At 41.6% G+C, this 70675-nt stretch overlaps 5 protein-coding genes and 3 pseudogenes across 8 annotated transcripts in view; 6 read left to right on the top strand and 2 right to left on the bottom strand.

Annotated features, from left to right (window-relative positions):
- The first annotated feature begins 1569 nt into the window (after positions 1 to 1569).
- Positions 1570 to 3914, top strand: LOC111972769 (BBSome complex member BBS5-like; annotated as a pseudogene).
- A 1151-nt stretch (positions 3915 to 5065) lies between these two features.
- LOC111974877 (kelch-like protein 41a) lies at positions 5066 to 7820 on the top strand. Its single transcript, XM_024002945.2, has 6 exons — positions 5066 to 6258; positions 6425 to 6582; positions 6678 to 6785; positions 6921 to 7106; positions 7187 to 7333; positions 7517 to 7820. The coding sequence occupies exons 1-6, from the start codon at positions 5158 to 5160 to the stop codon at positions 7626 to 7628; spliced, it is 1812 nt and encodes a 603-aa protein (XP_023858713.1). The 5' UTR covers positions 5066 to 5157; the 3' UTR covers positions 7629 to 7820.
- Positions 7821 to 8429: 609 nt separating this feature from the next.
- LOC111972780 (FAST kinase domain-containing protein 1, mitochondrial-like) lies at positions 8430 to 11602 on the bottom strand (annotated as a pseudogene).
- A 2827-nt stretch (positions 11603 to 14429) lies between these two features.
- On the top strand, positions 14430 to 30531 carry LOC111974885 (peptidyl-prolyl cis-trans isomerase G-like). The gene is given in 26 exon segments (XM_024002958.3): positions 14430 to 14531; positions 14947 to 15023; positions 15139 to 15213; positions 15316 to 15423; positions 15521 to 15565; positions 15647 to 15734; positions 15887 to 15916; positions 16063 to 16202; positions 16345 to 16534; positions 16636 to 16818; positions 16911 to 16992; positions 17087 to 17232; positions 17465 to 18488; positions 20121 to 20260; positions 24483 to 24669; positions 25272 to 25423; positions 25556 to 25621; positions 27213 to 27267; positions 27443 to 27541; positions 27637 to 27769; positions 27852 to 28000; positions 28112 to 28264; positions 28969 to 29107; positions 29396 to 29523; positions 29654 to 29870; positions 30149 to 30531. Coding segments are annotated over 25 exon segments (3945 nt in total). The 5' UTR covers positions 14430 to 14531; positions 14947 to 14962; the 3' UTR covers positions 30304 to 30531.
- On the bottom strand, positions 19994 to 23145 carry LOC111974892 (cilia and flagella associated protein 210). The gene is made up of 9 exons (XM_024002969.2): positions 23006 to 23145; positions 22592 to 22797; positions 22160 to 22333; positions 21827 to 22032; positions 21497 to 21653; positions 21252 to 21391; positions 20913 to 21102; positions 20587 to 20751; positions 19994 to 20417 (listed from the first exon to the last, which is right to left on the bottom strand). Exons 1-9 carry the CDS (start codon positions 23058 to 23060, stop codon positions 20064 to 20066), a joined length of 1647 nt encoding a protein of 548 aa, XP_023858737.1. The 5' UTR covers positions 23061 to 23145; the 3' UTR covers positions 19994 to 20063.
- LOC111972794 (kelch-like protein 23) lies at positions 30304 to 32961 on the top strand (annotated as a pseudogene).
- A 1442-nt stretch (positions 32962 to 34403) lies between these two features.
- Positions 34404 to 38542, top strand: LOC111974912 (small RNA binding exonuclease protection factor La). Its single transcript, XM_024002986.2, has 12 exons — positions 34404 to 34504; positions 35743 to 35806; positions 35932 to 36035; positions 36164 to 36338; positions 36435 to 36542; positions 36625 to 36728; positions 36820 to 36891; positions 36971 to 37013; positions 37259 to 37396; positions 37490 to 37676; positions 37755 to 37874; positions 38000 to 38542. Exons 2-12 carry the CDS (start codon positions 35750 to 35752, stop codon positions 38092 to 38094), a joined length of 1203 nt encoding a protein of 400 aa, XP_023858754.1. The 5' UTR covers positions 34404 to 34504; positions 35743 to 35749; the 3' UTR covers positions 38095 to 38542.
- A 15816-nt stretch (positions 38543 to 54358) lies between these two features.
- LOC111974930 (E3 ubiquitin-protein ligase ubr3) overlaps positions 54359 to 70675 on the top strand; it is a 50735-nt gene continuing 34418 nt past the window's right edge. For all 4 annotated transcript variants that reach the window (XM_024003014.2, XM_024003023.2, XM_024003032.2 and 1 more), the window contains exons 1-15: positions 54359 to 56343; positions 57262 to 57401; positions 57779 to 57931; positions 58149 to 58310; positions 58467 to 58507; positions 58598 to 58664; positions 58774 to 58904; positions 59046 to 59274; positions 59387 to 59566; positions 60317 to 60450; positions 60589 to 60675; positions 60766 to 60831; positions 60919 to 61008; positions 68872 to 69000; positions 69100 to 69152. In XM_024003014.2, the coding sequence (XP_023858782.1) occupies positions 55910 to 56343; positions 57262 to 57401; positions 57779 to 57931; positions 58149 to 58310; positions 58467 to 58507; positions 58598 to 58664; positions 58774 to 58904; positions 59046 to 59274; positions 59387 to 59566; positions 60317 to 60450; positions 60589 to 60675; positions 60766 to 60831; positions 60919 to 61008; positions 68872 to 69000; positions 69100 to 69152 (2096 nt within the window). In that variant the 5' untranslated portion in view covers positions 54359 to 55909. The remainder of the gene's footprint in view (positions 56344 to 57261; positions 57402 to 57778; positions 57932 to 58148; positions 58311 to 58466; positions 58508 to 58597; positions 58665 to 58773; positions 58905 to 59045; positions 59275 to 59386; positions 59567 to 60316; positions 60451 to 60588; positions 60676 to 60765; positions 60832 to 60918; positions 61009 to 68871; positions 69001 to 69099; positions 69153 to 70675) is intronic.

The raw sequence follows: 70675 nt of genomic DNA on the forward strand, positions 1-70675 counted from the left end.
CCATTGTTAAGAATGAGAATTGTTCTAGTGATCAGACTAAATAAAGTAAATAGCTAATAAAATCTCCTGAAGACTACATGACATAAATCTACCCCTACACTCAACCCAAATTATTTTCTATTTATTGTCCCTCCTCTAGAATCAAATTACACTTTTGGGTTCACAATCTGTTTGACAAAATTATTTGTCATAGTTACAAATCACGTCACCCTACCAAACTTCCCTGCTAAAACATACTCTAGTGCAGGTCTGTCTGTCTTCTGCCTTTTCGTTGTCACAGCCTAAATGGGGGGGGGGGGGGGGGGGCGGCAGACGTGACAGTACCGATACAGAGTCAATGTGCGGAGGCACCGGTTAGTCGAGGTAATTGAGGTAATATGTACATGTAGGTAGAGTTATTAAAGTGACTATGCATAGATAATAACAGAGAGTAGCAGCAGTGTTAAAGGGGGGATGGACAATGCAAATAGTCTGGGTAGCCATTTGATTAGACGTTCAGGAGTCTTATGGCTTGGGGGTAGATGTTGTTAAGAAGCCTCTTGGACCTAGACTTGGCGCTCCGGTACCGCTTGCCGTGCGGTAGCAGAGAGAACAGTCTACGACTAGGGTGGCTGGAGTCTTTGACAATTTTTATGGCCTTCCTCCGACACCGCCTGGTATAGAGGTCCTGCATGGCAGGAAGCTTGGCCGCAGTGATGTACTGGGCCGTACGCACTACCCTCTGTAGTGCCTTGAGGTCGGAGGCCGAGCAGTTGCCATACCAGGCAGTGATGCAACCAGTCAGGATGCTCTCAATGGTGCAGCTGTAGAACCTTTTGAGGATCTGAGGACCCATGCCAAATCTTTTCAGTCTCCTGAAGGAGAATAGGTTTTGTCGTTCCCTCTTCAAGACTCTCTTGGTGTGCTTGGACCATGATACTTTGTTGGTGATGTGGACCCCAAGGAACTTGAAGCTCTCAACCTGCTCCACTACAGCCCCCTCGATGAGAATGGGGGCGTGRTTGGTCCTCCTTTTCCTGTAATCCACAATCATCTCCTTTGTCTTGATCACGTTGAGGGAGAGGTTGTTGTCCTGGCAGCACTTGACCAGGTCTCTGACCTCCTTCCTATAGGCTGTCTCGTCGTTGTCAGTGATCAGGCCTACCACTGTTGTGTCATCGGCAAACTTTATGATGGTGTTGGAGTCGTGCCTGGCCGTGCAGTCATGAGTGAACAGGGAGTACAGGAGGGGACTGAGCACACACCCCTAAGGGGCCCCTGTGTTGAGGTTCAGCGTGGCGGATGTGTTGTTACCTACCTCCCGCTCGCCACCAGGTCTGCGTCTCACCAAACGGCGTAGTTTAAGAACATTGTGGGTAGTGCTAAAAATAATGACGTTATATCTGAATTGCTACATCTTTATGTACCTTCACCATTGAGTCTCAATGAAACAGTAATGTAGGTTTCTCACTTATGGGTGGCACAAATTGGGATATGGGGGAGGGGAATAGGCAGGGTATATGCTAATTGAATACTGTAGTAAAAACTAGTGTTTTTAAGTCAGTTAAGAACAAATTCTTATTTACAATGATGGCCTACTCCGGCCAAACCCGGACGATGCTGGGCCAATTGTGCACCGCCCTATGCGTCTCCCGATCAAGGCCGGTTGTGATACAGCCCAGGATCGAACCCGGATCTGTAGTGATACCTCTAACACTGTGATGCAGTGCCTTAGACCGCTGCGCCACTCAGGATCCCTTACCTGCAGGGAGGCTCCTGGTWACAAATCTGAGGATCATCTGTCATTCTTTGGCTCTGCCAAGAGTCAATTTGTGTGTGTACATCTAGACCTAGCTACCTACATACATCTATTTCTCCTTCCTTGACATGGCTAGAGAGGAATCCACTCTGCAAAGGATAACCTTATTATTCTCATCTCAATGAATATACTGCCCTCTTTTGGATTTTTATGGTACCACAGTGGACCACAAAGATAATCATTAGTAATAGCAAGTATTGTTTCCCCAATTTAAAAAAAATCAAACAACACAGAGTGACATTGATGTTCTTTATGTTTCATAGCAGCTGAATACTACTCCATCATTGACATCACAACAAGGACAGCTAACTCTGTAAGTATATTGGTCTGTCTATCAATTTACTATATAGGTAAACAGATGTCACCACCATTATGAAGAATTGTATTTTTCAGAAATTGAGAGGCACTGTATATCTTGACCAAGTCTAACAATACAAGATTTGAGTCCATTTTCACCAATGTGGATCCAGGGAGTCCAAGACTATTTACATCGGTCATTGCTGTTCACAGATATTTATACCTAGAAAGCGAGAAATTACACTTGTGAAAGTTGTGACACTTTTCCAGATTATGTCATGATATATAATTCAGTCAAGTTACTGCTGAGTTTAATTGAATGTCTCGTCAACTAATTGTCCATATCCCTCTGCTCTAGGGCTTATGAGACCTCTAAAATGTACCGTGACCTGAAGCTGGGAGGAGCTCTCATTCAAAATAAACAACTGAGGCTTTTGCATCGAGAGGAAGTGTATGACAAAATCAACGGGGTAGGGAATTTATCCAGTGACCAGGTACACATCAATTACTCTAGCTAGTTAATCCTTCAGGAAGTATTTGAAGTAAAAAAGTGTTTGATGCCTTTACAAGGAAACTAACTGTCCTGAAATTGTATCTTGTAGGGTAATCTGGGGACCTTTTTCATCACTAATGTTCAGATTGTTTGGCATGCCAATATGAACGAGAGCTTCAACGTCAGCATTCCCTACCTTCAAATTGTAAGTGTCGTAAACAAATGAAGTAATCGAAAAACCAGCTGGCATGTCCGGCCTAACAAATTACCTTTTGAGGTATTGAAAGTGATCAACTATTTTCCTTATTGTCACCTCTCTTCCCTGTAGCTTTCCATCAGAATAAGAGACTCAAAGTTTGGCCTAGCTTTAGTGATACAAAGCTCTCAGCAGGTAATTGGGATCATTTCAAATGTAACCGGTAGCATTTTACTTACTGTGTACCATAGAATTACATATAGAACTAGTAGTTTAAAAGCATATATGGTATATTTATGTAGTATCAGCTTTAAAAGATGACAGAAAATACAGAGAAAGTAACTTGGCTTTTGCATGCCATTTACTGTTGTGGCATACTCCTGAATACATATTTATTTCTTTGTTTGGAGACTGGAGGATATGTGCTTTGATTTAAGATCAACCCGATGGTAAAAGCTTCAAGATTCAGTTAAAGAGATCAACTCACTCCATCTTTGGAGTGGACTATGAGATGGAGAAAAAGGTCATTCTATATTATACTGTACCACACTTTTTCTTATCCCAAAAACAGTTCAATGCGTTATGACTTTGCCATGTTTTAACAAGACATTGAATTATGAATTTGTGTGGCGTGATTCTCCTTCAACTTTTTTCTCTCTCCCAACAACAATTCCAGCCTCAGCCACTGGAGGAGATGACGGTGGACCAGCCGCCTGATGATGTGGAAATTGAGCCCGATGAGCAGACTGATGCTTTCACTGTGTGTGCTTAGACTGTCATCCCTCCTCTGGGAATCCGTTATTTGTTTTCACACTCTGAAAATAGCAGGTTGCTAAGTCATGTTACACAACATACCGCAAACATGGCTTTATGTTGCCTAGTGCCTATCGTGTTTATACAGACTGAGGTGTACTTTGTCAAACAGTTTGAACACATAACCTCCTATTAATGCCATTGTCATAACTGATTTCTATTGTTTGCTTCTAAGGCTTACTTTTCTGATGGTAATAAGCAACAAGACCGGGAACCTATGTTTTCCGAGGAGCTGGGAATTGCAGTTGAGAAGTTGAAGGAGGGGTTCACACTTCGAGGACTGTGGGAAGTTATGGGCTAAAGCATGAACATTGATAGGCGAGTTAGGTGAACATAGTTCCTCAAATCCATCCTTTCTTTTACATGACACAATTGACACACTACAGTTTAAGTTTGAGTTAGAGTGGTATTTTTTACAGGGACAGTGCACATTAATCAACGTTTCAGTAAAAGTGTTGGTTTTAGCCAGACGGTTGTTTATAAGCATTTGTAAAAGTACAAAATATTTGTATATTTACTCATAGGTCTGATGTACATAATAAAGACGTAGACCTGATGCATGTATGGGCAACATGTAAGAAAAATAGTGTGCCATAAATAAATAAAAATCTACATAAGTGTAGTGTTTGTGTAAATGTTTATTTGTTCWTTTAAATAGAAATTGTAAAAGAAAATAGTTGAATTGTGTTGTTGTTTAGATGTAAGAATTAAACTATTTAAGTAAAGTAGGCAATTGTCTGACCTTTCTTAGTTTTGAGAATGTCTTAACTGGGTTTTTGAAATGAGTTGAAGACATAATCCAGTGGCATGTGGGGAAAACTGAGTCATTTGTTCTTTGGACAATGATCTAAAGGCTATTTACAAACGTGCCAGAGGAGATCATGTTTTTTTACAAATGGTTCATGAGGACAGACTGTTGTATCTGCAGCTGCTCATTGACCCTGCCTATGAGGAAGGTCAGTCCTTCGGAAATATACTCACATTTAATAATAAAACACGCTCAATGAGTCGCACACAAATAAATCCCCAAAGATTTTCAGGACTAAAAAGGATCATAGTAATTGATATAAATAAAGGTATAATAACAGCTTCAGGGTACTCTGAAGTTCACCATCTTTATTTGAAGTCTTATATACTATTTTACTCTAATCATGACAATCACTGGTAAAACATAAATCATTTTGTAAGTGATAAAGGGGAAAATCCTAATGATTCATACAGGATGTTGCACTTGTAATMGAGTTTGGGGATGTATGCTCCTCACTACACAGAACTGCACCAGTCACTTACAAATGCAGTGTGTGTGAAGTAGTCATATAACAATAACTGTTTGCCAACTACCACTGACAAGAGTCCACAGTTGTTTCTTTCACTCTGTGACAGCTGTGTGATGCGGCCAACCTGAATTCTTCCTCAATGGAGTGAGTGGCTATATTTAGGAGGGCCGTAGTTATATTGAAGGGTCTTCAGACCTGGGGCTCTATACTGCTCAGTCCAGTCGGGACAGTGTGCTGAGAGCTGCATCCTCCACGTTCTTTGTCAAGTCACGTTTCTTTCAGCATGGATCCGAAAGCTGTAAGGGAAGATTTGCGCRTGTTTCAGAGCACCCTGCTCCAGGATGGCCTGAAAGAGCTACTGAACGAGAACAAGTTTATTGACTGCATTCTAAAAGTGGGAGACAGAAGCTTGCCGTGCCATAGACTTATTTTGGCCGCCTGTAGTCCTTATTTCCGAGAGCTTTACTTCTCAGGCGATGCTAAAGAAATGGATAAGGAGGTCGTTCTGGAGAATTTGGACCCCACAATCATGGAGATGATTGTGAATTACATGTATTCAGCAGAGATTGACATCACAGATGACAATGTGCAGGATATCTTTGCTGTGGCAAACCGTTTCCAGATCCCCTCAGTGTTCACAGTGTGTGCGAATTTCCTACAGAAGAAGCTGTCCCCGGGTAACTGTATGGCCATATTCAGAATGGCACTGGTGCTCAACTGCCCCAGACTGGCATTGGCAAGTCGAGACTACATTGCAGATCGTTTTGAAACCCTGGCCAAGGAGGAAGACTTCTTAGAGCTTGCCTCTCATGAGATTTTTGCCATCATAGGAGCYGACTCTCTCAATGTAGAAAAAGAGGAGGTGGTGTTTGAATCCCTGATGAAATGGATTCGAAAAGACAAGGAGAACCGTGTCAAGACTCTAGAAGAGGCCTTTGACTGCATCCGTTTCCGTTTACTCCCAGAGAAGTACTTCAATGAGAAAGTGGAAAAGGATGACATCGTCATGGCTGACCCTGAGCTCCTCAAAAAAACCAAAGTGATCAAAGATGCCTTTGCTGGGAAACTCCCTGAGAATAAGACAGGAGAGTCAGGGAAGGATGCAGTCAATAGTAAAGAAGGAGAGGATAACAGGTTACCTGGTTACCTGAATGATATCAAGAGAATTGGTATGTATGCCAAAGATCTCGTCTTGATGATCAACGACACTGCTGCAGTGGCCTATGATGGCGTTGAGAATGAATGCTTCCTTGCTGCAATGACTGAGCAGATTCCACGCAACCATGTCAGCCTGACATCAAAGAAAAACGATCTCTTCATCCTGGGAGGCTTGTTTGTCGATGAAGAGGATAAAGACGCTCCATTACAATGCTACTTCTATCAGGTAATACGCTTTGCGTTTTCATTCGCCACAACTGATCGAACTTTAAATCAAACACCATTTGTAACACCATGACTTAGCAAGGGGATGATCTTTCACCACCAAACTTTTCTGTCATCAGAAATAGCTTGATTAATGTAACCTTCTAATATCTGGGTATTTTTTTCAGCTGGACATCCTTGCTGCTGATTGGATAGCTCTGCCCCCTATGCCCTCTCCCAGATGTCTGTTCAGTATGGGAGAATTTGACAATCTCATCTTTGTTGTAGCTGGTAAAGATCTACAGTCCAACGAATCTCTTGACTCTGTAATGTGCTATGATGTTGAGTAAGTAGGATGGGTTCATATTCCTATGCTTATTTCCTGTCACTACATGACTAAGGAGCCTGAAACACATTTGATCCTTTCTATCTGTTCCCTAGGAAGCTGAAATGGGCTGAGACCAAAAAGCTACCTCTGAAAATCCATGGTCATAGTGTTGTTTCCCAGAATGGATTGGTGTACTGTATCGGAGGGAAGACGGATGACAAGTAAGCTTGCTCTTTATACAAAACACACCTTGTCATGTCTAATTGTTTGATACTTATACAGTAAAGGCATGCAATAATACATTTGTGTCATTTTATAATCCTCACTGTGATGTTCCATCCTTGTTTTTATCAAAGCAAAGCCATCAATAAGATGTTTGCGTACAACCACAAGAAATCAGAGTGGAAGGAGGTGGCTGCAATGAAAATGGCAAGATCCATGTTTGGGGCAGTCGTTCACAATGGGAAGATTGTGGTGACTGGAGGGGTCAATGAAGAAGGTCTCACTTCTGCATCTGAAGCATATGACTTTGGAACCAACAAGTATGTGCCTTGACGTTGAAGTCTGTATGATTAGCAACAATGTAACAAAGCCATTCAATTAACAATGATCCCCATTCCAGGTGGGCGCCATTCACAGATTTCCCCCAGGAGAGGAGCTCAGTAAACCTGGTCAGTAGTGGAGGATTGCTGTATGCAGTTGGAGGCTTTACCATTGTGGCGACGGAGGACGACAAAGTTGCCCCAACGGAAATCATTGACATCTGGCAGTAAGTAAACTAGTACCCAAATTGAATCCCATGTACACTGCTGCCGTCTTTAGAGATTGGTCTATATTAAAAGCTCCTTGATAATGTCTAACGGTGAAATGGTGCCATTGCCACAATTGTTCTGTGCCACAATTGTTCTGTTCCAAAGGCATAACGTCAAACTTCTTTTTTCTCCTGTGGCAGGTATGAAGAGGATAAGAAAGAGTGGACCGGGATGCTCAAAGCGATGCGTTATGCCGCAGGGGCCTCCTGTGTGTCTATGCGTCTCAATGCAGCCAAAATGCCCAAATTGTGAACAAGAACACAAGTACTGTACCATCTAAATGTAACATGAAGGACTGCAAAAACAATGTATTTAGATTGACTTTCATCCGGATCCTTCATGATCTGAACGCACCATAATATACTGAACAAAAACATAAAACACAACATGTAAAGTTTTGGTCCCATGTTTCATGAGCTGAAATAAAAGATCCCAGAAATGTTCCATTCGCACAAAAAGCTGATTTCTCAAATGTTGTGCACAAATTTGTTTACATCCCTGTTAGTGAGCATTTCTCCTTTGCAAATATAATCCATCACCTGACAGGTGGGGCATATCAAGAAGCTGATTAAACAGCATGGTCATTACACAGGTGCACTTTGTGCTGGGGACAATAAAAGGCCACAATATAATGTGCAGTTTTTTTGTATTCGAAGTCATGTGAAAACCATAGATAAGGGCCTAATGAATTTATATGAACTAACTCAGTGAAATCTTTTAAACCTGCCTGTCTTTGTAAAGAAACAGTTTGCACCCTACAGCTTTTTTGTATTTTATTTATGTGGGACAGATTATTTGGATGTATCAAAACAATGCTATTTCTTATTACAAACATTCACTATTGTTTGACAAACGTTACACTTCATATGATACAATCTCTTGGCAGGAGGTGAGATAACTGCATGTCCACTCTAGGATTCAGAGTAGGCAATAAGGAGCACTTGATAAACATCTGATGCTTAACATCAATGATCTGCCTGCAAATATACATTTCCAAAGGCAGACTTTGTCTCTCACATCAGTAGCAAAAGCAATATAACACGTGTCATTGATTCAACATCTAGGTGCTTCAGGAAAGCTCAGTAACTATCTTCTTCCTAAAGTATTCCTTCCATGCATCCTGTGTGGAGAGCTCCATTTAAAATGAGGGATCTGTTTAAATGACATTACCATTAATCAGTGATGTAGAATGTTATATACATTAATTCCACTTTTGAGGACAGACATTTCACACACATACCTGGACAACATGGTATCCCAGAATCTCCAGATGTCTTTCTCATCATGGTTTCCCCTTTCATGTGACGAGACGGTTTGTAGAATGATTTGGAATCCAAGAAGTCCACAGCAACACTGAGTAAGTGAAAAATGAAAAAAGTCCTTGTTCAGCACCTATGAAATCCCCTTCAATGTGTTTACCCATGATAACATACATCAGCAACACTTTTTCAACCAAAAGTTCTGAAATCAACCAATCAAGTTTCCTACTGTTGTGCCCCTGGAGGGACCTCACTCCTCTCCTTCCCTACAGAGTCAGAACCCCAGCGGACCTTCACATTGTCAGATATCTGCAGCTGGCTTTGCTCACTGTAGGTCACTGCCTGGTGGTGTCTGTCCAGAACACATTCAAAGTCTAGGGAGATCACAAGAAATACAGCTCACAACTAGAACAGGTGACACATTTGATTACCTTTTGAGTTTAACACCAATCCGCTCTGGACACCAGCCACACAGCCCGATTCAGCTCCGTGAGACGCAGGCGGATCCGCATGTTTTGGGCGTCAGGCAGGGCTACCACATAACAGAGAGGTTCTCTTATCCCATTAGCTTTATCTGAAAATGCCGTTTTCAGATAGTAGGGGATACAGGATGCTTGCTTTGTCTTCATTTGGATATTTATAATATAATTATATAACAAACTTTCTAACTGGAAATCCAGCTTGGCAAGGAAATCCACATTGACGGTTTCTCGAATCAGGTCCTCCGGGAAGAAATCACCCACAGGCAGCAGATGGGCTCAAGTACCAGCAGACTGGGGTCAAAGAGACCTGGAGGAAGAAGATCAATTAATTTGTCTGGTCCTTTTGATGAGTTCCAAATACAAAAATGTAACATAAACCACAATCACTTACTGATGAGGTAGGAAGTGCTGAATGCAGATGTCAAACAGCTCATCCACCCTTGCTGGATCATAATTCAGTACAGCAAAGTGCAGCAAGGTGGCATAAAGTTGCTGAGTAGTGAATAGAAAAAAATTGTTCTGGTATGGACTCACATTCTATCCGTCTCTACATACATACAGGCAAAATAACAGTATTCCCTGATGTGAAATAAAATGTAATGTCTCAAACTACCTTGTTGATGTGCTCCATGGTCACGCTAGCTATGCGGTCCATTAATGGCATACAGAGGTGACTAGTCATGGTCAGAAAAAGGGCCATCTCGGGCACATTGGCCCAGATATCTGGTTCTCCAGCCTCCGGAGCGTAACCATGGTCTCCTCCAGCAGAATCTCCTCAAACCATTCCCCTGACATGTACTTGAGCTCCTCCAACACCAGGTCCAGGCGCTCAGCCTTGCGCAGGCGCTCATTCACGCAGCGGTTCAGTGTCTGCAGCAGACACACATACTTGCTGGGCGTGTTGTGTCGGTAGGACGGGTCATTGCGCACCCACTTAGCGACGGCCATTGCAAAGGTTCATTCAGATTACACTGGAGCAGCACTGCCTCCACCCATGAAATTACGCCTTCGTCGAGTCCAGGTGAAGGTAGCATGGTCACTTCATATGGGTAGACACTGTCCTGCACGTAGCTGTGAGAAAAAGTTGTATTAGCATACTTTGTATAGTATGCAATAAGAATGACCTGCCATACAGGATCATAGTGGGCAGAGATAGATCTTTAGAATAACCACTCACTGAACTAGGATGTTCCTTAATTTAGTGAAGAGCTCTGGACTCTGGTTATGCAGCAGGATCAGGGTTTGTGTGATCCTGGATATCTCAATGGGCTTGAAAACATGTAGGTTCTTGTGGACTACTGACACAAACCTGTAGAGAGATAACTTGCTTTAGTTGTATTGTCTAAATACAACTTTCAGACAAGGCTGTAACAGAGAATTAACTTACTTTGGAGAAGATGCAGGTTTCTACACTGAATCTCCCCCAGTGTCTCTGCCACAGCCAGGGCCTGCTGGCATTAAACTCCTCTGCCTAAAGCAGTGTTGTACTCTCCAGCCTGAAAGAGAAGTACTTATCAATGAGTTAGTGTTCTGCCCTGCCATAGGGCCAAGAGAAACAAACAGCTTGGTGAAGGAGAAAGGGTCTGCGCTTGCGTTCACTAGTTCCATTAGCATCTGTTTTGCAGCCAGGCTAAGTCACAGTTATTGAAATGGAGTGACTGGTAGAGGATCCTGCAGAGACATGTCCAGAATTATTTTTATGGAATATCAAGGACTTATAGACTACTGGAAGTGATTTTTTTTGTGTACCTCGCATCATCAATTGTGGAGAGTTTTTGATTCAAAATGTCAGTGATCTGACCCATCAGAGGACTGTTCTGCAGATGTTGAGCACTTAGGCATACAGCAAACTTGGACAGTGATGGCATCAACAATCTGCAAAACAGTGCATTTACATCTGTACACCAGCTCACACCCCCATGTTAACAGATAATGCTTCTGCTGTATTTAATGGAAAAATATWTTTTTTAAATGATTTACCTGTATAATCTAAGCCAAGCCTCAGACCAAATGATGAACAAGACAATCATATGGTTCCACATTGAGCCTTCAAAGATACAAGGTTGATGTGAAAACGTTTTTTAAAAACATTTCAGGACTGAGATATATACACTTACCCACCTAGCCAACATCTGTACCTGAGAACATTGTAGAGCGTGTCCACCAACGTGAAATCATCCATGAGCTCAATTTTGTTCTCAGCCAGCACCCGGAGAGTCATGAACTCAAGGTGGCTTTTAAAGAACTCACCCGTTCTCAGCATCTGTGGCTTCTCTCTCTGGAACTGCCAGAGCATGCCCATGGCGCAGCCAACATGGTTCACAGTCAGCTTGGCCTTGTTCTTGCCCACCACCTCCAACACTTGGTCTTCACCTTAGCAGATGCAAAGCTGCTCTAGAACCTGGTCCCGGTTCACTGCACCCCCCATGCAGAAACCTGAAAAGTAGAAGCTCCCAGTCACAGCTTGGAGCCGAAACAAGGCCATGGAAGCATAGTTCAAGTGAGAATGGAATGGAATGCCACATCTTCAGAAAGTAACTCCTGCCAAGATCAGGCCCACATAACTTAGAATCCACAGGGAAGGAGAGATGCCTGCATATTCCTTATGTTCCTTTGGTGAAACATCTGTAGAATGAGAGCATCATGCAAAATATAGCAAAGATAAATACATATCTCCATAAAAAACAAATAATGTGAAATGAAGTACATACCTAAACCATTCATTCATGCATCCAGCAACAATGTCACAAACACAGCTGACTGACAGTGATGGTGTCCTTATTTATATCTAACCAGCATGCCTATACAGTATAATTATAATATTACAAAATAATATTCTTGGCAAATTCTTATCCCTCATCATTGGAAAATCATGGTTTTGATTTATAGCCGATTAAACGCAACGACACGATTTACGAGAGTTGAGAAGCCATTCGTGTGGGCGAACTAGAGCTCCGACGTCACCTCAAATTACGTTTTTATCAAAACCTACTGATTTCAGCACCCAAAGAATAGCCCGAAATTACACACGACATTGTACTATCTACTTGCGGGCTATTCTTTCGGTGCTGAAAACATTCCTTTTTTTAAATATATATAAACACGTAATTTAATATGACGTTGGAGCTCCAATTCGCCCACACTATTCGCTCCCAACTTCATCGTAAATCATAGAGTTGAGTTTAGTCGGCTAGCCTTAGCAGTGACAATTATAAAAGCGTGTCATGCTATTCACGTAAGGACAGGACAATGTCAACGTCCGTCCTGTTACGAAAACATCTAGCCGTTTAAGCGTTACGCTTCGACCACACCGACAGCGTATTTTGTGCAAAATAGTATGCAGCATCATCATGAAATGTATGCAACAAAAGTTCAACATTCACCTTCTGAAACCATTTCTGTCAAGCCATTTACACATACAGTTTCACACAGAACGAACTGCAACGCAATGCTGCAAGGCAAACGCAGCGTTTCATTGGAAATTAAAGTAATTATGGTGTACCAAAACGCAATGTCGGTGTGTTCAAAGTGTTGACTGGTGTAAATCTATTTTCGTTTCCGTTTGATCAAATTGTGAATTAGCATACATTTGCATAGTTTCATTAGGGAACACCTCCTCTGTGAAATGCATGTSTGCAATAACTAAATTCGCCTTTGCACTCCTAATCAACGCAATTTTTGGCAAAGAGTAAAGACTGCAAAACTTAGTCCACTCTGTTCTTAAAAGATTCTAGTTTTGGGAACAGAAAACTGTATTGAGATCAAAGGTTTTGCCGATGAGAAAATTTGCAGAATTTAGGCCAAAACCATCTCATTCCAGCTTCTCTCACTGGGCTTCCCACTACCCCTCTCACTACCATGTGGTAATGAGTGGAAACACCAAACGAAAGCTTCACATTTATGCATCCGGTGAATTTTTTAAATGTAATTTTATTTATTTTATTGCAGAAAAAACAGTATACGCACAAGAAGTATACAAACAAACAATGATAACATATGCTAAGGTACAACAAATTACAGATTAAACAACGACTTAAAAGAAACACACATATTGATTGTTTTAACAGCTTTCTTATTCGAAGAATGTAGAATGGTCTTAATGTACTGCTCGAATTCCTTATAGAAAACACGGAAGAGTGGTTTTTTATTATTGTATTTACATTGATGAATATGACATTTTGCCATTTTTTCCCCCTTATTATAGTTAAGGAAACCGAGCAGCACATTCTTCCATAAAAAACAAAAGTCATCAAGAATATTAACAATTATAAAACTATGAATATCTTTCCATAATTTCTTTACATGTAGACAATGCTAAAATAAATGCTAAACTGTTTCTGGATGCTCAACACAAAAAGTACAGTTAATGTTAATGTATTTTTGAGTTTCTTCAGGTAATGATTCGCAGGGTAATACTTATGGATCTTTCTGAAAGAGACCTCTTTGACCCTGTTAACAAGCAGGTATATGTGTGGTAATAACCAGACTTTTTCCCAACATATATTATTGGCAAATGTATTCCAGTAAGTTGTGACAAAAGGAATGGATACAATATCCCTTTGAAATAAAGCACCTTATATATCTTTTGTTCTGAGGGAGCAAGGAGAAACACATTTTTCCTATTGGAGAGTCAATTGGATTAAGTGAGGGTAAGTCTGTTACACCTCTAAACAACATGAGAGTTCCAGATGAAATAGCATCAAAGACTATGGCGAACTCTCTACTGGTAACAGGGATATTGTAACGAGATAAACATTCCTCATAATTGAGTAACAATAATCCTGCATTACAAAGTTAACTCGCCAGCAGGATATGATTATTGAACCAGTTCTTAAAAAATAAAGACTTGTTTCTATACAAAATATCCTTATTGTTCCAAATGAAATACCTATGTGGGGGGAAATTATGCTTATATATTAACGACCACTCTAAGAATACTTGTCTATGAAAAGCAGATCATTTTGTAGGAATCTTATCAATGTTATAGTTACAAAGTAACATAAAATTGAAGCCACTGCATCCGGTGAAATATCTGTCTCGTTGTTGTGTCTGTGAAATTTTACCGTAATCCATGATCAAGTCCCTCATTAATTTACATGTAATCATTTTCTCCCCTAGTAGTCTATATTGTATGTACTCTACACAAGCAGCAGGTAAACAATAACTGAAGAAAATTTTTCGTTTTTAGTGTTATAAGCAATCATCATAACACCCAAAACCAGCCAGATGTACCAGTAGACTGTCCGCAGGCGTGAAATGTCGTCTTCTGCGCATCTTTTTACCCAAAATGCTTTGACGTTTCCCGTCGCGCCATCTTTAGAAAACATTGTGGAAGAAGCGGTAGCTAAATGAAACTCGATTTCACCTTGTTGAGAATAACTACCGTGAGATATTGGCCAATTGAGCTAATTTGTGTAGGTCAACTCTATGATGTCTACGCTATTGTAAATTATGTCAATTTTAAATAACGTTGAATGAAAGGGAAGACTGAAATCTATCAAACAGTTAATAACGTTAGCGAGCTACTGCTGTTAGCTAGCAGGCCACAATCCGCATGAGCACAAGTAATTCCCTAGCAAGCTTGCTAGTTAGCGTGGACATTTCAGTTTGCATTGTGTTTACTCTAACTAATTATTAACGTTATTCATTCATGTTGATCAAGCTAACTAGTTTTTATTTCCTTTATCTTGCCCAGATTTTGCGCAGCCTGGTTTTTCTGCCAATTAATTGGCTAATACGCTATATTAGCCTGTAGAGATGGGTAGTATGGTTGTATTTGTAAACAACTAGCGGCCTGCGCTAACTAACAGCAAAAAAAACTTGTTTCAGCTATAGAAGTTTGATCATGGGAATCAAGGTTCAGCGTCCACGCTGCTTCTTTGACATTGGCATCAGTAACGTGCTGGGTAAGAAGGCTTAGGTTTTCATTTGGTCTAACCATCCCGTTTATCATATCTCTGAAATTTAGCTAGAGACGCTTTACTAAAATATGCACTGACATGAACATGGTTTATTTTGCAGTTGGCAGAGTTGTGGTAGAATTGTTTTCTGATGTCTGTCCCAAAACATGTGAGAACTTTCGATGCCTCTGCACAGGTAATTTACTTTTTCTTGCCTTGGTCTGACATTAGTGTACCATCTTTAGATTCTGTACATATTGTCATCTCTGTTTTGACTTAAACATTGCTTTCTGTGTAGGCGAGAAAGGAATTGGAAAAGGTACACAAAAACCTCTGCATTACAAAGGATGCCTATTCCACAGAATTGTGAAGGACTTCATGATTCAAGGAGGAGACTTCAGTGAAGGTATATGAAATATGCCTTAGCCTTAACCAAAGACAACAGTGGAAATGTTTTTTGTTGTTGATGATATTCTAATATCTATATTCCTTCTGTAAATCAGGCAATGGAAAGGGAGGGGAATCTATCTATGGAGGATTCTTTGAAGGTAGGACTATTTTACAGATAATTTTGTTAAATATTCTAATCAAAACCATCCTCAAGAACTAATGTCATGTCTGTATCTCAGATGAAAGCTTCTCTGTCAAACATAACAAGGAGTACCTCCTGTCAATGGCAAACAGGGGCAAAGATACCAATGGATCACAGTTTTTCATGTAAGTCTATCAATGTTTACATTTTTAATTGGCCTTGCTAGAATCAGTTGGTCATTCATTCATGAACCTAGCATCTTGAGTGAACCTAACTTACAAAAATATGTTTTACTCTCATTGTAATCTTCTGCTCCATTTCTTTTATTGGTCTACAGAACAACAAAACCCACACCACACTTGGATGGGTAAGTATAACATTTGTACAAGTATTGCAACTTAGTTGACCATTTGTATCTGCTTGAATTGTCTTTTGATAATAAGAGCATGTTATATAAATGGTGATCTGTTCTTTGTTGTTATCACCTGTCATAACTTGCTTATTTTATTCTAGTGTACATGTGGTTTTTGGCCAAGTGATCTCTGGACAAGAGGTCGTTCAGACAATGGAGAGTCAAAAGACAGATGCCGGCAGTAGACCATACTCTGAGGTGAAAGTTATGAACTGTGGCGAGCTCATTCCAAAATCGAAAGGTTTGTAGGATTCCCAAAAATTTGGCAAGTTGTTTTAAGCTTGTTATTGCTTTAGATTGTAGGTCTTGGACTGTCTTATCGTCAGGATCAAAGCTTTTAAAGGTATCCTTAGCGCTCATTAAGTGTCCTCTACTATTTACAGCAAAAAAAGAAGAGAAGAGAAGACAAAAGGCCATCTCCAGTGGCAGCGACAGCTCAAGTGACTCTGACAGTTCTGATGCCTCTTCTGAATCTGCGAGTGACTCTGATAAAGAATCCAAGAAACGGAAGAAGAGGCACAAGAAAGAGTCCAAGAAGAAGGACAAGAAACAGAAGAAGAAAGATAAGAAAGGGTTTGTACTGAAAACTGTTTTAATGTGCTTCATAGCATGATAACTCCCACAACCACCTTCATTAAAGCATAGGTTTGAAGTCTGGTCTGTAATGTCTGTAGGTCTGAGCCCGGCAGTGGTGATGAGAAAGAGGAAGAGGTTACGTCTACGGTACGACCAGAGGAAATCCCTCCTATCCCAGAAAATAAGTTCCTTATGAGGAGAAGTCCTCAGCAGCAAAAAGAAGAGGCTGATGCTGGAAAGGAGAGGGAAAAGGCTAGGGAGAGGGAAAAGCCTAGGGAGAGGTGAGTTCATGGACAAGACAGAACAACATTTCATTCTGAATCTTTACAACTGGGAGCTATATTCATTTAGATACCTTTTTGTTTTGTTGCAGAATGTTTAATTGTCAGTCAGCATTTAAGAGGAGACTTCTGATGACAAGATCAGGCAGGACGATTAAAGGCAGAGGTCCAAGAGTAAGTGCACTATCAAACAAGTACAGTACTATCATACCATTTCTGCAAAACAAGGATCTAGAAAGTGAATGTCAATTTAATCTTTTACTTGCAGCGGTACCGAACTCCGTCACACTCCAGGTCAAGGTCAAGGGATCGTTTCCGACACAGCGAGACTCCTCCACACTGGCGCCAGGAGATGCAGCGTGTACAAAGGGCACCAAGAGCATCCAGTGGAGACCGCTGGATCAAGGGTGACAAGTAAGTCTTACCTTTTTTATTGTTAATATTTGAACGGTGAGTGCTGGACTGATAAGCTGATTTTACCTTTAACAGCCTGATCTAATTACATGGCTTCTCAAGTATTTCCTAATTTCTCCTATTGTCAAAAGGGATCATCAGCCAAGGGCCAGTTATTTAAGTTTTATTCAAAGAGTTAACTTGGATTCTGTGTTTGCTGTGGGGGTGACTTGTCTCTGTATTTTTGTTGTAGGGGTGACATGACAGAGGTCAGGAATGAGAGTGTCAAAGCTCCAAGAGGAAGAGGGAGGAAGACTTCTGAAACCAAGCATGAAAACACTGCTGAAAACTCCAGTCAAAACAGAGAGAAGGAGAAGAAAGGTCGCTCTCATAGATCCAAGAGCAAAGAAAGGGACCCTAATAAAACTGAAGACAAGCATAACAAACACAAGGCAAAGAAGGCCAAATCTCGAAGCTGCAGTAGGAGCAAAGAGAAAAGTTGTAGGTCCAAAAGCAGAGAGAGGGATCAGAAACATGGCAAAGGTGATGATAAGAGGGGCCGCTCAAGAAGCAAGGACAGAAACCTAAATAAAGAGAGAGCCACAGAGTCTGGAACTCAAGACTGTGATAGAAGTAAAGAACGCGCTAAACCCACTGAGGCTGACATTAAGAACAGAAAGGAGACAAAAGGAAGAAATGGTGAGAAGCTGAGGACAAAGTCTAGAAGCAAGGAGAGGAACTCTGGAAAGAACCGAAACCGATCTAACAGCAGAAGCAGGGACAGGGGGAGACGTGCCTRATCTCGAGACAAAGAGCAAGCACGGGACAGAGAGCGAGGTAGGGAGCGCAGTAAGAGCATGGAAAGACAGCACCACAGAGAGAGGGAGGACAAGAGGAGAGGTAGATCCAAGAGCAGAGAACGGACAAGGAGTCCAGACAAGAATAAGAGCAGGGACTCGCGTAGAGGCAGGCGCTCCAGGAGTAAGAGCAACAATAGAGACCATAGCAAAGACMGTTCATCTCATCAGAGGAAGAACAAAGACAGTGAAGACACTCACAGACGAAGACGGTCCAAGAGCAGCAACTCGGAGAATAAAGGAAAGGACAGAAGTAGAAAGAGCCCCATCTCCAAGAAGAAAAGGGATGGCAGCCCAGAAAAGGAGTCCTCTCACAAGTCCAAAGATGCAGGGGAAAACCCTGAGCGGAATCAAAAGTCAAAGAGCCAAGAGAAGGATAAAAACCACAGCAAGAAAAAGAAGTACAGCTCCAGCTCAAGTTCTGATGACTGATTAGTCCACTAAATGTTCATTCCTGTCCATCCTTGAACATACAAATTAATGCGCAGATGCCTAATAATGTGTGAGGTTCTGCTGTAGACCTATTTTAGACACTTGTTAGATATCACAACAGACCCAATTCTGGAATATTTGTACAAATTAAGATTTCATAYGATTTGACAGCGGCTAAAAGCCATTTTATGTTTTAGTTATTTTTTTTCCGCTGTCAGGCTAATTTGACAAATGTTGGGAATGTAATGTTTATTAATGGTCGAGTAAGGAAGTGACTGAACAGGTAAGTGTTGGAAGGAACATTTTTGTCAGGTTTTATTAAAAATGTTCTCTTTCAGTCTGGTCTCGTACTGAGGGGACGTATTTCCATTGTGATAATTATAATGGAAGGGATGAGTTTGTCTTTCTGGGCTATATGCCTGACTCYAGTAATATTACATGTATGACTAATCATATGGTTATTTTCAACATTTTGATTGTTTAAATTACCAACAGTCTCATTGTGACAGAACATATTGTAAGTTCAACATATTAAATGGTTTTGTAAAAAAAAAAAAGACCTTTCCTTTTTAGTATTTTCTCTGATATTTAAGTGGAGATGTCAGAGAAGGCTCAATTTGACTTGAAAGGCAGGTAAGAGTGCAGACATTTTGTGAAATGATTGGGGTGTTAGATGCGTATACCGTTTAGTTCTTCTTTTTTACCTGTTTCGGGGAACCAGAACTTTTGTCTTGACCTCAGTCTCAAATTCGTTTTGTATAATTGTATCCATTTTTGTTTGTATTTTATGTTCAGATTTTCACCCATTACATCTTTCAAAATGTTTAAAATTCCTCACCAGAGCAATGTGTAAATACATTGCTGTGAAGTTCCATGTTAGTTCATACTAGGTGTTAAATTCCTGGGCATGACTTTCCTTTAAACTATAAATGAAAACCACTGGCTTTGTAAAAACGGTCCGAATTCAATATTCCCCAATGAACCATGTTTTAAAATAAAAGGATATGGCTAAAATGTTTGTTTTATTGCCTATAGATTGTTCATTATAATGTTTCACAGAAGAGTGACAACTGATACAATAGATATAAAGATAACATTGACACGTCACATTTTAATCTGGGTGAATCATATGTATTAAAATGAAACCYAACTATATATCCTGGTCCCAGATCTGTGCTTTAGCCTCTTGACTATCTTTGTCATGTAGGTACAGATCTAGGACCAGGCTAGAAATTACCAACATTGTTTCCCAATTTGTGCACTAGTTTTGATTGAATTGTGTGTATGTATATTATGTAAAATAACAAAACGAAAAATCAAATTTCAGAGACATTAGTTATACATTTCCATATTTCTGAGATGAATCATCTTTGAGCGCTGAAAAGACTGCAATCATCCCACTAGGTCAGTCAAGAACTTGCCTATCAAGTGTGGGTTTTTTGAGTGTGAAATAAATTACAAAATGGGGGTATATCATAAATGCTTAGGAAATGCTGAATTCCATTGGTTTATTGTTTTTCTAATCATGCTTCACCTGACCATGTTACTCTTTTCAACAGACGTTTACCATGTGAATCCAAGTCTTTTCTTGGATTGCTGAATATCACATGTCTCATTCAGCTCTTTGACGTCCTGAGATCTACTGCCGACGTAATTGGGCATCTGGACACCAGTGTCATCTTGAACCAAGTAACTTGGTCTCACTCCTCCAAAGATGGGGCCAAGACCACCTCCAATTCCCTCCCTGGCAGCTTTGCGGAGTGGGTGAATATTTCTCTTGGCCTCGGTGGCTGTATCGATCACATTCTTTGCATACTGCTGGAACTGCTTCTCCTCCACAGCAATGAGCTCTGCATTTTTGGTCTCAAAGTCCTGTTGTTGCTTTCTTATGTGCTGTTCCTTGGCACGTCTTTCAGCCTAAACAGCAAGATTTCAAATGTTAAATGAAATCTTATGTTGCTTCATTAGAAGTGTTGCTGTTGCTGACACATTCCACTACGTGTCATTGTGAAAATAGTTGACATACCAAAAATGATCAAGAATTGTAATCATGGAAAGGCAAAGTGCAAATCAAATCCAAGCTCACCATTTGATGAATGTAGACGTCTTGTAAAGTTCTTCCATCCTCTTTCATTTTCAGTGCCTTCAGGTGTTGTTTTTCAATAAATATTCTGTCCGCTTCTTTCTTGGCATAAAGCATGTCAGTGGCTCTCTCGTTGTGTTCTCTTTCCTTCTGCTCCTGTTCTTCTTTCTGAAGAAAAAAACGAAGCCAGTGTCATTGTGATAAGTCGTTTTTTGTAACATATAGGCCGGCATATTCATTGATAAATATTAACTGAGTTTAATTTTGTGAGAATAATATTTTGAGCTCCCGATTGTCCCCTTGCTTGTGGTAGGGTGCACATGCTATACCATGGCTTCTCTGTGTGAGGCAATTGAGTTCAGCATAGCCATCCTCTTGTCATCTTTCTCCTTCTGCTGCTGTGCCTGTCTGGCATCCCGTTGAGCAATAGCCTTGGCGATGAGTTCCTCATTGTCCGTCTGCTCTTGCTGTTTTGCAGTCAGTGTTTTCATGATCCCCTCCCTGTGCATTTGGACCTCTCTTAGGAGGGAAAAAAGGCTTATGTCCATGAGACTTCCAGAATTGTAAGACTCCTGTTGACTAGTGATGCCACAGCTATACTAATTTCTTATTGTGGGACTTCAAATGTTTTCTCGAACTGTTTACTTTCTCCTAATATGTCTACTTACCTGAACATCTCTTCCTCTTTGTCTTTCCTCAATTTCCCCATTTTTTGTTTTGCATTTGCAAAAAGCCTCCTGCGCTCCTCCTCCATCTCTTGCTTTTGTGCCTCTATTGCTCTAATGATATCTCTGTTAGAGAGATGCTCCTTTAAATACAAATGCAGGATTAATTAACACACCCCCATGAATCTTGTGCAATATTGCTCTAGTGAGTGTGACATTTGAACATTGATAACATCCAAATACCTTACCATGTGAGCTTTCATGGTATTTCTCTTCTGCTCCTCTTTCTTTTGCTCCTGCATGCATTGCTCCCACAGAAAAAGCTCTTTTAGTCGCTGGAGTTCCTCTGCCTCTTCCTTGTTTTCCAGTTTCTCACGTTCTCTATTCATCTCATGTTCTTTTGCCCTAATAGGGGGAAGATACCATTCATCATACTAAACCATTGAGAGCATTCAGTCTATTCTATTTGGACTACATTTAAATTAATTTGACTCCATGGTAGAGTATATGGTAGTCTGTGGTATAGATATTCAATTTCGATAACTGCTGCCAGGTTGTTAGGTTTCAGTGAGACTTACTGCTGTTTTAAGTCTTCTGCTGTGGCCTGGCTGTCAAGCTTCCTCTGCAAAGCTTTCCGCTGCTCCTTTTGCAAAGCTTCATCCTCTCTACGCTTAATGATATCCATGATTTCCTTGTCCACATCTTTGGAGGTATCCTGCTTTCTCTGCTTCAGTTCTATCTGGGCCTCCCTTTCCTTCAGGACCTCTGTCAGCAAGAGTGCACTCTGGAAGAAATAACAATATTGCATTTATTCAATTTAACTCAGAAGTGCACATTATAAAGAACACAGCACGTCTTCAGATGAAAAAAATAATTGCAGGAGACAATTTTAACTTATAAGAAATACAAACATGAAATCCTTTCACACGATCAGTCTCGTAGTACTGTTGAGTTTTGGCCTTTTCAATAGCTTCTTTCCTCTTTTGCGCCTGATATTTAGCCTCCTCAATATCCATCTGTTTCTTCTCCTCTTCTTCAAGTTCCTCCCGAATCCTCTTTGCCTCCAGTTTCTTTTGTCTTTGTCCCTATGAAGTGAATGGCACATTTTACTCAAGTGGGTTGTGTAGAGGGATTGGGTTAAATGCAGAAGACACATTTCAGTTGAACGCTTTCAGTTGTACAACTGTCTAGGTATCCCCTTTACTTTTATAAATGTTTTGCCTAATGTTTTGTATGAGACTGTGATCCTGAGGCTGCCTGTGTGCACATGCACAGAGTAAGACATGTATAATAGATACCATTATGCATTATGGTGAGAAAAAAAAACGAACAAAGATACTTACAGCTATTGTGTTAGACCAGAATTTCACCACCTCCTTGGACCTCAGGTGCATAGCTTCTCGTTGTTTGGTTGCTTCCTTTAGACTCTCGTTGTATTTATTCCCTTGATTCAAACTACCTTGAATTCGGAGCCATTCYGCTTTGGGCAAAACAGTGACTTGTCGAAGATCTGATGGTTGCATTGCTTTTGTCCCCTCAACTGCTAGCGCTGATAATAGGAGAAATGAAATGGAGAAAAAAAACAATGCTTATGGTATAACAATGTTATGCTGTGGTAGGCTATGCATAGATTTTGCGTAAACATTTTTACACCGAGCAAAATATGCAATATTAGCTACACTACAGTAACGTTACAAACCCATACATGCGTCAAGAGAGCAAATAAACGAATAGGCTATGCAAGTAGTCAAACACACTTGTTTTGCTGGACCCACTCCTTCGACCATACCGGACAACAGTCGCAGTTTCCATTTGGTCTGAATGTATTTTGGTTTCAATCGTATGAATCTAAAAAGAGCATTCAGAGCTCACAGAAAGTTGCATGGAACTTTTCTTGTCTCTAGACCGTTTTACAACGTCGTTGTGTAAAAAAATGTGCCTTTGACGGAATGTTTTCTGTAGAACTGTATCCAGTAACGATGGACACATTTGTTGCAATGTATCCTAGCAACGCTTTGAGGCCGAGACCAGTTGCGGAGACCTGGGAACACACAGAGACCAATCAGAATACGAGTGATCGAAGAACCACTGTCAAGTAAAAAAAAAAATCCATTATCTCCCACCAGATAGTGTCATTTCTACGCGGGAAAATAAAGCAAAGATTGTCTAGACTCAATACAGATGTAATATGAATGGCTTTGGATTCTGAATTGTAGCCTACTCAGATGTTATTTGGTGTAATGTTATTCCGTTTGATTATTATTTCTTTGCTGTTGCAGCAAATGTTTTTCTTAACTTTTTTTAATGGAGAAATGTGGCTTGTGAAATTCCTAGATTAATTACATTTGTTTTACATTTCACACATTTCTGTTGATGGTTACATTGTATTTCATATGATTGCCTACATATCTAGCTATTTGAATTGTCTATACATGTATTCAATACAATACACAGACCACTAGATAAATAATTTCGGCTAAGTGCACAGATCGGCTAACTGCTTAGCCATAGAAAGACGGTAAAAGTAGGCGTGGTGTATCACACAAGCGCTTTATTCGAGGTAACGAACAGAGAAGGGCCTGTCATGTGATAGGCTTAACACATTCAAACACCCCAATTAGACTAGCACAGACTTTGAAAGCTGGCTCACTAAATTTGAACTCATATTCTTGAGAAATCAGCTACAATTATATCACGTTTAGGAAGGGGAGGCTTGCACAGAAATTCAATTGTTCTTCAGTTTTGAATAACATTTTCATTTTAAACTCAGTCAGCAGAATTGTATCACTACTGTACAACATTGCCAGGTGATGATTGTATCGTATTTCTGGTCCGATAAGTTATATCAAAGTCATTTCTGTGGTTACAGCAAAGACTGAAGATGAAGCGAGACATTTCACTCGCTGTTTAAATCTGGTTCATATCAATAAACTAAGCAGACCAGACCCAGKTGCTAATGCATTGGTGCCACCCCTTAAGCAAACAGGAACTGTGACAATTTTTTTCAATGGTTAACGGCCTGAGTGGGACCTCTTAATTTATCCACCATTGTTGTAGCCTATCTATGCTTCTCTATCTATGGCCTCTCCTTGTTGTTTCAGCATCCACGTCAGAAACTGGAGATGAGAAGAGGCGGGTTTACTTTGAATGGGGCAGTCCTTATCCGAAATGTTCATTCAAAACCAACTGAATTGAGAACTTTTCAGTGTCTGTCCACCAGCAGCTTACGTAAAGGTTCACTCGTCCATCTGGGAAATTGTCCGCAGCTGTTGAGAACAGCAAAATGGCCCCAATATCCATTAAACGCATTTTAATCAGTGAAACTGTTGATCCTTGTTGTAAGAAGATCCTGCAAGAAAATGGAATCCAAGTTACGGAGAAGCAAAACATGAGTAAGGATGACTTGATTGCAGAGATCAAGGTAGGGGCTTACATATTTTCCTAATTTTGCATCCATTACATTTTTGTTGCACGATGTCTATCTAAAATGTGCAACAATACCATTTCACAGTTGGTATCAAACATAATACGGYAAAAGTATATCGCGTTTGGTCATTGGTTGAATAACCGCGTGTCTCTGAAGTAACACGCAACGATTTCTGCGTTTCAGAAAACATATATTATTTAAATCAATTGCAGTTTAGATGATAAAAGCAAGGTCTTGCTTGTGCGTTACTATCCTCTGGTGTCGATCATTAGTACCGCCTTCTTGGGAATCTGATGCAACTGCGCCAGAGATTTACAGATTTCCCTCGATTGGCCGATTTTAACACCAGGATCACATTTAGACCGGGGCTTTTTATTTTCTCTACCTAGTACTTGCAAAAGTTGGACTATACATCAATTACACCAGCCCAAAGGCTGCTAATCTAATGACACCATGTAATGCCCAAATCAATAATTTCATTGAGTTTGATGCATGCACAAATTACAACTATAAGGTCAATACTAACTACTTCAAACTACTCCAATGAACAACAGATGATTGTCATGCAAGTCATTTTGTCTGTTCATTCTCTCCAGGACTATGATGGCCTTGTCGTTAGATCTGCAACAAAGGTGACAGCTGATGTCATCAATGCTACTGGTAACCTCCAAATCATTGGAAGAGCTGGGACGGGTGTTGACAACGTGGACGTGGATGCTGCCACTAAAAAGGGCATCATTGTTATGAAGTAAGTGTAATTCGAAATAAGTTGAGTTTATGCATCGGTGTATAGTTTCAATGCAGTTCTGTTTTAAATCAAATCACCACAGATCTGGTTTTTCCCTAAACATTAGACTATGGTGTAAATTGTATTTTCTAGTACACCAAGTGGCAACACTATCAGTGCTGCAGAGCTGACATGTACCCTTTTGATGAGCCTCTCAAGGTAAGACACTACAACAGATAAACAGAATACCTCTGCATATTTCATTGCTTTGCACGATATAGAAGGTATCCTGACCCCTTGACTTCTWKCACATTTTGTTACGTATTATTCTAAAATGTAGCATTTTTATCTACACACAATACCCCCAAATGACAGCGAAAACAGGTTTAGACATTTTTGCTAATGTATTAAAATTTAAAAAAAAACATGCCTTATTTACATAAGTATTCAGACCCTTTGCTATGAGACTTAATTGAGCTCAGGTGCATCCTGTTTCCATTGATAATCCTTGATGTTTCTTCAACTTGATTGGAGTCCACCTGTGGTAAATTCAACTGATTAGACATGATTTGGAAAGTCACACACCTGTCCTAGATAAAGGTCCCACAGTTGACAGTGCATGTCAGATCAAAAACCAAGCCATAAGGTCAAAGGAATTGTCCGTAGAGCTCAGAGACCTGTCGTGGCACACATCTGGGTAAGGGTACCAAAAAATGGCTGCAGCATTGAAGGTCCCCAAGAACAGTGGCCTCCATCATTCTTAAATGGAAAAGGTTTAGAACCACCAAGACTCTTTCTAGAGTTGACTGCCTGGCCAAACTGAACAATTGGGGGAGAAGGGCCTTGGTCAGGGAGTGGACCAAGTACCTGATGGTCACTCTGACAGTGCTCTAGAGTTCCTCTGTGAAGATGAGAGAACCTTCCAGAAGGACAACCATCTCTGCAGCACTCCACCAATCAGGCCTTTACGGTAGTGGCCAGACAGAAGGCACTCCTCAGAAGGCAAATGACAGCCTGCTTGGAATTTGCCAAAAGGCACCTGAAGACTCTGACCATGAGAAACAAGATTCTCTGGTCTGATATAACCAAGATAGCACTATTTTGCCTGAATGCCAAGCGTCTCGTTTGGAGGAAGCCTGGCACCATCCCTACGGTGAAGCACGGTGGTGGTAGCATCATGCTGTGGGYATGTTTTTCAGCGGCAGGGACTAGGAGACTAGTCCGGTTCGAGGGAAAGATGAGCGGCGCAAAGTACAGAGTTCCTTGATGAAAATCTGCTCAGGACCTCAGACTGGGGCAAAGGCTCACCTTCTAACAGGACAATGACCCTAAGCACACAGCCAAGACAACGCAGGAGTGGCTTTGGGACAAGTGGCCCAGCCAGAGCCCGGACCTGAACCCAATCTAAAATCTCTGGCGAGACCTGAAAATGGCTGTACAGCGACGCTCCTCATCCAACCTGACAGAGCTTGAGAAGAATGGGAGAAACTCTCCAAATACAGGTGTGCCAGGCTTGTTGCATCATAACCAAGACTCAAGGCTGTAATCGCTGCCAAAGTTGCTTCAACAAAGTACTGTGTAAAGGGTCTGAATACTTATTTAAATGTGATATTGATGTTTAAATTTAACAAATTTGTTAGTATTGTGTGTAGATTGAGGGATTATTTTTTTCTATCCATGTAAGAATAAAGCTGTAACGTAACAATGTGGAAGAAGTCAAGAGGTCTGAATACTTTCCGAATGCATTGTCCTTCTCATACTTTTACAGAAAAGTTTGATTTAACTCCATTCAAAATCATTATCTTCCTAGACATGTGCCACAAGCAGCCATGTCCATGAAGGCAGGGAACTGGGATCGTAAAAAGGTAGAATATTTTGGCTTCCCTCATTAGGAGTTTCATTTTGACACACAAAGCAATTACTGTCGCGTGGTCTACCCCAGTGTTCAGCCATTCATCACTAATCAAATCTGATCTTTAAATCTGTGGAGTCTCACGCTCCTCAGGGACCTGGATCAAAGTTGTGTTAATGATTTCGCAGTTCATGGGTGCAGAGATGTATGGCAAAATACTTGGAATAGTTGGACTTGGAAGAATTGGAAAGGAAGTTGCCACCAGAATGCAGTCCTTTGGCATGAAGGTCAGTTCAAAATCCTGTGAAAAGCAGAAACAATCTTTCAAAGCTGCCTACTGTAGTATTATCGTCTACATACTAACTGAATTTGCTTTCGACAGACCATCGGCTATGATCCAATCACTCCTCCTGAGGTGACTGCTACCTGGGGGGTGGAGCAGATGTCCCTGGAACAGCTGTGGCCCCAGTGTGATTACATCACCGTCCACACMCCCCTCATGCCTTCTACAGCTGGTGAGTTTTACAGAAGGGTCATGGTTGTAGTACTGGAGGGTGAAAAGCGCTTTTCCACTTGAGGTAAAGTTGTTTCTCCTAGGTCTACTGAACGACACCTCATTTGCTAAGTGCAAGAAAGGTGTAAAGGTCGTGAACTGTGCACGCGGGGGCATCATCGATGAGGATGCTCTCCTCAGAGCTTTGGAGTCTGGACAGTGTGGAGGGGCTGGCCTCGATGTTTTTGTTGAGGCAAGAATATCACATCACTTAAACCACCCAAACATTAAGTTCCATTTTGGTATTACTTGTCTACCCCTGTATTGACATTCACGAACATCATGGTATTCCCTTCTTTCCCAGGAACCCCCAGAGAACCGTGCCCTGGTGAACCATCCCAATGTGATCAGCTGTCCTCACCTGGGAGCCAGTACAAAGGAGGCCCAGGCACGCTGTGGACAGGACATCGCTCTGCAGATTGTGGACATGGTGATGGGCAAGGGCCTGGTTGGAGCAGTGAGTATAAGGGCACAGGGAGAGACCCAGATGCAGATACGGGAGGCAGATGGTTCGAGTCTCTGATATTTATTGTAATCTAAGGGGAAGGCAAGAGAATGGTCGTGGACAGGTAAAAGATCATAAGGTCAGAGTTCAGGAGGTACAGAGTGGCAGGCATGCTCGAGGTCAGGGCAGGCAGTATGGTCAGGCAGGCGGGTTCAGAGTCGAGGCAGGCAAGGGTAAAAAAACGTGAGGACTAGCAAAAGAGCGACTCGAAAGAGCACGGAAAAACACGCTGCTTGACCGGAATAAATACCCAGGGACTAATGGGGGGGGGGGAGTGAGTTCTTGACTTTTATATTACAGTCAAGCAAATGCCTATTAGCAAATGCCTATTGGTGACCGATTTGTAATGGGTTCTTTCTTTGATGGTTTCACTGTTGCAATAGTTAAAAAAAACAATGCTTTCAGACCTTTAACAATGTAACCCTAAACTGTTCAAAGTATTGTGATGGTTTCATTGCAAGAATGTATATTCAATATTGAGTCATACTTGGCAACACAATTTGTTTTCCACATTAAGTGTTGTAAAACCGGTTGCCTTAATTGTGAAATTTAACGGGGAAAAACAATGCAGCTCAATACAATAGATCTTGATTATCTTTCCAAAATGAAGCACAAACCACATTTGATTGGTCACATTACATGTGGTGTGTGCACAGGTGAATGCCCAGGTTTTGGCAAGCACATTCTCCCCGGAGTCTCACCAGTGGATCAAACTAGGAGAGGCCATAGGAGTTGTGCTGAAATCATGCACCACCTCTAAACAGCCCTTCAGCCAAGTCCAAATCACAACTCAAGGTAAGCACTGCAAGGCATTAGACTGTCCTTATATCCTTCAATTGCTTCATTTTTTCTGAAACTGCTGAACAGGCTTGATAGATTAAGATTTTGTTGAAAAGCCTGTCAACATTTGATAACCAGTCTTCTCAGATCAGTGATTGGAAGGGAAAGGAGACTTTGGAAGCCATTCTGGCATACAGGTATTAGGGGCAGGTTGTGTTGTGCTCTTTGGTTTGTCTCCCTCTTGTGGTATAATCTTGTATATCAAACTGAACATGGTTTCTTTTTGTTATTATCACAAACTAGGAGACTGCTTGAAAGGTTCCTCTGGTTACATGACTTCAGCAGTAATGGTTGGATTACTTACTGATGTGTCCAAGAGTTGCCCCAACCTGGTCAATTCACTGACCCTGGCCAAGGAATCTGGAATCATGGTAAAATGGCCCCCATTGACACTTGGCTAAAGGTCATATTCTGTTAATAACTTGTGTAATAGAGTAATTTATTAATGTTGTCTTGAGTAACATAAGATTATTTATCAGAGTGACTGTTTTTAAATCTCAGGTAACCAGAAATCACAGTGAGGGTCTGACTCAAGGTGCATGTGAGGTTGAGATCTCTGTCAACGGCTCCAGCTACAGAGCTACTGGTTCAGTCCAGGGAGGCGCACTAGTCTTGTTGGAGCTGAACCACAGCGTGTTCCGACAGCCTGTCTCTCTCAGTGGCAACCTGCTGTTCTTAAAGGCTGCGGCTTCTCCTCAGCTCATGCCCTCCGTAACCGGTGAGAAAATCATTTGACATTGTAACCTCACGATTGACTTATCGAGATCATAGGAGCTATACTCTCTCTATGCAGCGCCAGGTATAGCCCTTTTTTGCTACTTGAATGATAAATTTTTTCAGTATGCAATCTTAACCCATACTTTTTCTGCCTTTTCACATCAGGATGTGTTTACACTGAACTAGCACTTGACAGCAAGCTTCTCTCCAGCTGTAAATGTCAGATGACCAGAATAACTTAATTTATTTTAAACTGGCTGTCTCCCACTCTTTCCTCAGGTTTGCTGGCCACGGCAGGAGTGGAAATGGAGTCATTCAGTGCCCCTGCAGCTCGTAGTGGAGATCAGTGGTATTGTGTTGGGTTATCCTCTCTATTGGGGGACCTTGGTGCTTTAAAACCTTTAGTGAAAGAAGTAGCACAGCTCTCTGTGTAAATGGCGGTGATAGCATTGTTACAATGCTGAGGGACCAGTAGAGCATTCCAATGTCTAAAAATCTAACCACTGATTACTTAATGAATCAAAATGGTTTCTTTGCTTTTTAACATTGCAATACTTGGTTTACAACACAAACACTTAGAAGTTACTAAAAATGCACCTCTGTCATTTCTATTGTAGAGATGCTGGCTATATGTAGCGTTTAATAAAAGTGTTACATTATTACACTGGTTTATATTTTGTTGTATTCTCTATTTGCCTGTTTTTGGTAAATGTTCTCAATGTAAACACACCAGGAGGAGGGTAGCTGAAATGGGGAAACAAAAAACAACTCCTCTCAACTCGCCAATAAACTCTAATGCATTTGCTGTGCATCCTAGGTTTCTATGGTGACTAGTCTATTACTAGTATTTGGTATTCCCTTGGGTGCAATAAAGATAACATCTGCTATGTTATTGACTACCAGRCTCTTAGTAATTTAGATTTAAAAAAAWATATATTTAATACATTTTAAACCGTGAAGGTTGAAGTCAAATTTCCATCACTTAGATGATTCTAAGTTGCAGTGAGGTTGTAAACCACAATCGGTGTTAGTCAAGGTTTGACGTCGAGCTTGTTCATGGCACCACACTACAGTCTCGTGTTAGACTATGCAATCTAAATCCATATTCGGCTAAAACTGCCATGGCAACGAAGGAGACTGAATGGGAGGTGGTTCTTTGCAGTGGGGGAATTCCTCAATTAAATTTAAATAGGCTGCCAACCATATCGTTGTTTGGTTCACTTATGGTATTGGAGTCTCCTTGTGCGCATCGATGCTGTCTAGGCTCATTCTCCGTGGTAGGAGAATGCGTGTCCAGGAAATAACTGGAATACTAATAAACTAAAGCCGTCTGCTTGGCTTTATTATATGGGAAGCTGACTGGAGTAACATGGAGCAGGATAACAGACAGCGACTAATTATACACAAGGAGAGAGAAAAAAAATTCGGACAGGTGTGCTGCCACCGTCCTGAGCTAATTTAAGGTAACTGTCTGCGAGTCCTTGTCAGAGCCCTCAAACAAAAACACTGCGAGCGCCGGTTTAGCACAGAACGTGCCATTATATGGTGGCGTGAACGAGGGACTGTTGCGTTGAAGATTAATGATTGGAATCAAGTGATTTAGGAATAGGAAGTTGTGTGCTGCTGAATATGACATGATATACTTAATTTCCCGTCCTCGTAGCCTACTCATGCGTGGATAGATATAAATAGCCCTAATGTTTTAGCCTATGTTTGTAATAGTGTGACTACAGATGAACGCATATATATATATATATATATATGCTGTTTAACCTTAATGCTGTAAGACTTTTCCCCCAAATGTTCTCGTCAGGCTTGTTGAATTAATGGGACACCAGAAATAAACACCCCAAAAAGTAAATGCTAGACATTATCTTCATTTTCTAGCCATCATGTCTGACAGGGGAAAATAAAGCTACATTTATGATTTTTGCGGCATCCCCCAGCCGAATGAGCTATTGAAAGCGCTGAAAGAATTCTACATAGGTGACATTCACACAGATCACCCTACAATGTGCCACAGGACAAGTATCTCACTGTCACAAGGCAGCTTTGTCAGCTCACCTCTTATTTTAAAGTCATGTTCACAGCTGACATGAAGGCACGGTCAAACAACCTCTTCAAACTGACTGGGATTGATTATGAACTTCTGAGTGCTTTGGTAAACTACATATACACTTCCAGGGTGAGCATCTCTGAGACAAATGTACAGAGCCTGCTGGAGGCAGCAAACCTACAGTTAAACTCTGAAGACTGCTTGCAAGGACTTCCTTATACGCTTCCTGGATGTGGACAACTGCCTGGGAATGCACTCTTTTGCTGTGCTGCACATCTGCCCTGAGTGGGAGGCACGAAGGGTAATGCTCATACAACAGGAGGAGTTCTTAGAGGTGGACTACGACAGGCTGAGTTCAGTCAACGTATGGAACGATGAAGTTCTCCTAGATGCTGTGGTCAAATGGCTCACCCATGACTTTCTTAACCGTGTTGATCACATTCAGGGCCTACTCTGTTGTATCCATCTTGAGCTGGATGAGATGCACTTCAAGACTGCCCTGGATGGACAGAGACTGTGCTTACTAGGCAATGAGGGAAAAGTAAGGTCATTTATTGTCCACGCTTTGAAGACCAACTGCAAAGAGACTTCAACAAGCAGGAAAAAACTGTCAAGGATGTATGTTATTAGAGGGAACTATTGACATCCACTCTAAAGTCCACATATGGGATCCAATAAGCAACATATGGGCGCAAGGAAAATATATGACTGACCAGATGAGAGCTATATTTGTGACGGGGTTATAAAACCGACTATTGAAGCCCTCGACACAGTTTGAATTTATAATGTGATTTCGATAAGTGCACAGAGGGATGCCCCATGATCACTGCCAGATACTACCACTGTTCTGTTGCTTGACATGGCTGTATCTATGCTACAGGGGGGGAGCTATACAACTTGAGACTGAATTCTATGACCCCTTAAAAAATAAATGATTCCCTACAGCCAACATGATTCAAAGTATGAAAACATAAATAGAACAACTATACAGAAAGGAGTTTGTTACAATAAGACTCCTAGGCAAACATGTAAGCCTGTGTTGCTCTATTGCACTGTCATTGTGTCTTGAATTTGTCAATTTTACATGGTTGTCTGGGCCACTGATTCTCAGCCATTGACCTGTAAATAGTGATTTAAGTTATTCTGCACATTCAGATAACATGAAAAATATTTCACTYAGTACTAATGAAATCATTGTTTTGTCATGTGTTCCGCTGTTCACTCTTCATGATAAAAGGCTTCCTCTTTGAAAGGTGTAGGAAATGCCACTGCTTGTGTCATAAATGGCACAATATTTGTGACCGGGGGCCACTATGGATCCAGAGGAGGCAGCACCTATGGAAAAAAAATCGGGCCATTGTCACAATAACTCCTCATCCAGCTATGACACATTTCAAAGGAAGTGGACATATATTTTCATTTGTATGGAATATATTTAGTCAGGAAACTGTACTTGGGAGGACAGACTAGGATGAGATCCAGAGAGAGATGAGTGGAGGCAGTTGTCAATGATGGAGAGGATGGAGTGTGGTGCTGTAGTGATCAATGGCTACATCTATGTGAGTGGGGGATATTCCTATTCAAAGGGGACTTATCTGCAGAGCATTGAGAAGTTTGACCCTGAGCTGGACACCTGGGAGGTTGTGGGAAACCTCCCCAGCCCAGCAAGCACACACGGCTGCATTTGGATTTACAGTGTGTTGTGTCTTTCAATGTACTTTTACAACAAACCTCAACTAAATCCCATGGATGCAAGTCCTTTGTGCCATACTAATCATGTGTGACAGGTGCTAAGAATCTTTATACAAAAAGTTACATTATTTAGAGCATCTTTATAACCATTTGGCCAAAAACAAATGTTCAGTGACAAATGACTGCTGCTGGTTTAATATTACAAAAAAAGCACAATTTTCWATCAACTTACATTGAATGGCTTCTAACACACTGGTTCTCATGCACTTTAACACTACCATTTGTGTACTTTTATACTGGTTAACCTGATAAAGCACTGATATGCACAAATGCACCGTTTTTAAACAAATCTCTACACTTGAAGGACACATGTCACCAGGTGGGTATCAACCTTACATCTGAATCTTAGGGTTTGGGCTATGCACAATTAATCAGTTTGCAAATGTGGAGACATCGGATTCTGAATGTTTAAAAAAATAATGAACTAAAACAACTGTTTTGTGGCTGATTGATGCGCTTCATGCACCTGATTTTACTTGATAAATGTAACGTCCATCTACAAGATGATGCACATAGATGTGGTGGTTGTATGTTCATTGATTTTGTAGAGTGTGATGTGTGAATTCTGCCTACTGTCCAAATATTTTCTAACAAATCAATTAACACGTGTAAATAAAAATACAATATTTACCAAAACCTTTGACCGTAAGGTACTTCCGCAGCAGTCAGGTGGCGCTGTAGCCCTGGCTGCAGTGCAGAAAGCAATTTGTTTTGGCCCTCAATGTTCTCCGTAGAACGTGCTTGCTTGCCAACGTGATTTAGCGTAGTGTGGTAGAAAGTCTTCTGGAGAACCAGCATCTCTGCAGGTAGTAGGTCAATTTATCACAGTAAGTAAATCTGTTACAATTTAACAGCGGTAGATATTCATATACAATGCATTGTATTTGGTAAAGAACCCTCCTATCTTGTATTTTTGAGGCCCGTGGAGAAAATAAGCAGTTGATCGCTAGCAAGCTAACGAGGTAGCACACAGTTCATGTAGCCAGAGAGGAAGAGGCGAAGCGAGATAATTTACTCTGCCCAAAATCGGTCCACGAAAATAAGACAACGAAGTGAGGAATTTGTGTGGTCAATAAATGTCGAATTTGGTCAACAACAAATGTAATTGCTAATTTACTACGCGAGGCATATTTGGTAAAATAGAAGTTTCGTAATGGTTAGGTTGTTAATAATCCACTGATCTAAGTGGTCGCACGTGGCATTTCGGCAACTTTGAAAAACGACCTTATATTGGAGGCGTGTGAACAACAGGCAGAACTATCTGCCCTCGTTGGCTAGAATGGACCCAGCTGATCTCGCCGCCTGCCTGCCTCCCATATTTGAGGACATGTATTTCCATTGTTAGAATTGTCACTCGACTATCTTGTCCATATAAGAACATCTTTGATGTAACTACGCGTTGGCCTCACTGTAAACTGCATCATGGTGTAAACTGCATCATGGTGTAAACTGCCCTTTTAGGTCATGTACTTGTTTGAATTTAGAGGCTGTTACTGTAACTACTAGTAAACGAAAATACTTCATACAGTATGGGCATTATATAATGCTAGCTAGCTTGGTAGGCTGGGTAACATGACTGTCTTTAGCCAGGAGTGAAAACGTGGGTAACGCTTCGATCACACCGACAGTGTTGATGTATTTTGGCACACCAGAATTACATTAATTTCCAATGAAACGCTGCGTTTACGTTGCAGTGCGTTGGGCGTGGTGCGTATGTTGGATTTATCGAACGTATGCGTCAAACTGTATGCGTAGACGGCTTGACAGAAATGGTAGCAGAAGGTGAATGTTGAACTTTTGTTGCGTACATAACTGACTTGCCTAGTTAAATAAAAATGCATATCCAGATGATGCTGCGTACTATTTCTCGCCAAAAAACTGCGGATGTGTTCGAAGCTTAATTAAGCAAAAGCTTTTCTCAATGCATACGTCTTGCGCATGCATGTCCGTTGTGTAATTAGCTGACYTGCCTAGTACTTGTATTTAAAGCATTTCCCTTTTGGTTAGTGTTGCTTATTGATTTGTCACATTTTGATCTAATAATTGTGTGACTTATTTTTTTCAGACACATCATGGCAGAAGATCAAGCAATGTCTGAACTTGAGAAGAAGGTGGCACGACAGATTGAGGTATATTGTCATAGCAAAATGTATTCTACTGTAACTGTATAACCAAAGATGGTGGTATTATACTGACAGCTAACCTGGATAATGCTGGTCAACCCTGATTGACATGTTTTTCTTTATCTTCAAAGTACTACTTTGGTGATCACAACCTTCCAAGAGACAAGTTCCTCAAAGAACAGTTGCAGCTCGATGATGGCTGGGTGACCCTGGAGACCATGCTGAAGTTTAACAGGTTTGTGCAATTTACTTTTATTTGCTCAATTGGAATTTGGGACTTAATTCAGCCTGTTATTTTTTTTTTTTTTTTTTGATTAGTTGCTTGCTTATAACATGATTCCTAACTCTCCCCTCTATTTTCAGACTGAAATGCTTGACAACCGATCCCAACGTAATTGTTGAGTCTCTGAAAAAATCCAAGTCTGGCCTTTTGGAAATGAGTGAGGATAAAACAAAAATCAGGAGAATTTCAAGCAAGCCTTTACCAGAACTGAATGACGAGTACAAAGATGCCCTCAAACACAAATCTGTGTACATTGTAAGTTGGGGTTTCCAATATTTGAGATGCCACTGATTGAGATCTTACAGCTGTTTTGGAGAACAAACATGTCAAACATGTTCTATGATCTCCCAGAAAGGTTTTCCATTGGAGACAACGCTTGATGAGATTGAGGGGTGGCTGAAAGGGAAAGGCGTCATAGAAAACATTCAGATGAGACGAAACTTGCAAAAGAAGTTCAAGGTAATGTGGCAGGAGATATTTTTTCCCAGTTAAGGTTGAACTTTTTGTAATAATAACACACAGCATCTCCATCCATTTTCAGGGCTCAGTGTTCCTGACTTTCGACACTGAAGAAGTATCAAAGCAGTTCCTTGAACGCACAGACACCAAATCATTCAAAGAAAATGAAATGATTGTACTCTCAAGGTATGTGGAGGCTTAGCTACCATTGCCAAGTCTCTAAGATGACCTTTTGATACTGGTGAAAAATGTATATTAACTCTGCTCTTGTTTTCAGAGAGGACTACCATGCAAAGAAAGCAGAGGATAGAAAACAGTTGAAAGCGGAGTCAAAGGCTAAAGCTAAACAGTGAGCACATTACTGACACTTAATAATGTTATTTTTGTCTTATGGTAAAGTAAATTGTGCAAAATTAACTGTTTTATAGAGACAAGGACGAAAAACAAAAACATGCAGAGGAAGAGGAAATGGTAAGATCTCTGGAAGTGCAATACTAAATCATTGTATGTTTTAAAGGGGGTCGTCTTCATTAGGACTAAACATTTTGAAACTGGCGTCTGTTCTTATTGGGCTAGTTTGTGTAGTACCCCCTCCAATTCAAGATGATTTTCTCCTGTTCCTATTGAACAGGACCTTTTGTGTGTTGTTTTTCTTCCCTAAACAGGGAGGTTTAAAGTTGCTCACTAGTGGTGCTCTGCTTTATTTTGCATTGTAGAAATCTCTGGACGAGCAGACCGGATGCCTGCTGAAGTTTTCAGGCAACCTTGACAGTGTTTCAAGAGAGGACTTTCACGAGGTGTTCTCAGGTCATGGTCAAATCAAATGGATTGATTTCATCAGGGGTGCCAAAGAGGCAAGAATTCTAATGTAATAAACTATTTGAACCACCCTTCAGTTACACAAATGAAATTGTCATAGGAAATAATGATCATTTATTATTTTAAAGGGTACTATCTTGTTCAGAGTGAGTGCTAAGGAAGCTTTTGATAAGGCCAAAGAAGCAAATGGAGGAAACTTAAAAATTAAAGACAAAGATGTTACGTGGGAGGTGGTGGAGGGAGATGCTGAGAGGGAAACTCTGAAAAAGATCATTGAAGACCAACAGGAATCTCTCAACAAACAAAGAGGCAGAGGTAACTGATTTCGGGGGGGGGGGGGGGTGTAATATTTCCTGTCTAATCTGATGGAACATTTCCTTTCGCTCTTTACAGGTGGCCGAAAATCAGGTGGGAGAGGGGGGAGAGGAGGACGAAGGGACAGGGGTGGACGTGATGGCAAATCACACTACCAAGGCAGAAAGACCAAATTTGATGATGGTGATAATGATGATGGTAAGAGAGTTATGTTAATCATGCAATATCATAGGATTCTGGTGAGACAAATGTCTCTACCAATCTTCAATGAGAAAATAAACATTGGAACAATTTTTTCCTTTTAACTTCCATTTCTCTAATAGCACCTCCTAGTCCAAAGAAGCGATCACTGGAAGGAGCGGGCAAAGATGCTGATGCTCCAGCTGCAAAGGTTGTCAAAACTCAGAATGGTTCTTAGAAATGATATGTACTGCACATCTCAATGTAATATTGTATTTGAAAAGAAACTAACTGAAAACAGAACAACTTTATTTCATTCCAGTGGAGGCTTCATGAGAACTGTAGAAAGTCCACCTTGATGTCAACTTAGAAAACAATTTATAATGCAAGATTGGAAACGGTAAATTTCTACCCTGAACAATTTTTTTTTAATGGGTTTGTCTTATTTAATATGGATTTAATTTGTTGACTGCGTCTGAACATATAATTTCATTTCAACAGGAGTGTATTATGCTTGTTAGTCACCTCCATACAAAGACGTGCATGTCATTAGAAAGTTGTTCATTGCCATTAAATTTTTCCTCAATTATTTTAATCGTGTATACTGTTGAATCCTAAAGCCCAGATCTTGTTCCTTTCTAATTTGCTTTTGTGAATAGCCAATAAAATTTGATTTTTAAAAGTTAGATTCTCGGGCCTATTTTCAAAGCGCATGGCGTCAGACTAATTTAGACTTTTGTCAACATTACCCCTTAACGATTTAGATTTTTGGAACTTGTAGAATGCTGGCAAGTCATATCTTAGCTCTGTCAAGGAGAGAAACACGGGCAGGATTGATTTGTGTACTTGTTCGGCATTTGTTACCTGCTATTACTTCCAAGTTTTACTCCTCCGTCACTTGCTTTCTTCTGTATGTGCTGAAATTCGGCAAAAAGAGAGATTGGACAACCACTTATGACAGAAGTTGATGGAGTAATACACCACGATTGAGTGTTCTGACAACTTACATCTCGTGTTGTTTTGTGACAGGAATATACTGCTGTCATTGCCATAGTTAAAGCGGTCCTCAAACTGCATGTCCATAACTTTTTCTTTTRGAGAAAGCGATCAAGGTTTCTCAACTTTTTTTGTTTAATTTGAAGTGAAAACTTGCCTTGGTTGTGTTTGGTACCAAAAGGGGATTCATTATCACAGTGTCATATTCCTTGGCATATCCATGGGCTCTCAGGAAACGCATGTACACTGGATCAGGTCTTAGAATATCTCCAGTGTATTGTCAATGTCAAACCCAACACACAAGGCAAGTGGTTAGATAATACTCCAGTATAACTTTTCTTCAGTTTTATTTTCTTACCCTGCATCAAGCATTGCTGCACCAATGTTAAGAACTCAGCATCCCAAATCTGCAACCAATTTGCCCTTGATGTCATGTGTTGTGGATTGTATAAAGCATATTTATTTTTTATTTAACTAGGCAAGTATGTTAAGAACAATCTTATTTACAATGACGGCCTGGCAAAAGGCCTTCTGCGGGGATGGGGTCCTGGGATTAAAATAATAAATAAATACAGGACAAAACTACATAAAGAYAGACCTAAGATGACAGCATAGCAAGGCAGCAACATAACATAGCAGCACAAAACATGGTACAAACATTATTGGTCACAGTCAACAGGGTAGAGGCAACAATGCAGCCACAACTGTCATTAAGAGTGTCCGATTGAGTCTTTTAAATGAAGAGATTCAGATAACTGTCCAGTTTGTGTTTGTTGCAGCTCGTTCCAGTCTCTAGCTGCAGCGAATTGAAAAGAGGAGCGACCCAGGGATGTGTGTGCTTTGGGGCCCTTTAACAGAATGTGACTGGCAGAACGGGTGTACATGCTTAGGAGAAATGTAAATTACTTAAGTTAGACAAAGCAATTTCAATTCCAACAAAATTCCAATCTAAGAATTGGAATGCCAACAAATTGGGAAGAGCCAGTAGTGGAGGTTTTGGCAGATCTAAACGTAATGCCGATATGGATGCCTCTGAATTTGACGTTACAGCTTGGCTAATGGGAAAATGCTGCCATACAGTGGATTCGGAAAGTATTCAGACCCCTTTTCCCACATTTTGTTACAGCCTTATTTTAAAATGAATTCAATTGTTCCCCCCCCCCAATCTACCCCATAATGACAAAGCAAAAATAGGCACATTTATTACAAATTAAAAACCTAAATATTACATTTACATAAGTATTCAGACCCTTTACTCAGTACTTTGTTGAAGCACCTTTGGCAGCGATTACAGCCTGGAGTCTTGGTTATGATGCAACAAGCTTAGCACACATGTATTTGGGGAGTTTCTCCCATTCTTCTCTGCAGATCCTCAAGCTCTGTCAGGTTGGATGAGGAGCGACGCTGCACAGCTATTTTCAGATCTCCAGAGATGTTCGATCAGGTTCAAGTCCGGGCTCTGGCTAGGCCACTCAAGGACATTCAGAGACTTGTCCCGAAGCCACTCCTGCGTTGTCTTGGCTGTGTGCTTAGGGTCGTTGTCCTATTGGAAGGTGAACCTAAGCCCGTCTGAGGTCCTGAGCACTCTGGAGCAAGATTATCAAAGATCTCTGTACTTTGCGCCATTCATCTTTACCTCGATCCTGACTAGTCTCCCAGTCGCTGCCGCTGAAAAACAACCCCACAGCATGATGCTGCTACTAACATGCTTCCCTGTAGGGATGATGCCAGGTTTCCTCCAGATATGACGCTTGGCATTCAGGCCAAAGAGTTCAATTTTGGTTTCATCAGACCAGAGACTCTTGTTTCTCATGGTCAAAGTCCTTTAGGTGCCTTTTGGCAAACTCCAAGCGGGCTGTCTTACCTTTTACTGAGGGTTGCTTCCGTCTGGCCACTCTACCATAAAGGCCTGATTGGTGAAGTGCTGCTTAAATGGTTGTCCTTCTGGAAGGTTCTCCCATTTCCACAGAGGAGCTCTGTCAGGGTGACCATCGGGTTCTTGGTCACTTTTCTGACCAAGGCCCTTCTCCCGATTGCTCAGTTTGGCCGAGCGGCCAGCTCTAGGAAGAGCCTTGGTGGTTCCAAACTTCTTCCATTTAAGAATGATGGAGGTGACTGTTCTTGGGAACCTTCAATGCTGCAGACATTTTTTGGTACCCTTCCCCAGATCTGTGTCTCATCACAATCCTGTCTACGGACAATTCCTTCGACCTCATGGCTTGGTATTTGCTCTGACAGGTGTATGCCTTTCCAAATCATGTCCAATCAATTGAATTGACCACAGGTGGATTCCAATCAAGTTGTAGAAACATCTCAAGAATGATCAATGGAAACAGGATGCACCTGAGCTAAATTGAGTCTCATAGCAAATAATCTGAATACTTAAACAGGAATATCTTATTTACTTATTTTGTATACATTTGAAAAAATGTCTACACCTGTTTTTGCTTTGTCATTACAGGGTGTGTGTTTGAGATTTTTTATTTAATACATTTTAGAATAAGGCTAATGTAACAAAATGTGGAAAAAGTCAAGGGGCCTGAATACTTTCTGAATGTACTGTATATTTTTCTACTAACCTGGGTCTTACTTTCTTTGTCCCCGATTGGGAAAAAAGTGTATTTTAAATGTCTGTCCAGTTGCAGGTTGTTTAATCTCACGTTGGCAGATTGTGTGAAGACTGATAATCTGCCAGGATTGAATGGAATGTGTGAGATCCGTGCAGCATTAGTTCTGTTTTGGGGGTTTTCGTCACTGGTTATATGAACATATCAGGGCGAAGGCGGGGATTTAAGTTCTTCGCATGTGTGCACCCATGGATCTCTAACACAGAGGATAATCACGCAGCTGACCAAATTACATGAGATTTTACTTCTGGGTTAACAGATCACAGGTGGTTCTACAAAAAAAATGAATTCAGAAAGATTAAATACACAATTTGTATCGAGTGAAATGCCTCTTGCATGTGTGTAGACAAAAGAAAGCGAGCGAGAGGTTTTTCTCAGCCCAAAATCCATCCACAGAAATAAGACCAAAAAGTGAGGAAATTTTGTATGGAGGTCAATAGCTAGGTTTCCATCCAATTGGCGACAGATTTCCATGTGAATATTAAAAAATCTGCATTAAAAAGGTGCCAAACTGAAAATCATGTTTTTCATCAAATTTGTTGTTATTTTGATGAAACCAGTTCATAGTAGGTTGACCCAGGTATGAAAAATGACAAACTGGTACATTGACATAGTTGATCATAAAGTTACTGATTCCTCCCTCCGGTTAAGAGCATTGGTTCAGTAACCAAAAAGTTGCTGGTTCGAATCCCCGAGCAGACTAGGTGAAATCTGTTTGTGCAAAGCACAAACCCGAATTGCTCCTGTAAGTTGCTCTGGATAATATTGCTAAATTACTAAAATGTAATGTAAAATGCTTGGATTCAGGAGGCAGGCATTACTTCTGGCTTTATGCAATGTCACGTAAAGCCGAACATTTTATACAACAATGGTAGCGTATTATAAGCTTAACTACACTGAATAAAAATTTGTTGGTTTCATGGGCTGAAATAAAAGATACTAGAAATGTTCCATACACACAAAAAGCTTTGCAAATTTGGTGCACAAATCTGTTTACATCCCTGTTAGTGAACATTTCTCCTTTGCCTAGACAATCCATCCACCTGACAGGTATGGCATATCAAGAAGCTGATTACACAGGTGCACCTTGTGCTGGGGACAATTTAAGATCCCTAAAATGTGCAGTTGTCACAAAACACAATCCCACAGATGTCTCAAGTTGAGGGAGAGTGCAATTGGCATTCTACCATAAACCGCCTCTGTGCTTTTAGAGAATTTGGCAGTATGTCTAAACAGACTAACAACCGCAGACCATGTGTATGGCGTCATGTGGGCGAGAGGTTTTTGATGTCAATGTTGTGAACAGAGTGCCCATGGTGGTGGTGGAGTTATGGTATGGGCAGGCATAAGCTACGGACAACGAACATAGGTGCATTTTATCGATGGCAATTTTAATGCATATAGATACCATGACGCGATCCTGAGGCCCATTGTCGTGCCATTCATCCGCTGCCATCAACTAATGTTTTGGCATGATAATGCACAGCCTTCTGTCTCAAGGATCTGTACACAATTCCTGGAAGCTGAAAATGTCCCAGTTCGACGTGTACGACAGCGTATTCCAGTTCCCGCCAATAAATAATTAATGATAGACATTTTAGGAAATGTAACATCTACTCTGCACAGCTTCCCAGGCAACCACTGCAGCAGAAATGTTGCGATACAAAATCAGCTATCCCAAGGTAAAGAAGGGGGGGGGGGTATGCTGTGAAGACAGACCCAACATACTGTAGGTCATAGTTATTCATTTCAGTCACACAAATTCCAATTAAACATTGGAAAGTTTCACAAAACGGTGCACGACCAAATATAGCATATTTCGAATTGAGTACTTCAACACATTGTAGAATAAGTAGATCACTACATCAACAAATGTGATAGCATCATAACTCAGAACAGTAAATAAAAGGAAATTCAATTCACTACCCATTTAAAATATTTCCCTTTTCAAAAACATTACAGGCTACATACATCTCCTCTTCAATGAGGTCAGCATTGATCCAGAGCCGTATGTGGGGAAGCTGTGCGAGCTGTCCATCCCAGGACCCCTGTCTTTCTTGTGTAAGGCCTGACAAGGAGGCCATAGCTGGATTTGTCTCCCGCTTCAATCTTGGCAGTGACTGAAGCTAAGTAGGTGACTGAGGCTTGCTTGTTTGAAGCGGGGTAAATGGGTACGCCTCCTCTCCCGCTCCCCATCAATCTCTGTAGTTGGTTGCATTTCCTAAAGCCTAAGTAATTCACTTTTACTTCATATGATATAGAATTTTTTTACTTTGGTATTGTTTTTTTTCTTCAAGCATTCGGACAGGAGATGAGTGCTAATGTGTATTGCTGCTGTTTGATATTAAATCTAATTTTATTGGTCACATACACATGGTTAGCAGATGTTATTGCGAATGTAGCGAAATCCTTGTGCAAAGTTTCCTAAGGACTAGAAGCGAGGCAGCCCTCCCTGTCGGCGCCATATCCAACAGTCTATGATCATCTCTGTTGACCACGAGAGCATTTTGCAGAGAAAATGAGGTGGGGCATACTACACTGCTCAAAAAAATAAAGGGAACACTTAAACAACACAATGTAACTCCAAGTCAATCACACTTATGTGAAATCAAACTGTCCACTTAGGAAGCAACACTGATTGACAATAAATTTCACATGCTGTTGTGCAAATGGAATAGACAACAGGTGGAAATTATAGGCAATTAGCAAGACACCCCCAATAAAGGAGTGGTTCTGCAGGTGGTGACCACAGACCACTTCTCAGTTCCTATGCTTCCTGGCTGATGTTTTGGTCACTTTTGAATYCMGGCGGTGCTTTCACTCTAGTGGTAGCATGAGACGGAGTCTACAACCCACACAAGTGGCTCAGGTAGTGCAGCTCATCCAGGATGGCACATCAATGCGAGCTGTGGCAAGAAGGTTGGCTGTGTCTGTCAGCGTAGTGTCCAGAGCATGGAGGCGCTACCAGGAGACAGGCCAGTACATCAGGAGACGTGGAGGAGGCCGTAGGAGGGCAACAACCCAGCAGCAGGACCGCTACCTCCGCCTTTGTGCAAGGAGGAGCACTGCCAGAGCCCTGCAAAATGACCTCCAGCAGGCCACAAATGTGCATGTGTCTGCTCAAACGGTCAGAAACAGACTCCATGAGGGTGGTATGAGGGCCCGACGTCCACAGGTGGGGGTTGTGCTTACAGCCCAAACCCATGCAGGACGTTTGGCATTTGCCAGAGAACACCAAGATTGGCTGTGCATGATGAGTAGGGCACATAAATAACTTTTGCCGTTAAATTCCAATGTACCGAATAAAACATACAAGTTAAATGGATTTCCATCGCATTTAACTCTGATGGTTTTGTCCCCAAAAATGTTTTTGCGTTATAGCGAATGTGGTTTTGGCAAGTGCGCTCTGCCAACAACTTGCAGATACAGTGCAGGTAGGATAGCCTACATGAGGTTATTATGGACAAAAGAGCAAGATCATTTTTATGTCAAACAGTAGCCAAGCATCGATCATCACATCTGCAGAATAAGACCCTCTATATTTATTGGAAAGGAGCATCAGTCGCATGCACTTCCACCACCTTGTGAAGTTTATAACTTAGTTRATCTGTAGCCTAATAAACTGCATGCTTTCCCAAGTCATAGCGGGAGGACCACACACACGTGACTCCAAGTTTACTTCGATATGTTTATTATATCAATATTTGCACAAGAAAATGGGTTTCCATCACCATTTCTCACCACTAATTTTACCGACAAAAAGATCCCACCTTGTCTAGCATATTTTGTTTTGTCGACATTTGGAAAGTTTACATACCAAATTTGCTGTTTCCGTCAGGCCTGTTATGACATTTTTTAATGTCCAATCATTCCTATAGAGGACTGCTTTTCTGAGTGCCAATATGACCAACCGGTGGCTTCAAAGCCTGTCGTTGGCCAATACGCAGGATCAGCAATCCAGGGTTTATATATAAATATATATATAAAAATTGGTTAAAATGCCATCTCATGTGGGAGATGTATGTAGATTTATGGTGCTTTCAATACAACTGGTGCTGCGTTCAAAACAACTGGGAACTCTGAAAAATATGACGTGAAATCATGACATCAGGTCAGAAATGGGAGCTCTGTAGAGGCCCGAGTTGGATGATCATTCAAATAAAAATTCCCAGTTGTTTTTAACGCACTGAATCTGGAAGTAGTAGATTTCCCCAGTTCAGTTGTTTAGAACTGAGCATGAGAATGAGAAAAAAACTACGTAAAATCGTGACGTCAGTGATCTACAGGTATGAAAGTCGGAGCTCTAGAAATATGCCCAAGCTATTACACAGATAGAATCTATGGATAATCTTAAAGGAGATCTCCTTTACTTTATTGCCAGTTTACATCGAAATATGAAGCTCAACAAAATATCGCAGAGGGAAAAGACTTCCTGTAGAAAATATCCCTTAATAAACGATTCTTGAATTTATTTTCTAGTAAACTTATGCCATTCACCTGGATATCGCTAACAATTGGAGATATTCCAAAATATGCATTAGTCTGAAGTAAAGATTTTATCCTACTAGGTATAGCTTTTATAACAGTGTCATATTCCTTGCTTGAAACCTCAAAATTGTATATTTTCAAATCAAATKAAATKAAATTTTATTAGTCACATACACATGGTTAGCAGATGTTAATGCGAGTGTAGCGAAATGCTTGTGCTTCTAGTTCCGACAATGCAGTAATAACCAACAGTAATCTAACCTAACAATTCCACAACTACTACCTTACACACACACACAAGTGTAAAGGGATAAAGAATATGTACATAAAGATATATGAATGAGTGGTGGTACAGAACGGCATGGCAGATGCAGTAGATGGTATAGAGTACGGTATATACATATGAGATGAGTACTGTAGGGTATGTAAACATAAAGTGGCATAGTTTAAAGTAAAGTGGCTAGTGGTACATGTATTACATAAAGATGGCAAGATGCAGTAGATGATATAGAGTACAGTATATACATATGAGATGGGTAATGTAGGGTATGTAAACATTTAAGTGGCATTGTTTAAAGTGGCTAGTGGTACATTTTTACATAATTTCCATCAATTCCCATTTTTAAAGTGTGGAGTTGAGTCAGTATGTTGGCAGCGGCGCTAAATGTTAGTGGTGGCTGTTTAACAGTCTGATGGCCTTGAGATAGAAGCTGTTTTTCAGTCTCTCTGGTCCCTGCTTTGATGCACCTGTATGACCTCGCCTTCTGGATGATAGCGGGTGAACAGGCAGTGGTTGGGTGGTTGTTGTCCTTGATGATTTTATGGCCTTCCTGTGACATCGGGTGGTGTAGGTGTCCTGGAGGGCAGGTAGTTTGCCCTGGTGATGCGTTCTGCAGACCTCACTACCTCTGGAGAGCCTTACGGTTGTGGGCGGAGCAGTTGCCGTACCAGGCGGTGATACAGCCCGACAGGATGCTCTCGATTGTGCATCTGTAGAAGTTTGTGAGTGCTTTTGGTGACAAGCCGAATTTCTTCAGCCTCCTGAGGTTGAAGAGGCGCTGCTGCGCCTTCTTCACAACGCTGTTCTGTGTGGGTGGACCAATTCAGTTTGTCCGTGATGTGTACACCGAGGAACTTAAAACTTTCCACCTTCTCCACTACTGACCCGTCGATGTGGATAGGGGGGTGCTCCTCTGCTGTTTCCTGAAGTCCACAATCTTTCCTTTGTTTTGTTGACGTTGAGTGTGAGGTTATTTTCCTGACACCACACTCCGAGGGCCCTCACCTCCTCCCTGTAGGCCGTCTCGTCGTTGTTGGTAATCAAGCCTACCACTGTAGTGTCATCCGCAAACTTGATGATTGAGTTGGAGGCGTGCATGGCCACGCAGTCGTGGTGTGAAACAGGGAGTACAGGAGAGGGCTCAGAACGCACCCTTGTGGGGCCCCAGTGTTGAGGATCAGCGGGGTGGAGATGTTGTTACTACCCTCACCACCTGGGGGCGGCCGTCAGGAAGTCCAGGACCCAGTTGCACAGGGCGGGGTCGAGCCCAGGGTCTCGAGCTTGATGACGAGTTTGGAGGGTACTATGGTGTTAAATGCTGAGCTGTAATCGATGAACAGCATTTCACATGGGTATTCCTCTGTCCAGATGGGTTAGGGCAGTGTGCAGTGTGGTTGCGATTGCGTCGTCTGTGGACCTATTGGGTCGGTAAGCAAATTGGAGTGGTTCTAGGGTGTCCGGTAGGGTGGAGGTGATATGGTCCTTGACTAGTCTCTCAAGCACTTCATGATGACGGAAGTGAGTGCTACGGGGCGGTAGTCCGTTTAGCTCAGTTCCCTTAGCTTTCTTGGGAACAGGAACAATGGTGGCCCTCTTGAAGCATGTGGGAACAGCAGACTGGGATAAGGATTGTTGAATATGTCCGTAAACACACCAGCCAGCTGGTCGCGCATGCTCTGAGGAGCGGCTGGGAATGCCGTCTGGGCCTGCAGCCTTGCGAGGGTTAACACGTTTAAATGTTTTACTCACTCGCTGCAGTGAAGGAGAGCCCGCAGGTTTTGGTAGGGGCCGTGTCAGTGGCACTGTATTGTCCTAAAAGCGGGCAAAAAAGTTGTTTAGCCTGTCTGGGAGCAAGCCATCCTGGTCCGCGACGGGGCTGGTTTTCTTTTTGTAATCCGTGATTGACTGTAGACCCTGCCACATACCTCTTGTGTCTGAGCTGTTGAATTGACTCGATTTTGTCTCTGTACTGAGACTTAGCCTGTTTGATTGCCTTGCGGAGAGAATAGCTACACTGTTTGTATTCGGTCATGCTTCCGGTCACCTTGCCCTGGTTAAAAGCAGTGGTTCGCGCTTTCAGTTTCACGCGAATGCTGCCGTCATCCACGGTTTCTGGTTTGGGAATGTTTTTATCGTTGCTGTGGGTACGACTCGTCAATGCACTTCCTAATGAACTCGCTCACCGAATCAGCATATTCGTCAATATTGTTGTTGGACGCGATGCGGAACATATTCCAATCCGCGTGATCGAAGCAGTCTTGAAGCGTGGATTCAGATTGGTCGGACCAGCGTTGAACAGACCTGAGCGCGGGAGCTTGTTGTTTGAGTTTCTGTTTGTAGGCTGGAATCAACAAAATGGAGTCGTGGTCAGCTTTTCCGAAAGGGGGGGCGGGGAGGGCCTTATAAGCGTCGCGGAAATGTAATAACAATGGTCTAGTGTTTTTCCAGCCTGGTAGCACAATCGATATGCTGATAGAATTTAGGGAGTTTTGTTTTTAGATTAGCCTTGTTAAAATCCCCAGCTACGATGAATGCAGCCTCAGGGTGTGTGGTTTCCAGTTTACAAAGAGTCAGATAAAGTTCGTTCAGGGCCATCGATGTGTCTGCTTGGGGGGGAATATATACGGCTGTGATTATGATAGAAGAGAATTCTTGGTAGAATATGCGGTCGACATTTGATTGTGAGGAGTTCTAGATCAGGTGAACAGTATGACTTGAGTTCCTGTGTGTTGTTATGATGATCCAACCACTTCTCGTTAATCATAAGGCATACCCCCCGCCCCTCTTCTTACCGGAAAGATGTTTGTTTCTGTCGGCGCGATGCATGAAGAAACCAGCTGGCTGCACGACTCCGTTAGCGTCCCTTGAGTTAGCCATGTTTCCGTGAAGCAGAGCACGTTGCAATCCTGATGTCTCTCGGAATGCTACCCGTGCTCGGATTTCATCAACCTTATTGTCAAGAGACTGGGCATTGGCGAGTAGTATGCTAGGGAGTGGAGCGCGATGTGCCCGTCTCCGAACCTGACCACGAGACCGCCTCGTTTTCCCCTTTTTCGGCGTCGCACAGGGTCGCCGGCTGGGATCAGATCCATTGTATTGGGTGGAAGGCAAAACACTGGATCCGTTTCGGGAAAGTCATATTCCTGGTAGGAACGATGATGAGTTGACGTTAATCGTATATTCAGTAGTTCCTCCCGACTGTATGTAATGAAACCTAAGATTACCTGGGGTACCGATGTAAGAAATAACACGTAAAAAAACAAAATACTGCATATTTTCCAAGGAACGCGAAGTGAGGCGGCCATCTCTTTTCGGCGCCGGAAGTTAGGCCCATAAATTCATAAATTCTCTCTGTGTAAATATATTCCCACRAATACTAACTAATTGGCTGACAAGGACAATGTTTTTTGAGAACCAGTTACAGTAAAATAACATCTTGTTTATATGTAATATCGAACCATTATTCCATATAAAACATTTGAGGTGAAAAGTTGTGTTTATACAGCAAAGCCCAGCACATTAAAGCCTGCTTGTGAAAAGCCGCCAATTTCACAGGAAGTTTACCAACAATATAGGGACATTATAGTAAAAAATTAAGCCCTCCGAGCTTCTGAAAAACAAAATGAGGTATAAAATTCCAGAAAATATGAAGATTTTTTTWGTACCTTTTTTTTAGTACCTTTTATCTGATTAAAGAGAGTGAAGTCTAAGACATTTAGACCGCCATCACAAACCCTGTTGGTGATAACATCTCTTTTAATCTTATTTGGCTTGTTTTTCCATTTGAAGTTATACAATAGCCTATCTAAGGTACAGCAAGTGGATTTGGGAATATCAATAGATGAAAAAAGATAGGATGCACAAAATAGCCCCTCAGCTTTGAAGACTTAAATCCCTCCCTAACCATGAGGATATTTTTTTGTTGTTGACAGATTCAGTTACAGAGTTCAAATTAAAGTCATTCACAGCCTTAAGAATTCTGGTGATCTTTACACCAGATCTTTACAGTATCTTTTTCAGAGATGTTACAATCTGCTGGATTGACAGCTTCTTTCAGAACAAACATCTCACATTTGGAAAGATTTAATACCAAACCTGAGATTTTGGAGAACTGCTTCACAATATCCTATGTTAATCTAGCTTGTGACACATTTTTCAAAAAAAGTGAGGTGTCATCCACCAGTTGGGATATCTTGATCTCTCTGGCCTGGAATGTAATGCCTTCAAATTGACTTGAAAAACTAATGAGCCTAAGATTTGAGATACTAACAAAAATTTWAAAAAAGGTGAGATTGGACAACCTTGTCGTATTCCTTTGTAAACGTTAATCCTTGAGGATGTTCCATGACAGAGTTTGATACAGCTATTGCCACCATTATACAGAGTACTAATAGCATCAACAACAAAAAAATGACCAAACTTCAAAAGCTTAAGACAATCAAAGATAGAATTGTGACTTAAGGTATCAAATTCTTTCTGAAAATCCAAAAATAAGATAACAGGGAAGTCATCCAATAGATCACAATACTCAACCAAGTCTAACACCAACCTCAGGTTATTAGATATATGGCGCCCGTTCATAAACCCTGATTGACATTCATCAAGCAGATCCTTCAAGCAAGACTTTTCGCAAAGATTAAGGCTATAATTTTGTAGTCGTTATTTAGGAGTGTGATTGGACAGCAATTATCAATATTTAAGAGATCCTTGTGTGGTTTAGGTTAAAGAGCAATAACCCCTTGCTTCAGAGAGGCAAGCCTCAAAAGGTTATATATAGCCTCAAAAGGTTTCAAGTAAAAATGGTGCCATTTCTTCAGAGGTTTTGTAAAATTCAGAGGTTAATCCATCACAACCTGGAGATTTGTTATTTTTTCATTGAGCAACCCCATATTGGATGTCCATAATGGATAAATCTTGACAACAAGACCGATTGAATTCTACACTAACCGAGTTAACATCCTCTATAGAATCAAGGAGATCCTTAGTCACTCAAATTGTTATCTAAGGAGTAAAGATTCTCATAAAACTTAGTGGTAAAGTCTGATAACTCTATCCTTTTATTTATTTAACTAGGCAAGTCTGTTAAGAACAATTTCTTATTTACAATGACGGCCTAGGAACAGTGGGCTTAACTGCCTTGTTCAGGGGCAAAACGACAGATTTTTACCTTGTCAGCTCGGGGATTCGATCTAGCAACCTTTCGGTTACTGGCCCAATGCTCAAACCACTAGGCTACCTGCCGTCCCAGTGGTAACCCCATCCTCAGTGGTAATCCCATTAATCTTAAATTTCCGAAATGTGTTGAGTTCCCCTCTCCTCTTTTCCGAATTAAAAAAAGTATACTGTTCTTTTCGCCTTTTTCACGCTATTGTTTTCTGGATTTTATGAAGGCTCCTCTAGCCTTTCCTCATAAAATGTATCTAGTTGATTCTGTAAATCATTCAATTTAGCTTTCTCATTAAGATCAAGATGCTCAATCTCTGTGATATCCGCAATTGTCTTGAGAGTTCAGCTACCTCACATCTCCTTCTTAAAGAAAGACGTTTTCCATAAGTAATAAAGACTGAGCGGATTTGAAATTTCAGCAGTTCCCAATATTTCCCATATTCTGCATTAGATGTAGCTAAACTCCAGTAAACAGAAATTAGATTCTTAATTACATTTTTTAAATCATTATGCAATAACAATTAGTTATTTAACCACCAGAGTATTTCTTACCATTACTGCACATTCTTATAGTCAACCATATGACTTCATGATCCGTCAGGACTGCAGGTAGTATTTTTACATCTACAGTGCTGGGCTCAAGACTAGAGGTCGACCGAATCAGGGCCGATTTCAAGTTTTCATAACAATCGGTAATCATCATTTTTGGATGCCGATTGCGGCCGATTACATTGCATTCCACGAGGAAACTGCGTGGCAGGCTGACCACCTGTTACACGAGTACAGCAAGGAGCCAAGGTAAATTGCTAGCTAGCATTAAACTTATCTTGTAAAAAAACAATCAATCTTCACATAATCACTAGTTAACTACACATGGTTGATGATATTACTAGGTTAACTATCTTGTCCTGCGTTGCATATAATCAATGTGGTGCTTGTTAATTTATCATCGAATCACAGCCTACTTCGCCAAACGGGTGATTTTAACAAAAGCTCATTCATGAAAAAAGCAATCGTTGCACTAATGTACCTAACCATAAACATCAATGCCTTTCTTAAAATGAATACACAGCAGTATATTTTTTTAAACCTGCATATTTAGTTAAAAGAAATTCATGTTAGCAGGCAATATTAACTAGGGTAATTGTGTCACTTCTCTTGCGTTCATTGCACGCAGAGTCAGGGTATATGCAACAGTTTGGGCCACCTGGCTCGTTGCGAACTAATTTGCCAGAATTTTACATAATAATGACATAACATTGAAGGTTGTGCAATGTAACAGCAATATTTAGACTTAGGGTTGCCACCCGTTCGATAAAATACGGAACAGTTCCGTATTTCACTGAAAGAATAAACGTTTTGTTTACGAAATTATAGTGTCCGGATTTGACCATATTAATGACCAAAGGCTCGTATTTCTGTGTTTATTATATTATAATTAAGTCTATGATTTGATATTTGATAGCGCAGTCTGACTGAGCGGTGGTAGGCAGCAGCAGGCTCGTAAGCATTCATTCAAACTTTACTGCGTTTTCCAGCAGCTCTTAGCAATGCTTGKTTCACAGCGCTGTTTATGACTTCAAGCCTATCAACTCCTGAGATTAGGCTGYRAATACTAAAGTGCCTATTAGAACATCTAATAGTTAAAGGTATATGAAATACAAATGGTATGGAGAGAAATAGTCGACGCCTCATAATTCCCAGAACCTAAACGTTCTTAACTGGGAATATTGAACCACCAGCTTTCATATATATTTTACCTTTATTTAACTAGGCAAGTGAGTTAAGAACAAATTCTTATTTTCAATGACGGCCTAGGAACAGAACTGTCGTTCTGCCCCTGAACAAGGCAGATTTTTMACCTTGTCAGCTCGGGGATTCGATCTTGCAACGCTCTAACCACTAGGCTACCTGCCGCCCCATATGTTCTGAGCAAGGAACTTAAACGTTAGCTTTTTTACATGGCACATATTGCACTTTTACTTTCTTCTCCAACACTGTGTTTTTGCATTATTTAAACCAAATTGAACATGTTTCATTATTTATTTGAGACTAAATAGATTTTATTTATGTATTATATTAAGTTAAAATAAGTGTATATTGTTCATTCAGTATTGTTGTAACTGTCATTATTACAAATATAATATATATAATCAATTCTTGATTGTAGTGAACCATCTCTATTACTCCATGTGTATTGTTTCTCTCTCTCCAGGGTTTTTAACTCTCCATATGTCAATTAAGTCCAGGCTTTGGCAGAAATTCACCAATTTGTTCACACCAATGTTAGGCCTATGGGGCAATCTATCAGTCTCATTAGAATAAACCATATTAAAATCTCCACCAACTATAATCTGACTGAATGGATATTTTCTCAGAAGACTTAAGAATTTCCTCTAGAAGAAAGTTATTTGGAGGACTAGAACAGTATCCATATACATTAAACAACACAAATAATCTGTCCATGTGGTTGATGACCGCTACTAGCCAATGACCAATGGTGTCCACTTGAGTAAACAAACATTTCCCTTTGAAATTGTGTGCTAAAATTGCAACCCCAGCTCAATGATTAGTCCCGTGGGCCAAAAAAATGTCACTGACCCACTGATTTTTCAAAAAAATTGTTCTCTTTGCATGAATGTGTTTCTTGAACAAATACAAGATCTGCGTTGCAGTCCTTACAAAAAAAAAAAAAAAGTTTCTCTCTTCAACAGGTTTCGTATCCCCCTGGCATTGATTGACAAACTTCAAGTCCATATAAACAGAATTGAAAGAAAAATCCTATGCAATCTCAACTCTACCCTCTCTATAAAAGGTTGCTTCATATATGTATTAACAGAAGTCTTAACTTGTAAACCATAACACCACAATTCAAAACTAGAACGCCCAGGTTGCTGTGMGGAAGGGGCTACCTTGTAAACCTACCGGCAGAACAAATCACCCCGGTCGTATTTATTTTCCTTCGGCGAAGAAGGCTCCGATTCCCCTGTAGTATCCACCCTTTCCTTGATGTTCTGCCTGTTGGATGAGAGGCCACAACTTTGCCTTTGCTGCAGTCAGGTCCTCACCGAATCTAAATTATCTCTTTCAGAAAGGCGCTTTCCTTTGCTTTCTTCCAAACGGCATCTCTCGCGGTGCGATGGCATCTTGTTTCTTCCCAATACGATCAGCGACATCCATGGCCATATATCAATCGGGGAAGTCCGGTGCCACACGGTTACAGATGTCTCTTACTATGCGCTTCACATTCTCACCCTGGTCCTCCGGGACACCGTAAAGACGTAGCCCCCACCTTCTCCCGTATCGCTCTGCTTCCGATAAGCGTTCTTGCATGTCGGCAATGGTCTTCTCCTGTACAGTGCATTTATCAGAAGTAGCAGTGTTTGCAAGTTTAAGCTATTCGATACTCTTGTATGCATGATTCAGAGATGTCAATTATTTTTTGGTGTTTTCACGTATCATTTTCTCCAGACCATCGACTTTTTCGTTTATCTTTGCAGAGACAGCATCGATTATGTTGTTGACCTGGAGTTCGCGCCAAGACAATTATTTATYTGTCTTTTTGGGTGCGGGACTATTGACTGGATTTTCAGAATCAACTGAAAGTTCAAATTCCTAAATGTCTTCTCCTGGGGAGTCAGGTGGCGTTTTTTCTCTGGTGTATGAGTGGTCAGCTAGCAACTGCCGTCTCCTCCCTTTGCTCTTTCGCACATTTTTTTTCTTCCATTTTGCCAAGTTTCAGATCAAATTAGCGGTATACTGAGCGTTGTTCTCTATTGTGTTTACTATAAGCTATACTATAATGTTACATTTAAGTACATTTGAGAGGGGATAAGGTTACTCGGAACAAGCTAAAATCTCGTCTGCACTCGGTAGCTGCTGCCTGTAAATGGAATCCCATAGGTTTTATTTTTTACCTTCTGCTGACCAAGTTTGAGCTAGACTTTAATCAACAAAAGCTGCAACTCACAGCACACCCATCGTCAGAGCCACGGGGAGCATGTACAGAGACAGAGTAACACTTCCGCATTAGTGGGGTCTCAATGAAAACAATCCGAAGTGAAACGGACGCTACGAAAAACTGTACCACTATGAACATCGAGTTTTTGCAATACAAAATATGCATAACATTTTCGTATTCTATACTTAGTCCACTAGTTACTGCCACCATAAAGAGTGTATTGTTATTGGAAGCACTGGAATCGTCTCTAGTAGGATTACTGTAATCGTGGGTTCTGACATTGTCACGGTTGATCAGCTGCCTACGGGACAGCAGTAGCCGAGACTACGACACAGTTAGTCACTTGCCAAACTTGGTGCTGATTGGCAATGAAGTCGCAGGCCAATGTGGTTGATTGACTCCTATGGAACCAACTGAACACTATAGACGCTGAACACAACTCAACACAATGTTATTATCGAAATGTATCGCGAGAAATCACGAGAACGCACCAACAAGACAACAAAAATAAATTTGTGGAAAACAAGCAGAGTGAATGATGGCGGCGTCGCTGGTTCGGCGGGACAAGAATTCTACTGCTGCCCATTTAAAGGCAGATCTTAATTGTACTGACAACACCTCTGGTGTCCGACAACTTCAAGAACTACTTGATTGTGTTCTTAATCCAGAAAAGCCAGCGGCAGACACAGAAGCCCTTGACTGGTGTAAATGTCTAATAGCAGGAGGAGAAGGTTTCGAAGAGTTCTGCAAAACGGTCCGGTCCTATGACAACGCTACTTTATGTGGCTTGGTTTGGACAGCCAATTTTGTGGCATACCGCTGTCGGACCTGTGGCATTTCTCCTTGCATGTCACTTTGTGCAGAATGTTTTAATAACGGCGATCACACAGGCCATGATTTCAACATGTTCAGGAGCCAGGCTGGTGGGGCCTGTGACTGTGGAGACAGTAATGTCATGCGAGAGACTGGGTAAGTCTTTAGGAGCGTTAGCTGGCTGATAGCTAGCTAGCTAACTAGAGTGTAAGTGACAATTTCTAATTAATTGACGAGGCTTAATACGTGGCATTATTTGACTGCAACTGACATTACCATTCCCCCCCCATTTTTAATAATGTGGTATGGCGAGTTAACTAGGTTGGCTAACTAACTAGGCTGTTAACGATGATGGCTAGCTTGCGGGCTAACAGCTAGCTAGCAAAGTTCTACGTGGGAGTGTCAATTTGTAAAATATGTAACAGTGCGGTTTTGAAAGGTCCCTCCCTGCCTTTTATAATTGTACTGACATGTATGTTGTCACTGAACATGCCATTGCTGTGCTTGATAAACCKTTGACTATTAGATTTAGCTACACAACGTAAGAAAAAGTGCTGTCTTTATGGGACACTAGTTACAGTAATTTGGCTAACTAACAGAACATCAGAAGATAGACTCAACCCCAGCAATCTAGTCAAGTGCACACCGCTTTGAACAATCGCTCTGAACCAGACAGCTATTTTTCCTGTTGTATGGTAGATAACTCCCTACAACAGATGTAGTAATGTAAATACTGTAACTTTTCTGCAAGGTTTCTAGGATAATGACACATTTTCCAAGCAGAATAACTTAATCACTTCTTGTGACATGTCATTTCTTCTTTGATCCTTACTCCACAACATTTCTCTGAGTTTACTTTTCTGCTGTTATTTTGTTTGATGGCATAACAGTTTGTTCAAGGCAGCCAGATATACTAGTAGCCTATATTAAAATGCACATTTTGCACTTTCAAAGGAAGATAAAATATACTGCTAGTGTTTGTTAGATAGGTTGTTGAGTAATTGTTCCCAAATACTTACATTTATTTTGGGTACTTCTAAAATCTAGATATATGCATGTGTGTTGTACTCTCAGATTTTGCAATCGGCATCGGTTAAGAACCGGGGAGAATGTCCCCACAGTCCCCAGAGACTTACTACTGATGTCAGAGATGGTCCTGCCTCGCTTCATCATCTGTATCATACAATACCTAAGGGATGGATACACTGAACCAGGTGAGAAAAACAGCATATCTCTGTCTACAGGATACTCAATTTTTTTATTTAACTAGGCAAGTCAGTTAAGAACAAATTCCTATTTACAATAACAGCCTAGCGGGGAACAGTGTGTTAACTGCCTTGTTCAGGAGAAGACCAACATTTTTTTCGATCCAGAACCTTTTGGTTACTGGCCCAATGCTCTAACCACTAGGCTACCTGCCGCCCAATGCTCTAAAGGCACCTTTCATAGCCGATTACAAATAAACAGCCCTCAGATCAAAATATTTTGAGAAATCTTGTTCTTTTACAACTTTATCTCATGTAGGTCATTCTGCTTGTTTTCATGAGCCTATCTGACACACTTCATAACTTTTATCTTATCTTGCTCTCAGACACATCAACTGAGAGGGACCTACAGAAGGTCTTACAGCAGCTGGAACCCCAGATCTCCTTCTTAGAAGAACTTACGAAGATGGGTGGGGCAATGAGAACTGTACTGACAAAGATCCTAACGAATCAGCAAATATTCAAGGACCTGAGCATGGGTAAATATGTATGTTTACTCTCTCATTCAGCCCTTGGTTGAATGTTATTCTGACCTATGGTGGGGAAAATGATCAAAATGATAGTTAATCAGTATTGCAGAACTCTATACTGAAGTTGGGCTACTAATGCTTTAATACTTCACGTATGGCATTGGTGTGATGCTAATGAATGTCTAATTAGTTTAATAAATATGTCATGTGTGAATATGCCCTGTAGGTCAAGAGGATAATGTATATGCAAAAATGAACTACGAGAAGTACCTGTCAGCGCTGAAGAACTCATGCCTGGTGTCTGTAGAGGAGAAGGCCCAGTCTGGGGCTGCAGAGCCCACTCTCGGGGCTGAGGCAGGGGCTGGCGCAGGGGCTCTGGGCTTACTGGGTAAGACCTCATCCCCTCTTTAGGAGTTGGAGCTCAAAATAAGTCAAAAATAACATCCCTCTTTATTTATTATGGAAGTAATGTTTCTCAATGACTCATTAAACAAGGGAATAATCAGCTAGTAGCTGCTTTCTGTCTCTGCTCTGTTTTCCTTAGGAGCTGAAGCACCAGCCAGCCCTGATGAGTCCAATAAAGAGGTATGTGAATACGGTATCAGAATAGTTAGTCTCGCTCCTCAGTATTGAAATATAGATGTTGTTATATTGCTTCCTATTGTCTTTTTAAAGGAGGATCAAGATGGGGGGCAATCTGTTGGACAGAGAAAGAGAGTTAAACTTAGTAGCACTGCCAAAGGTAATTCACATAACCTGCCTAACATTCTATTTAATGATGAATAATGCACAGATATTTTATGTGAAAGTCTGCATTACCATGGGACCAGTCAGTTGTGTTATTTTCTTAGATCAATCCATTATGGACTCTCTAAAACACAAATGTTTTCTGGAGGAGTTGCTGTTTTGGACAATAAAGTATGAGTTTCCTCAGAAGATGGTTACTTTTCTACTGAACATGCTGCCAGATCAAGACTACAAGGTATGTTTAATTAGGTTAAGTGTAGTGCATAGATATTCTAATTCCTAAGGTTTATGGTGTATTGGCACTGCTGCATTCTTGCCTAGAGAAGCTGTTACAACAGCAAATGCATAAAATCACCCGCTTGTCATCCTTTTGTAGATCACCTTCACGAAAACATTTGTTCAACATTATGCGTTCATTATGAAGACACTGATGAAAAGCCAGGAGTCAGATACCATGTCCAACCGCATCGTACATATCAGTGTACAGCTGTTCAGCAATGAGGAGCTAGCACGTCACGTCACCGAGGAGTGTCAACTTCTAGACATCATGGTTACTGTCCTCCTCTACATGATGGAGAGTTGCCTTATCAAAAGTGAACTTCAAGGTGAGCTATGTTTGAATGGCCATACTGATGAGTGGATTGTTTCATTCATGAATCTAGTGGGCTTCTCACACTACTGAGCCTCGTGTCCTCTCCCTCTTTTCCTTGTTTTCAGATGAAGAGAACAGCCGCCATGTTGTGGTCAACTGCAGCGAGCCTCTGCTGAAGAACAACACTTACTGGCCTTTAGTTAGCGATTTTATTAATATTCTCTCACACAAAAGTGTAGCAAAAAAATTCCTGGAGGACCACTCACTGCTCATGCTGTGGATGAGCTTTGTGTCCTTCTTTCAAGGTAATTCCTTGTGGATTTAAGAATATGAATAGCAGTGGTGATTCAGTATTTTCCTCAGTCATTGTCCCAGGTAGAGTAGCTGGTGTGATTTGTAGTGTATTCGTTATCTATGCGAGTCATATACTATCACCTGTCTCTTAATATATCTGCTTAGTCATATGATGCAATGTTAGCCCTCTGGGATTCTCTTCCATTGGTTAGTCGCTGCTTTTTTGTTTTTGGTCCCTATTTGCTCTAGCTAAGTAAGCATTTAAGGTCTACTACGCCTGTTGTATTTGGCGCATGTGACAAATAAAATCTGATTTAATTTAAAATGCATGTTATGTCACATCCAACTTAACTTTTACACTGCCTGACCAAAAGAGAATAATGGTGCATGTCTCTATTAGAATTATAGTCTGTGTAGCACTCCTGCCATGTGTCCACCAAAACCCTAAAAATAACCCCTAGCCTCAGATACTGTGGACTGGAGTATCCGCTTACTGAGGGAAGGTGCATAGAGCAGAGTGCCACTATGTTATTTTATGCGTATAGACTGCTCTGCCCTTAAGTACATTCTTACAGATTTATCTGGATGTCAACAAAGATGTTTGACAGGCTCACCTGCCTTTGTGTCCCTTAAGCGTCTTTCAGTGAACGACACCACTAATAATGCTTCATGTTACGTGATGACTTGGTGAATGAAACCACTGTAATAATGCTTCGTGTTACGTGATGACTAACCATGAAAGCGCTCCTCTGGTCCTGTAGGTATGAACTTGAATAAGCGGGAGTTGAGTGAGCACGTGGAGTTTGAGTCCCAGACGTACTATGCAGCATTTGCGGCAGAGTTGGAGGCCTGCGCACAACCAATGTGGGGTCTCCTCACACACTGCAAAGTCAAAGTGAGTCCAATATCCCTTGTTCAATTTTATTTTTTATTTTTTTTAGTGTGGATCACGTTTTAGCTATTTGACGTTCCAGTAATATGCATGGAAACCGTTAGGAAAATCATTACACTATGAATAATTGTTTATTTGCAGGAGACACAGGAATACACCAAGACGGTGGTGCGTTACTGCTTGGAGACTCTGCAGATCTGGTTTGATGCCATTGGCTTTGTGGACGAGGTAACTCAGCAAATATGCACAACAGTCAGGATGCATTTGTAAACCAACATTTTCCTTTAGTGTTTATATCTGTTCTCTGTTTCTCTGTAGCCTGCTCCAAATCAAGTGACCTTTCACCTGCCACTGCACCGTTACTACGCCATGTTCCTAAGCAAGGTGTGGCAGATCTACAACCCTTTAAGTTCTGTTCCTGGTGCTTTAAGCCCTCTTTGTAGTGAGTTGACTGTGTCTATTGTCTCATAGGCAGTGAAGTGCCAGGGGCTTGACCTGGACAGTCTCCTCCCACACCAAGAGATGCTCATGAAGATCATGGTCCATCCACTCCAGATTCAGGTATTGCACCGGTACAGGCCATTACACATGTCTTTGCAATGTCTTGACAATGGCTCAAATATCATAACAGGTTGTGTGGTGAATAACGTCACACAATGTCTGAAAAGGAAAGGCTGACTCGTACCCGAACAGTTGTTAGTGTCTTATAAATATGATAAGGAGGAGGTGACTGGCTATTTTAAAGGGTTCCTATGTGACTACTCTGGAGATTACCTTAATGTGTTGTCGTGATGTGACTACCATTAATGTGATGACTGCTGTTCATCTAATAATTACCTCCTACGTTTAATTATTACTCAAATGAATCATGTAACAATTATTTAGTAATTTGGGGCACCACGGGAAAAGTTTATTTAATGAGTTACCGTTTCCTGAATTAGCTCAAGAATATATCGATATCATACCAGTCATCAATGAATCATTTCCTCATATCAGTCTCTGAACGTCGCATAATCCTTGAATATCTGCACGAACCTTAGCCTAAGTGATGTATCAGCGATACACAAATTGTCTTAATAATTTATTTACTAACTAAACAATCACAGAATTACATAAACACACAAGGTATAGGTTATATTGATTACTAACATAATGTATATGAAAGTCCCTAGTGGACTAACCCGATATGACGGCTTGTTACACAGTTGAAAGGGGGTGGGGAAAGATTATGAGCGGGAGAGACAAAGAGCGTGGACATATCATACATGCATGTGGAAGCTATGCTCATGGGAATATGAATACTTGCACATGAACGACCGCTCATTAGAAAATAATTGCAATGCATATACAGTTGAAGTCGGAAATTTACGTACACTTAGGTTGGAGTCATTTAACTCATTTTTCAACCACTCCACAAATGTCTTGTTATCAAACTATAGTTATGGCATGTCAGTTAGGACATCTACTTTGTGCATGACACAATTTTTCCAACAATTGTTTACATACAGATTATTTCATTTTATAATTCACTATCACAATTGCACGTGGGTCAGAAGTTTAGCGTACACTAAGTTGACTGTGCCCTTTTAAACAGGCTTGGAACAATTCCAGAAAATGCTCCCGCTCCAAGCGGGAGGCGCCTTGAGTGACCTCGATGCTAGTCGTAGTGGTGTTCATTGATAGGGCTGAACACTAGTTAGATCTCGATATCAGTGCTCTGTAATCGGCATCCAATTTTGGTAAGAGAAAGTTCGCGATGTGTTGAGGGTGTGGGGTGTAGGTGCACCATACGATGTGTGCTCGGATGGGTAATTTCATCTCATCTGGAAAGAGGGGGCATGTACAAGAGGGCACAGGGGTACGCACAGACTAAACTTCAGCTATGCCGTAAGGGTGGATAGTTGAAGTTGACGACTTTACTCCCACTGAGCGCAAGCGCGATGGGTGTATCAGATCCATGAGTGCAGTTGGGCACAGACAATCACGTGTAGCTACTGGCCAGGGCATGATTGCTAGCACAGTCTGCAACTTGTTAGACACAGCTCTGATAGGGTGGGCTCCTATGTGTGACGTATCAGTGCTAGCAGTCAGCTAGTTAGTCTGGTACGGATAGTGGTATGGGATGGACTATCAGGGCGTAGGGTGTTCTGCACACCTTCTCTCCCAAAAGATGCGCTGGCAGATGCCGTCTTGCCAGCTTGTCCTTGCCTGCTGCGTGAGCTCGCCGTGTCACTCTGGTACATGTAGACGTACTGGCTCAGGCGTGAGCGGCGCCTACCACGCGGCTTGACTGTTTGGCTTGCGGAGGTCAACAGGGAACGCCAGGGGACCCAGAGCTCAAGGACAGGGGGCAGGGGAGAGGGCTGCTCTGGGGGGTGTCGGGCGCGGCTGGGCCCTGGGTGTTGGTGCCTCGCCGGGCTCGAGTCCGGCCTGGGAAGTATGGGGGACTCGGCCCGGGGCCCCAGTCCCTTCCAGCAGTCGCGGGGAGGAGATGGAGACGGAGAGGAGCAAGGGGCAGCGGCCGAGGACGAGCTGCCAGCGGGGAGGCTTCTGGCGGAGACACCCAGAAAGGCACAGTCAGTGGGGAGTTGGTGGGGGAGTGGGGATGGGGCCTGCCACTAAAGGCTAATGGCAATTGCAAACGGCACAGTCACTGTGGAGGGCGGGCGCTTACCACTAAGCTAATCGTCAGCTAATTGGCCAGCTAATGAATACATAGTGGTTCCTCTTCCCTATATAAGGATTGGAACACAGCCACTGGTCATTGGATGGATCCATAGTGGTTGTGGAGCAAGAAACTTTAGGCTCCCATACGTTGCTGGGTTAGGCCCGTGTTCTCCTTTGAAGTTTGATAGTTTTGCCATATCTGATGGAGACACGCAGCAATTGTCCTCCGCCGGCGTTTGCTAAACCCGGTTTGCGGTGTCGACACAAACCTCACACAACATGGACACGGACATTTCGTCCTGAAGTGGAGCAGCTGCATGTTACAGATGACAACGACAATAGCCCTCTGTTTGGTGTGGTCTATTACAACAAGGTCTTCCACATATCACCTTCCAAATACATTAAAATACAGTTGGCACAATGGGGCTGGTGTACAGAAGCTCTTTGAGTGATGGCCCAACAAAAACTACAATAGTAGTTAAACAAACTCAGCCAGTTTGCGAAGTAGCTACACAAGACAAACGCAATACTGTAGATGTTCCATCAGAGGGTATTAGCCCATGAGTTTTAAGAAATGTGTGAAATAGTGATATGACCAATGTTCGCTCTAAGCTGCGTGCGCGTGCAGAAATATCAAGCCCACAGAGAGAAGATTGAGATTGGAACTTCCCACTCAACTTTCTATGAGTCATGTGTTCACCACCGGTCAATTGCGATCGAACAGGTCGATCTCTCAACGGCATTCCCTAGTTGATCACCAAACATTTATTTTAAAAATGTATAAGCATTGCGTTCCTATTTCTTTTATAAATTTTGTCTGGGCTTGTTGGCGTAGGTTGCACACGGTTCAGTCTGCCCTGCGCGGCTGGTAGCGAACTGTTGGCCATTTTGAAGCGCATTTCCGTGTGTCTGAAGGTACAACTCTGCCTTCCAGGCTGGCCCAGAGAGCAAATCAAGTGCTATAGGCTTACCGCTTGGCCAATCGAACTGGCTCAGACGACCGTCTCTGCAGTAACATAGGCAAGGCATAAAAAGAAAGCTACAGCAAAGTGATACTGTAGATTTCAAAACGCATGACTAGATGAGAATGTCACTTGAATACAGCAAAACGAAGCTCGCTGTTTTTATGAGTGAGTTCATGTTTAAATTCTTACCTCCACACATTTGGTGTTTTCCAACACTTTTATAAGCCAAATGCCAAGTTTTTCGCTATTTTTCCAATCAGCGCTACAAAACACTGCAGCAGTAATGAATGACTAGCAAAGTGTATCTATAGGCTTGCGTTTGTTATTATTATTAGTCAGCTTTAGGTCTTTTTTACTATCGAGGAATATTTAACTTTCTCTGTTCATATGAAGTAACAACATGAATTTGTGCATATAGCGCAGAATAATGGCGTTGGGACATGGAGTTTCGCCATCATCTGGAAGACGGTGTCCCCTTTAATTTTGGTCAGTGTCAGTTGATGAAAGGGGAGCGGAGGGATGTTGAGAGGCGGACCCTCAGTCTGCTTGCTCTCTCCTCTGCTGAACTGACCCATAGATGTAGGGCACCATTCTTATGGTCCTTATTGACATTTAAAATTAACTATGGAGAAAAAGCGATTAATTTAAATGAGTATACTGAAAAGAACTCACCATGCAGCCAGTAGGATTGCTTCTCACAAGTATACTCAGGAAAGTAATTTGGGTTAGATCTCCAACAAGCTTCTGGGAGGGTTTATATTTTTCATTGCGATTTGGGCGGGTAGCAATTTTATCCCAGTCAAGATATAAGAGACTCATATTAACAGCGCTTAAGCCTCAATTCTATACATTTCTATAATATTTAATTAAAAAGTACACTAGGCGCGAACAACAACAACAGTTATGGCAATTGCCAATTCCACAGGGATGCAATAGGCCAACACATATCATGGTGGCAACCTTGTAATATATTTGAGCCCTTAGCTATGCACTGGCAGCCGATACATACATGAATCCAGTTGATGGAGGGACGCAACGTGGTGTCTTCTGTCTTCCCTAGAAGGGCACGATCTTTGTAGAGATGGGTCATAAAATAGGTTGGCAATAAAGGTCTAATGCTCAGGGTATACATACAGCAAGATGCGAACTGTGATGGGTAGAAAGATAAAGCTAAAGTGGCATGAGCGGGAAAGGTGAGAGTTACATCTCAGAACATGTGTAGTTCTAATTTTACATGTAAATCGGGCAATTCCCTATATGATTTCTGACTCACTCAAGAAGGTTGGTACGACTTGAAACACTGTTTAGCAACTTAGTCCTTCAGTGTTAACACTACTCAGGAAGGCAAGCGCACTTGTCTCTCTACACACCGTTCATATATTTAAAAAGAGCACAGAAGACTACCTGGGTTTTTTGACAAACTGCACATTTGTGTGGGAATCAACGAAATGGACTTTATTCTGGGAGAAAATTGTCGCACTATATGAGTTAGCCACTTCTTTGAAATTGCAAAACATGCCAAAACAAAATTAACACTATGCAAAAAGATATTTTGTTGTAAGAGCAGATACAACATCTTGGCGTAGTGATTCTATTTTTTGTGCTGGTGTTTGGGGACCAACTGCAGCTGGACTAACCCTCAATGTCCCGTAACTCAACGGTTTACAAGTAAGATTCAATTGGAGTCAAGAGAAAGAGCTGGACAGAGCTATTGGGCCTATATAGCTGTCAGGGGAAATAGATACACCATCCTTTGCCATTTACATTGACTGGACCTCCAACTTGGCGGTAGAATTGGCTACCGCGAGGTGTGGGAGAAGGCGAGATCGTAGAGGTTATATGAGGGGTGGCGCGATCATTGTGGGAGTAGGGTAGGTTGTACTGCGGAGGGAGTGCAACTCCTATTCAAGAAATGATGGCACATGAGGGAGGGGAAATTATGTGGATATATTGAAGCAACATCTCAAGACATCAGTCAGGAGTTAAAGCTTGCGCAAATGGGTCTTCCAAATGGACAATGACCCAAGCATACTTCCAAAGTTTGGGCAAAATGGCTTAAGGACAACAAAGTAATGTATTGGAGTGGCCATCACAAAAGCCCTGACCTCAATCCTTCAGAAAATTTGTAGCAGAACTGAAAAAGCATGTGCGAGCAAGGAGGCGTACAAACGTGACTCCGTTACACCAGCTCTGTCAGGAGGAATGGGCCAAAATTCCTCCAACTTATTGTGGGAAGCTTGTGGAAAGCTACCCTAAACGTTTGAACCAAGTTAAACAATTTAAAGGCAATGCTACCAAATACTTATTGAGTGCATGTACATTTCTGACCCACTGGGAATGTGATGAAAGAAATAAAGTGAAATTATTCTGACATTTCACATTCTTAAAATAAAGTGGTGATCCTAACTGACCTAAGACAGGGAATTTTTACTAGGATTAAATGTTTAAATATATTCGGCTAAGATGTATGTAAACTTCCGACTTCAACTGTATTTACGTGTGGATGTTTCTGTTGAACTCGATCTGTCTATGGGAAGTGGTTAAATTTAAGTCTGTTTGTCCACCAAAGGTCACAATGTCCTTTTGTTGTAGGCTTGTTAGATTGGGTACATCAGGTGTGTACCACGTGGTGTTCAGAGGGATCTGTATTTCCCAATGTTCGTTAGAATAGATACCGCAGAGAGGTACCTATGATGGTGAGAGGAATTTGTCCTTCCCTCTTCTTGGTCAATTGTCCTAGACTATGTTACATGCAGAGCTGCAGACTGTGCATGTTTTAATCTAGTCTTCACCTTTGTCACTCGTTAAGAGTTTCAGAGGGTTTTACTATTTTCTGGTCTTATACGTTTAACCATTTCCAGCCGCGTAGCCACTGCTCCACGCTGTCTGTTCTTGTACGTTTAGTTACGAGTCCTTTTAAGTACACTGGTTGGAAAGGCTATGTCAACATAATGGAACCATGTCTGTGCTCACGTGGGCGTGGTTATTGACTTGGCCCAGGTTTATATGAAAAGCCATTATCTCATTTAGAAGGGTAAAATCAAATTTCTATATTTTCAAAGTATTCTTATGCTTAATCATTTCTTTTTTTACAACATTTAGTAGCAAACCTGATCACTAAAACATGTACACTTTCAGAGTTAGTTATCTTGTTATACATTTTCTGCAAGGTATTTATGATCCGGTTAAGTCACAACCCCCCCCCCCTCCCGGGAGGGGTGTGGGTCTGGCGATCTTTAAAAAAAAATATATATATATACATTTTACCCCCTTCTATCCCCAATTTCGTGGTATCCAATCGCTAGTAATTACTATCTTGTCTCATCGCTACAACTCCCGTACGGGCTCGGGAGAGACGAAGGTCGAAAGCCATGCGTCCTCCGAAGCACAACCCAACTGCTTCTTAACACAGCGCGCCTCCAACCCGTAAGCCAGCCGCACCAATGTGTCGGAGGAAACACCGTGCACCTGGCCCCCTCGGTTAGCGCGCACTGCGCCCGGCCCGCCACAGGAGTCGCTGGAGCGCGATGAGACAAGGATATCCCTACCGGCCAAACCCTCCCTAACCCGGACGACGCTAGGCCGATTGTGCGTCGCCCCACGGACCTCCCGGGCGCGGCCGGCTGCGACAGAGCCTGGGCGCGAACCCAGAGATTCTGGTGGCGCAGCTGACGCTGCGATGCAGTGCCCTAGACCACTGCGCCACCCGGGAGGCCACGGTTCTGGCGATCTTTGATCCTCACCAAGGAGAGYGAGCGCTGTAGAGCTGATTCACTGTAACCTGATCGTTTGGCTCCTCACAGGAGAGTCATGACAGTGTGTTCAATGTACTATGCACAGCAGGGATGGGGAAACTTTGATGGGAGTGGGGGCCACTATCTGAACTTGTCATGAGGGGCTGCAGTGGCTTGAGAGTCCACATACCCACATTCATTACCATGCATGCAGTCAGTCGGCCCTAGCTTTTTGGGGTCCCTAAGTGAAATTCTGTTGGACACCTACGACCTTGCGAGCAAAACGTTTTAGCGGCTCCCCTCTTGACAACGGAGAGAATAATAATAAAACGTTTTATTTAATTTCCTGCAATTTTGCCATGGAGCATAGAGAACATGTTGCATTTGTAAAGTAAGTTTGCTGCAATWKTACACATTTTGCCATGGGGTGGATAGAAACATTTGCCGGGCTGTCCACACCACTCTCTGTAGCGCCATGCAATCGAGGGTGGTGCAGTTGCCATACCAAGCAGTGAATCAGCCAGTCAAGATGCTGTCAATGGTGCAGCTGTAGAAATTTGAGGGCCCATTTCAAAATCTTTTCAATCTCCTTCACAACGTGCACCATGTTAAGTCCTTAGTGATTTGGACACTGTGGAACTTGAAGCTCTCGACCCGCTCCACTGGGAAGAGTTTGAGGGAGAGGTTGTTGTCCTGTCGGCTGTCTCATTGTCGCTGGTGATCAGGCCTAACACTGTCGTCAGCTAACTTGATTGTGTTGGAGTCGTGCGTGATCACGCATTTGTGGGTGAACGGGGACTACAGAATGGGACTAAGCACACCCCTGTGGGGCCCCAGTGTTGAGGGTCAGCGTGGCGGAGGTGGTGTTGCCTACCCTCACCACCTGGGGTRGGCCTGTCAGGAAGTCCCGGWTCCAGTTGCAGAGGGAGGTGTCCAGTCCCGAGGGGACTATGGTGTTGAGCGCTTAGCTGTAGTCACATTCTCAAAAGGCCGCCAGTTGCCCATCCCTTGTATACAGTATGTAATTAGCATTTTATGTCCCTCGTGTTTTCTTGTAGGCGAGCCTGTCAGAGATTCACAGTAACATGTGGGTAAGAAATGGTCTCCAGATCAAAGGACAGGCTATGACCTACGTGCAGTCTCACTTCTGCAACTCCATGATCGATCCAGACATCTTTCTGCTCCAGGTAAAGACTACTTACCTACTCCTGGTGATCACAACATTATGGACTGTTTTGAATGCCATATACTCCATTGTATAATTTTTCTTCCCAATCTGTGGACAGGTGTGTGCGTCAAGGCTTGATCCCGACTACTTCATCTCTTCAGTGTTCGAGAGGTATAGTCTGAGCTGTTGTAAAAGTCCTTGCAATTTGTCATTTTTCGCTGAACTTGATTGACCTTGTTTATCATCACCCATTGAAAACTCCAGTTTTGAAAGTCAAGATGTAACGAAACAGAATTTAATAGCAGTAACTAGGGCTGTGGRGGTCATGACATTTTGTCAGCCGGTAAATGTCATGCAAATTCAAATCAAACTTTATTTGCCACATGCGCCGAATGCAACAAGTGTAGACTTTACCGTGAAATGCTTACTTACAAGCCCTTAACCAACAGTGCAGTTCAAGAAGAAGAAAATATTTACCAAGTAGGCTAAAAATAAAAATGTATAATAAAAAGTAACACAATAACGAGGATATATACAGGGGGCACCGGTACCGAGTCAGTGTGCAGGGGTACAAGCTCGTCGAGGTAATCTCTACATGTAGGTGGTGGCGAAGTGACTATGCATAGGTAACAAACAAACAGCGAGTAGCAGCAGTGTATGGGGGGGGGGGTGTAAATTGTCCGGTGGTGATTTTTATGAATTGTTTAGCAGTCTAATGGCTTGGGGGTAGAAGCTGTTGAGGAGCCTTTTGGTCCTAAACTTGGCGCTCCAATACCGCTTGCCGTGCGGTAGCAGAGAAAACGATCTATAACTTGGGTGACTGGAGTCTCTGGCAATTTTTGGGCCTTGTCTCTGACACCGCCTATTATATACAGTTGAATTCGGAAGTTTACATACACCTTAGCCAAATACATTTAAACTCAGTTTTTCACAATTCCTGACGTTTAATCCTAGTAAAAATWCCCTGTCTTAGMTCAGTTAGGATCACCACTTTATTTTAAGAATGTGAAATGTCAGAATAATAGTAGATAGAATGATTTKTTTCAGSTTTTTTTCTTTCATCACATTCCCAGTGGGTCAYAAGTTTACATACACTCAATTAGTATTTGGTAGCATTGCCTTTAAATTGTTTAACTTGGGTCAAATGTTTAGGGTAGCTTCCCACAATAAGTTGGGTGAATTTTGGCCTATTCCTCCTGACAGACCTGGTGTAACTGAGTCACGTTTGTAGGCCTCCTTGCTCGCACATGCTTTTTCAGTTCTGCCCACAAATTTTCTGAAGGATTGAGGTCAGGGCTTTGTGATGGCCACTCTAATACCTTSACTTTGTTGTCCTTAAGCCATTTTGCCACAACTTTGGAAGTATGCTTGGGGTCATTGTCCATTTGGAAGACCCATTTGCGACCAAGCATTAACTTCCTGACTGATGTCTTGAGATYTTGCTTCAATATATCCACATACTTTTCCTGCCTCATGATACCATGTATTTTGTGAAGTGCACCAGTCTCTCCTGCAGCAAACCACCCCCACAACATGATGCTGCCACCCACGTGCTTCGTGGTTGGGATAGTGTTCGGCTTGCAAGCCTCCACCTTTTTCCTCCAAACATAACGATGGTCATTATGGCCAAACACTTCTATTTTTGTTTCATCAGACCAGAGGACATTTCTCCAAAAAGTACGATCTTTGTCCCC

Source organism: Salvelinus sp. IW2-2015, linkage group LG2 (assembly GCF_002910315.2).
Source record: "Salvelinus sp. IW2-2015 linkage group LG2, ASM291031v2, whole genome shotgun sequence".
NCBI classification, from domain to species: Eukaryota; Metazoa; Chordata; class Actinopteri; order Salmoniformes; family Salmonidae; genus Salvelinus; species Salvelinus sp. IW2-2015.

What these genes read in the sequence shown, in the direction of transcription:
- LOC111974912 (XM_024002986.2), top strand. Translation starts at nt 35,750, where the DNA reads ATGGCAGAAGATCAAGCAATGTCTGAACTTGAGAAGAAGGTGGCACGA. An exon ending in AACACAAATCTGTGTACATT is followed by an intron (nt 36,339 to 36,434) that starts GTAAGTTGGGGT and finishes ATGATCTCCCAG; the next exon opens with AAAGGTTTTCCATTGGAGAC. An exon ending in GAAATGATTGTACTCTCAAG is followed by an intron (nt 36,729 to 36,819) that starts GTATGTGGAGGC and finishes TCTTGTTTTCAG; the next exon opens with AGAGGACTACCATGCAAAGA.